This window comes from Ischnura elegans, chromosome 13 (genome assembly GCF_921293095.1).
Source record: "Ischnura elegans chromosome 13, ioIscEleg1.1, whole genome shotgun sequence".
NCBI classification, from domain to species: domain Eukaryota; kingdom Metazoa; phylum Arthropoda; class Insecta; order Odonata; family Coenagrionidae; genus Ischnura; species Ischnura elegans.
In genome coordinates, this window is record NC_060258.1 from 16,175,259 (window position 1) to 16,247,347 (window position 72,089).

Sequence of the window (72,089 nt, forward strand, 5' to 3'; positions counted from 1 at the left end):
CAGCAAATATGTATGGACAAGTACGCAAAAAATCACACATTTGATTTCCCGACTGCGTGAAGATTTTCTTAGACAGAAAGAACTTACCGCATTTCATCGTTCAGCGAGTACGCATTTTTAACACGAGCCATTAATGATATTTACTATTTAAAAAGTATGTGATTTTTAACAGTGGTGGAATCGATTTAAAAATCAGCAACCAAGGATATGGACAGAAGCACACCTGTACATTATTAATCACGTGGTCTTTTCACCAACGTAGCTAAACATTATACTTCAACATATTTGTAGCAGGGTAGTTTAAGCGAATAGAAATAAAACACATGGCACAGATAAAAAAGAAATACTTACGAGTGGAAAGTAATTTTTTCACCTTTCACGTACGATTCCGTACAATTCCAAGCGCAGCAATACATAACCATCTTGCCGGTATATTTGAAGCTAATTTATGCAAAAAATAGGCGATGTATCGGCCCAAAGATTCTTCCGTGATAAAAACAATATCTCTTCTTTAACGTGAGGGCACTAGAATCTTCTTCATAAAAATATTTATGCCGAATTTACTGCAAAATAGCATACCTCGCACAGAAATCCCATGCATTTGAATAGGAGATTCCAGCAAAACGTACCGATAACACGTGACCTCCCCCCACCACGGCCCTTTCGATGTTGTCCGCATGCGCAGAAACCAAAAAATCCCTCTCCCCTATCCTTACTCTGAGATGCTTCCAGGCCGATCTTTAGCATCCGACGCTTTTTGCCTTTCATTTGTCTTCGCAACACAGGGCGTAGTCCAGTACAAGCTCCCAGTGCTCCGAAGCGCTGGAAGCGAGTCTTTGCGTGGTCCAGTAGAAGCTACAAAAGCTCCCGTAGCGTTCTCGTACGTCACGCATGACGTCACTATATTCGCTTCTCTCTCGCTACAAACGCTCCCAAGAAATAGGTAGGGCGGCTGGAGCGAACCGGTTTTCAGCGCGAATTTGAACGGGAAGGAAGGCAAAAGAAAATGGTGTTCATAACAATTGTGGACCTGACCGGCAATAATATGACCATTTGGAGTTGATGGAAGAAGTCGCTAAGAGAGCCTGGATAGTAAATGCTAAAAACAAATGGTTAAAGAACTATTCGGGGGATATTACGGTGAGGCAAATGGCTGTAACTCAATGGTTTCACAATTCAGAGTCGCCACGGGCCAGATCGGGGAAGAAATTGAGCGGCAAGACCAAGATATCTTATAAAATTTGTTGTTGTGATAATTAATTATATATAATATTATTTAATTATTAGTGGTTTAAGCTTGAGCTAGCGAGAAGGGGAGATAGAAAATGGCTATTCGAAATTAATAAGACATGTAGTGAGTGAACTTTCCGGTCGAAGCATTAATTCCGTCCGTTACATATAAGAATTATGTTAATTTTGTAAGTTATATTGATTTATTTGTTATTTAGATCAATTATTAGTTATTTGAACTTGATATTGCGTGAAATTGAGATAGAATATGACTTCTTAGGTTAGGGTACGTGAACTTCTAGTTAAAGCATTCCGTTTGTTGCTTTTTGGCGGCCAACCTAGGTTTTCTTCAAGCTTTCCCCATGAAGATTGTATTCTCTGTTAAATGATGATATCTTCCTCTAATCTTCAACTGAAGTTTAATCAATTATTGATGTTCGGTTGTATTTTACTTATGTAATTTTCTTAAGGTCAGGTTGACACGCATTGCATTTATGCTTAAGGCTCGTTGTTGACGAGATTGGTTCAAGTGTAGGACTGCTTTTGAGACTGTTATACAATGTCATGAGTGCAATTGATAAATCGTATAAAGGACACTCCACTTAAGGCCTTTTTACACCTACATAAATCCGTACAAGTCTAAATGTATGAACGCGAGAAAGAACACGAAATGTACCGTACGGATGCGTTGTTGCACGTTAAGTGGTTTCACGTGTAACCACTCAACTTGTGCAAATGCATGATCGACAAATTTAACCTATTTTAGCTAGGTTCAAACATTCGTACATGTTCCGTTTCGGTCCACAAAAATAATTCACGCAAATAGGCATTAACTTGTACCTGTATCGTTTAAACGCAGGCTTTTAGGTGAGTTAAGTTAATTAGGCTTATTTTTCGTTTAATTGAAATTTCTCTAATAAGGTATTTAATCAGTCTTATCTTCTTTAATATGTATCATATGATCTGCTCTTTATAGTTTAAGTTTATCACCTTGTTGTTAGAGGATTTGCAAACCAGTGGGTAAAATCTTCAGGACAAGCATCGGTCTGCTGTGGTGCCCGATCATGGTATCCAATGAAGATCTAATATTAAATAGATTTCTTGTGGTGTACCCCATGGTCATATTCTTTTTGTCATTTATATTACTGACCTCTCTAACAAGCTAAGTAAAGTACAAGGGGCTATAACAATCCCTAATTCAGACGATCTAATATCCGAGCAGACGATACTAGTAAAACAAACGACTAACAAATGCTACAATCGCTCCAGCCGTGATCCAGTAGGGTAGCACTGAGAGCGATAGGAGCGAAAGTGGACCACGAATCTGTAGCGTCTGTAGCGGAGGCACTTGGGAGCATTGGGAGCGTGTACTGGACTACGCCCACAGAGAGCTGTGAATGGCAAAATTTGATGGTGGGGCGGGAGGTCTCTTGGCGTCGACGCAACGCATAGCTGTGAAGGCACCCTCCGTCGCACTCTGGCAAGACGAGGCAACTTATCTTATCTCCATCCCCGTCGACCTCACCTCCAGTCCCCAACCTGCGTGCAACAGCGGAAGGGGGAGCTAACCTTGGAAGTTACTCTCAGACATCAGAGTCTAATGGGACCCGGGAACAGACGATCAAAGAGGAGAGGCGAATACTGATTGTGAGACTCAACAGCGTCCGACTTCCTCTAGTTGCTCTAGCGAAATGCTATAAACCATGACGTGTTCAACTAGAGGGGAAGTCTCAGATAGTTGTTCTTTGCTTCTCCCAGCATCTTGTCATGAGAGTTATGAGTTGAGGAGTCACGAAAGGGAAAGTTCTTTTCGTCATGGTGAGATAATATACATGTCATGGGCGTACCCAGCGAGGGGCAGGGGGGAGGCAAAAATCGCAAAAGTCTCTAAGCCAAATCAGTATTTCATTCAAATGAAATTATTCAACAAATTTTCTTTAAACCCACAAAAAATTATAGCTCTGTTCGCGTCGCTGCCACTTCCGCACTTTCCCGCACCTTTCTGCCACTTTTGCGTTCGCGTCGCGGTTGCAGGTTCAAAAGGTGCAACTTTTATCTGCACCAGCTTCGGAGGTGGAGCAAAATAATTAATAAACGGTTGTCCCAACCTCGTTAGAGCACTTCTTCTTCTTTTTTTTTTTTTTTAATAGCTGTAAACGGCTGGTGTCCTAACACCCCCTGCCACACGCCTTTTAGGCGGCTTGCGGGGTATTATATAGATGTAGATGTAGAAAAGGTGCAACTTCAGGAATCATGGGTAATAGCAGACGAAAACCGGCGGAAAACAAATGGCCATGATAGAAAATTGGAAGGTATTTCATTTTGACGTTACTTCTTCGGAAATAAAACATCTGATGTTTGAAATACATCTCACTGGGTGAAATATTACTAATAATAATTTTTTTCAAGTGTTTAAATAGTAAACAAAAGCGAACTTATAATATATGGTCAAATGAAATGGAAGTTTCTCGTTAAACGTAGCAAAAGTGCTTATTCAAGTGAAAAATACCTTAGTTTTAGCATAGTAACCTATCAATAAACAATTTTCTAAAACGATTTGTTCGCGTCGTCGACTATACATTTACTATAACTCCCACGGAGGACTGATGCCAATCCAATAGCAATTTTTTAAAACGTACCGTAGGTATATATTCTTTTCTCGTGAATGAAACAGTATCGTGAGTGGATCCATGTAGTGTTGTTAAAATGACAGCTATACCAATGTTGACAAGCACAACGAATTACTCTTCGGTGAGGCTGGAGTGGTATTTGTCGTTATGGTAGGTGATATTGTGATTCATAAAAATGTTTTTTTTTGCCACAACTGACACTTAGAATTATGACTTCGAATAATATGACGTCTTTCACACCACCAACCTCCTCAATGAAATGCACTGATATTCCGTTAGTTCGATTCATGAATGTTAATTAATCTTTCCGCAGTATTGAACGAGTTTTTCATTATTTTTCACCATGATTTCTATGAAATAGAGGGTCGTTTACAACGATAAAAATACTGTTTCAGATTCTAGATAGGGGCAAAGAGTTCCTGAACGATCTTGGGAATACAGAGGTAATACTTATATTATATACGACCCTGCTAGGCCATTGAATCAACGATCCACTTGGACCAATTTGAATGGAATGAGGTAGCCACAAATATCCTTTCATTCATACTTATGGGCAGTGTAGGTACGAAGGAAATGCCAGACACAAAAATATTCGGACAATGCTTTTCTAGTGACCAAATTGCCTTTGGTCATTACACTTAAGAATATCATTACGGACCACTACGTGTTCCCGAAAAATTCGAACGAGATTAGCAAAATTGTTAGTCACGAGTCCTTTTAAAAAAAGTTGTTAAGTAATTTTCCCTACCTACTGGAAACAATCGAGTAAAGGAATTAATGCGTAATAAAAATGTAATAGCCTTTAATAAAAACAACTAGCATAACTAAAAGGCATATATGAAGTGAAAAGGCAATGTTTACATCTAAATGGTAACTTTAGTTCATTGACACCTTTCTCACACCAATTAATAAACTTAGGTCTAGGATATCGATATCATATGTGCCATAATTGAAAAATCTTAAAACCTTATTCTTAATAAAGGAAGACGTACTAGGCATTTGCAACGCAATGCCAATACAATCAAATTGAGCATGAGAATGACGATTGAACAGCCCTTCTCATTAACAGCACTTCTTCATAGCCATTGCGCATTACGAGTGGGCATTACGACACGGAGATAGATCATACTAGAAACCCAATAAATTTCCAGGTACGACAAAAACGATAAAATAGGAGAGATATTTAGGCGAACGGATAGGCGCAGGAATTCGTTATCTCCCCCGCACGACAAAGGACTTTAATAAATGCGAGACGTAATTTCGTTACAACATTTCCTTTATATATGAATACGGCGGGTGTCCTGAATCCCCCGCTACACGCCTATTGAGGCAGTTTTCGGGGTAGTATGTAGATGAAGATGACCTACGTAAAATTTTTACCAACTAAACGGCCTACTACATGTGCATTGTGCACAGTAGTGTATTTCTTTGTCAAAGAATTAGCAAAAACCGCCGTTTTTGAGTCTTGAAAATCACAAATATCTTTTATCGCCGAATCTCCCTTCGGCAGGGGGGAATTCTCCAGACCTCCCGGTTCCCCCGTTTGGTCCAAACTTAGATCCACCTCAGGCGTATCACGGCAGGTTTTGCAATAGAAAATCGTTTCTTTTCTTTGTTTGAGTTTGGCGGCACGGGCGTGCTCAGCGGGGGGCAGAAGGGCACAGAATTAAATTCAGTACAAAACGAAAGTTTTGAACAATTTTTCTTTAAATAAAAGAATAGTGATTTTAGTGTAAAACATGTAATTGAAATTAAAATATTTTATTTTCGAGCAAATAATTTTTTTATAAACTAATAAGGCGCTTTTATAATATTCTTTAAATTTTGGTTCCCTAAGTATTTCTGTGCAACTACTTGAACAACCGCGGCTTACCCCTCCCCTCTTGTTTTGATCCTGGGTACGCCCTTGTTTGGCGGAATATATTGAAAACAGGGATGATTGATTTAAATCACTTTGATTTAAATCACAATTTAAATCACTTGATTTTTATTTTAAAAAATCAGGTGATTTAAATCATAATGTGATCTATATGTTTGATTTTTAAAGAGTCAAGAAAAGGAAGCTGTAAGTGTATAATTGTGATTTTTATTTCTTAATTAATACAATGAATCGACAGTTATCAGCACAATGGTGACTCTTAAATAGAAATGATACCGTAGGAATGCATGTAACATGAAAATATAAAAAAATGGCTTTTTTGGTTAGAATACTAGTGTATCCGTTGAAAATAAAATTGTTTTCTGATTTAACTTCTACGCGTAGGCACCATACAAAGTTGCAGTTACAGAATTTTTCTAAACTTATTATGCTTTAGAACTGCAGAATATAGTACATTTGATACTTCCAATGGCAATTTTATATTATGCTGGTGTAATTTTTAATTTGATACCATTGGCATTTCCACAGTTCTCTCCCCTGATTGACTAAATGTTGCATCGAGTTTAGAGTATGTTGCCTCTTATTGTTTCTGCAAACGATCATTCTCCAATATGCTGCCCAAATAGTTAGTTTTGCAAATGAATGAATTTCTGATGAATGGAGAATCATAAAAATCTCATTTTAATCAATAAAATCTGATTTAAATAAAAAAAATCAACAAAAATTATCTTTTTGAAAAAAATCATGATTTTTATCAACCCTGATTGAAAATAGAAACTAAGAACACAAAAAATTGAAAAATATATGTACAGAACTAAATAAATAATAAACGAAATTATAGAGAGAAGAAAGAACCGCACGGAAAGTTGGTTCGAAGCGCGTCACAAGACGGTATTATTTGAACTGTTAAAATGAAAATACGAATATTCCAACGCACCTTAATCCGTATCTAACTCTCGTTGTGTAGTAAATCGATTCTGGAACCACTTCTTGTCAGTAAGCGGGCACAAAAAAAAACTCGAGGGAGGGGGGATGGGGGCGCAAAATATTTCTTGAGCTACCTTTACTTTTATCGGAATGAAAAATAAGTGGCATGCAAAGTTTGAGAAAGTTTCATTTAAGCTTATTTTACGCGTATACAAGATAATGCTATCTTATGATCTAAAAATGTAACAATTGTGGTTGTGCAATGTTAGGCAATGCAGGTGGCCCCGCAAGGAGGGGCGCACGCACCCCCCCCCCCCCCCCAAATGTATCCGCCACTGCATCTTGTTCAGTCAAGCACTAAATTTTTTCGATGTATTATTAACATGAAAGAGTTTTTTCTTCTTATTCTCGTTTCTTTTCTGCGCACCGCTTTCGTTAACGCGTTTCATATTAACACTTCAAAGAGCATAAAACCCTCTCACTTACCAAACCAACATTCAATGTGAACTACTAAGGATTTCGCGATCTTTGAGAGGAAAAAAGAAAGAATATTTGTGCTGTGCGCGCGCAAATTTCCCCCTCCAATAACGCTTCAATCCCTTACTTCCAGTCCTGAGAGAACTACTTCAAGGCACTTATGCCAACGTTTAATTGGAAAATCAGACGAATGAGATTGTAAGTATGCTCAGACATCGTAATCTGATATTTTTTTCTCTTAATGAATTAATTGGGATATCGACAGCCCAGAAACACATGCGGGGAAATCGGTTTTTGCAGCGGAACTGGAGACTTTGGGAAAGAGCGGACGAGGGAAAGAATGGAGTGTCACGTGATCCGAAAATTTACCTTAAAGTAGATGTAATTATTATAAGTCAAAACTAGACAATATCTTAAAATACTTTTTTTTGTTTATCTGAGGCTTTGGGGGGGGGGGATCTATCCCCCTCATCCCCCACACAGTTAATCCAGTGCAACATAAAGAAGATGAAATTTTAAACTGGAAACAAGAGATGTCCGTATACTTTTTGAACCCACTGAATATCCAAAAAAACGCATGGCTGCAAGTCCCATATGTGTGAGAAGTTTGAGTTTTATTTATTGTAAAGCTTAGCACTCTTCATTGCAAAAACGTCCCTCTCGCCCGCAGGGTATTACTTACTCCCCGGGCCCCAGTCATGACACCCCACCAAATTTGATGCTAATTGGAGTTAAGGCTCATTAACCGAAAGGAGAGGGCGCGCGGACAAATGAAACATTAGCAAGAGGGTAGTCTCCTTCATCAAAGAAAACGATAGGCATTGATTGCGATTCGTTACCCACCATTAGTGTATTCATAATACACAAATTATTTGGATTTTGAAATACCGGTATAGACGAATGGCAAGGGTCAAATTTTATCCTCATTTGAAAAAGGCCAGATTGGCGCCCATACGATTCCACTCCACGCGACGTCACAGGGACCTAGTTTCTATAGGAGTAGATACGAGTTATACATCGTCTGAGGTTACCAATGCATGCATGAGGCACAGAGCTCAGGGAAACATGTCTTAATAATCAACTATTAAAACTGGCTAAGGTCGGAAAGCTTTCTTCGTTTGATAAGGTATTAATAATCCTTATTTAAGCCAAGCGCTACATGGTATCTGGGTACTCTGCTACCTGCTAGCATCCTGCATCGTATCAGCGCTCAAAGCCTCGCCCCAAGGTCACCTCACTTGCAGCAGCGGGAACCAGAATGACCTCTCACGGGCTTTTCTCAGCATTCATACTTTGCCGTCGCGTTTTCGCGCGCTTGAAAATTTTCACTTTTCATTTAATCGCGAAAAATAGATATCGTCTCATAAAAATATTTAAAGCGTGAAATACGTACTCCAAGAGTAATAATCTTTCGATTTAGGCAATAAAAAAATAATAGGAAACGTATATATCGCATATATATCTTTTGTGCCGCAATGTCAAGAAGAGATAACAAATCTAAGGTGACACTTATTAAAAATCTCGACATTCATGATTACGGTACGAGAAGCCGAGATAATTTGATACGGTGATGCATCACAATCTCTCAATATTATTTAATACTGGCCCTGTCACTATGAGTTGCAGGATTTACGATACTCTACCAACTGCTTTAAAATATGAGAAAGTACCAAGCAAGTTTAGAGCCAAATTGAAGCAGTACCTTTTAGGTAATATTTTCTATTCTGTTGATGACTACCTAAATTCCTGAATGTATAAGGTATTTTTTCGATATGTAGTATCACCCGACGTTTCTAAATTTATTTTCTATAGTTATATCTGACTAGCCGTTAGCCTGATATTTTATATTGATATGGGAAGAACTTTTGTTCACGGAAGAACATAAGTGATCTTTTTCAAACTGGGACAAAGAACTCTTACCAAAACATTTAAATCATTGTGACCTTCGGATTTTTACTATGGTAGTTTCGCACATTTTACTTAATTTTAGCAAAATATTTATATAGACTATTCAATCTGTCCGTAACAATACAATACGAGCTAATAGCTAATTCATTACGAACTATATAGTATATCGCATAACTTAAATCAGGTATAAAATCTCATAATACACAACAAATTACGGAACGAATCAATAACACTTTCCTTAGAATTATTTCTGACGAATATAATTCAACAATAACGGCCGTCTCCTCTTCGAATTCTTTACTTTCTGTTTTCTTTCCTCCTATCCCACTGCGTTGCTGCTTCGCCTTCTTCTTTTTCTAACCAGCTTTTAACCAACTTGCGTTCACACACGCATGAACTACCGCCAACCATGGACGGAAAACGGTGGTCAGAATACCAACCACGGTTAACGGGAAGCATCTCTATAGTAATCAACTATTAAAACTGCCTATAGTCGGAAAGTTTCCTTCGTTTGATAAGGGAATAATAATCATTATTTAAGCCAAGCGCTACCTGCTATCAGGGTACTATGCTACCTGCTAGCAGCGTACATCGTAGCGGCGATCATATCCTCGCACTCAAGGTCACCTCACTTGCGGCAGCGAAAACCAGAACGACGTCACACAGAGATTTCCCTGCATTCCTACTTAGCCATCGCGTTTTTGTGCGCTAGAAATTGTTCACTTTTCATTTAATCGCGAAAAATAGATATCGTAATTTAAAAATGTAAAAGCGTGAAATACGTACTCCAGGAGTAATAATCTTCAGATTTGGGCAATAAAAAAATAATAGGAAACCATCCTATTTCCGTTACATAATGCGGAATTCAACGGCGGCGTGTGTCTTCCTATAATCACCCATGAGCCGCGGAAGCTTTACAGTAAAGAAGAATTCGGTTATGTTTACAAATTATATTGTTTTTTTATTCGGTAAATAATTATTCCTCTTTGTGACTTTCATTAAAAGTTGAATAAATAATATTTATGAAATTAAGTGAAATTGATTAAACTTAAAAATTTCTGTGATCTGAGTTTTTCCCCTAAAAAACTGCACTAAAATCGCTTAGCAAATGTTCATATCCCCAGTATTTTTTTATTACCCATTTGTTTTAGTGCCATTGTATACGGCTGCTATTAACCATTTTCAACTAGAGCCATATTTTACGCGTATTTATCTAATTACTCCATTAACAATAATGTTTTGAATATAAAAAAATCTATTGCATATACAACAATCGTTGTTGCCTAATGATACTGATGCAATAGGGTGGTTTCCCATAATTTTTTCATTGCCCAAATTGAAAGATTATTTTTCCTGGAGCACGCATTTTACGATTTTAGATTTTTAAACGTTAATTTAAAATTTCTGTTTTTTTGCGATTAAATGAAAAGTGAAGATTTTCAAGTGCGCGAAAACGCGACGGCAAAGTACGAATGCTGGCAAAAGCCAGTGAGACGTCATTCTGGTTCCCGCTGTCGGCGTTTGAGGTGACCTTGGGGCGAGGCTTTGAGCGCTGATACGATGCAGAATGCTTGCAGGTAGCAGAGTACCCAGCTACCATGTTGCGCTTGGCTTAAATAAGGATTATTAATACCTTATCAAACGAAGGAAATTTTCCGACCATGGGCAATTTTAATAGGTGATTATCAAGAGACGTTTCCCTGAGCTCTGTGCCTAATGCATGCATTGGTAATCTCAGACGATTTAAAACTCCCATCTTCTCGTATAGAAACCAGGTCCCTGTGACGTCACGTGGAGTGGCATCGCATGGGTGCCATTCTGGCCCTTTTCAAATGAAGTTCAAAATTGACCATTGCCATTAGTCTAAACTGGGATTTTTATAACCAAATGATTAGTACATAATGAATGCACTTGTGATGGGAAACGAATCGCAATCTATGCCTTTATTTCGTTTTCTTTTATGAAGGAAACTACCCTATTGTTGGACGGAGGATTGAGTAATTCAATTGGCCGTCCTCATGCCTCGACTATGACATCTACAAAGTGAACTGAAATTGAAAACTGCGTGCTAAATACTGAAGCTGATGTCTGCTAATAGCTGATTCAAGAGACTAATGCTCAGTAAAATATCCGTGTAGCAGGGGTAGAGGGGTCCGGATTGTTGCCTCACCTGAGCCAGGTAAAATAAACCATAAGTCAAGTAAAGACTATTAATTTTGTGCAACTTTTATGATGGTAGACTAATTTCAGATCACCGGCATCATAGGACGATTTCCAAGATTTTGACTGATAACCTTAGTTTTTTTTCGCTTACCTCCATAATTATGTCCATTACTTAATGTGTACTCCAGACCTTAGTACTTACATTTATTGATAGCAACGACAACTCCCTCGTTCAAACTAAATTACACATACCATAATTCAAACAAAAATAGTCACCATCTCATGCAAACTCATTCACACTTAATTATGGCGTTTCGTTCGTACTAAAAAGCACTTATGACACTAAATTAAATACTCTCGTTCAGACTTAATTATAAACTCTCAGACACAAAAAAATAACTCCTATCACTTAAATACCACATCTCCTCAACCATACTTTACAACAGCTCACATCACACTAAATTAAGTACACTCATTCAAACCAATAAATATATAATATCATCTTCCAAATTGCATTCACGCTATAAATATATATATATACTAGCTGACCCGACAGACTTCGTCCTGTCAAAAAAATTTGTAATGTGGCAGTGTTTTGTTCCTACCTTTTTCATATTCTTTGCAAAAAATTATCCTGAACAGAACCGTCACCCTGGTAATAATTCGGTGTGAATTAAAAATAATTAAATAAAACACTATAAGCATTTAAAAGTAAGTCATTTTAATCATGTAAATCATAATTATCTTATATATAAAAATGAATCGCAAAATGTGTTGGTAAGCGCATAACTCAACAACGCCTGGACCAATTTGGCCAATTCTTTTTTTTTAATGTTCGTTGAAGTCCAAGGATGGTTCTTACGGCGAGAAAAAATCGAATAATTGCCGGAAAACCCTAAAAACAGCCCTTTTCTTTTTCACACCTGGGACCTGGGACGACGAAGTCCAGAGTCGGGACCTGGGACGACGGAATTTCGGATCTCGAAAAAAGATCAACCCACGGCGGGATCAGACTACGGCACCAGTACGATCATACTACGGAATAGACCTACGAATCTGCAGGCGCTCGAAGGGAAGAAAATTTTTTTGACGATTTTCGAAGTGCCGAAAAATTTCAGTCCAGAGTCCGGACCTGGGACGACGGAATTCGGACGACATTTTTCAAAGTCCGAAGCCGGACCTGAGACGACGGAGGGACTTTGAAAAATTTTCGAAAGCGGGGGTCTCGCCGAGTAAAGCAAGACGAATCCCCCAAGCTAGGGCTGAGTCTCAAGAGATCGCAGCGTGGCAGCTGCTCTACCGAGTACAACACCCCGCTCGGTACCAAAGTCGTCTACAGACAATTCCGAGACCCGACGCCGTCCTCAGTCGGTCACCCATGTTCGACCGCTTGGGGGAGGCATCCCGTCGGCGCTGGATACGCCCCGGGAGCCCCGGTTTCCCCGATCGGCAAGTCGGCTCGGATGCCGACGCACCCCTAAGCAAGGCGCGTCGACTAAGAGCAAGAAAAGTGTCTCGAGCCTGCCGGCTCTCGGGCCTCCTCAAATCACCGTTGCCTCATCGGCTAGAGGGGATTCTGCCTTAGAGGCGTTCAGGCATAATCCCAATAATTCACACCGAATTATTACCAGGGTGACGGTTCTGTTCAGGATAATTTTTTGCAAAGAATATAAAAAAGGTAGGAACAAAACACTGCCACATTAAAAATTTTTTTGACAGGACGAAGTCTGTCGGGTCAGCTAGTTAACAAAAAAAATCAGTTCTATTTTCATTGTAGTGCTTTGTGATAAACGATGTTTTTTGTTTGATTACCTGGCGCATAGACAAACAAATCTGATGGTTTTCCAATACGGGAACAGGCAACATACAATTGACCATGTGAGAAACATGGGTTTTCCAAATTAATACCACAAACACTTAATGATTGCCCCTGGGACTTGTTTATGGTCATAGCAAAAGCAAGCCGCACTGGAAACTGTAGTCGTTTAAATTCAAATGGCACATCAGTCGGAATCATTTGGATGCGCGGTATGAGAACATCTTCTCCTTTATACTTTCCTTTCAATATAGTTGCTTCTATCACGTTGTTTAGTAGTTTTTTTATCGCTAACCGTGTGCCGTTGCAAAGGCGCGGTTGGTTGATATTTCGCAACATTATAATTACCGATCCAACCTTTAATTGAAGATTGTGAGGTGGCAATCCTGGCAAATCCAGCGAGTTTAAAAATTCCGGTGGATAGTTAACTACATCGTCTTGGTTAGTTGCCGAATCAACTGATTTATATATCCTCGATTCGCCTGTAATTTGTTCTTGAATTTTGAAATTTAATTCATTTACATCAATGTTTTTGGCTGCCAATTATAGCTCGTTCGCTTAACCAATCATGGTTTCTGTAATTTTGAGCAACATCTGGAAATACCTTCTGAATGAGTTCTTCTTTTGATTGAGTTAAATGACAAAAACTTTGAGGAAAGTTAATGCATCCAGTCAACATGTCAATAGGAAAATTGCCATTACCAATGTCAATGAGTTGTTTAGAGAATATGTTTCCAGATTGGTCATTTTGCAACTCAACACGCATATTCTTGCTTAAATGAAGTACGTGGATTCAATGGTATTAATTTCACTTTACCATTTGCGCAACACAATCCATTGGCTTCGTTTTTGTATTTTAATGCTTTACAATGTGAGCAAACCGAGTTCATAGAACCAATAACAACACATTGGTAGTTACTGTAGTCAATTGACACATCGTAACTGAAAGCAGCTCGATTCAAATTTGCGCGATTATTAGTTGAAAGTCGTGCTCGCGCTTCACGTGTTTGTGATATCCTAATTCTTTCATGTTCATTTCGGTCGTCACGTTCTTGTGCAGTACGATTAGATCGGTAATTAGCTTGGTTTGTAGCATTTCGTGTTCTTCTACTTAAATTGCCTCGTCTTATAGGAGGCATTATTAAAATATTGTGTCACATGCAATAACTTTTTTTTCATAGGTAGGTAACAAAACACTGCAAACAAAACAAAAGCACACTCAGTAGAGTATAACAGAAAATCCAAGAAAAACAACACCGGCAAAGGCGGCAAATCGACATTGACAGTTGTTTTTTTCATTTGTTTTTTTTTTAATCTGATATGACTTGAAGTCAAATCCTTTAAAGCCATACCAATGTTTTATTTTTTTGTCGCCTGCCGAAAGTAAAACAACAGAAATAATATCGCGAAGCCAACCAAGTTGTTATTATTATATTTTGTGACTATTCAATTTGGTCGGGTCACTTTTTTTTAGTTTCGGAACGCGACATTAAATCCTCCAACGACGTATTCTGTGCTCCAACGCACACACGCACACTGTTTTGATAGATATGATTGAATTTGAACTTTTTATAGCGGTAAGAAAGTGCAAATTTACTTTTTGACGTTAGGAACACACCTACATTTCTTAGATAACAGTGAGTGCTTGTAATTTAATATGAACTTTATATAATAGCAATAAAGCTCAAATTGATTCTACGTTTTAGTTAGAAAACGTTTGTATGTGAAAAAGAAAAGGGCTGTTTTTAGGGTTTTCCCGGCAATTATTCGATTTTTTCTCGCCGTATAACCATCCTTGGACTTCAACGAACATTTTAAAAAAAGAATTGGCCAAATTGGTCCAGGCGTTGTTGAGTTATGCGCTTACCAACACATTTTGCGATTCATTTTTATATATAAGACTAGCTGACCCGACAGACTTCGTCCTGTCAAAAAAAATTGTAATGTGGCAGTGTTTTGTTCCTACCTTTTTTATATTCTTTTGTATATATATATACTCGCACGCTCCGCGCGCTCGTTAAGGGGCTCCGCCCCTTAAAAACCCCGGTTCCGGCTTCGCCGTCTATATTTGTGTTCGCTCGAAGACTTTTTAAGTTCGAATAATCTCACCTCAGCTAGGGGCCGGCTTCGCCGGCCAGGGGGTAGGGAGGCGCCCCACTCATTCCTCGGAACGGCTTCGCCGTTCCTCGCTGAAGGGCGGCTCCGCCGCCCAGGGGTTCAGTGTGCCCCCCCGGGGCTTCCCCGCTTAATACTCGGAACGGCTTCGCCGTTCCTCGTCTAAGGTCGCCATAGCCGCCTAGAGGGCGAAGGCATTTCGGATCTGTTTCACCGTTTTTCGTTTGAGGGGAGTCCACAGCTTCTGCGCCGCTTGAACATCGGGGCGGCTTCGCCGCCCGAGGGTTACTGATGCTCCTCCTCGCCTACGCCAGTTACTCCTCGGAACGGCTTCGCCGTTCCTCGTTCTGGAGCGGCTTCGCCGCCTTGGGATTGAGGATTATTTTTGGTGATGTTCCAGGAGGTGATCGGGGGTTTTCTGGTATTTTTCCCGTATGGTTTACGGTGGCTTGCCCTCACCAAATATTCCGGATCTAGAGCTCAGAGGGGACGGGAAGTGCGGCGTAATGTTTGAGAGAAGTTCCCAAATGGGAGACTTAATGGCACATTTTACATTTGGGGGGTATTTCAGGGGGATTCCGGGGGTTTATGTGTGTATTCCAGGTGGTCACCATCCGTTCAAATAATTTCCACGGGGATGAATCGTTGGGGGAGGTGGTTTACTCACGAAAAGTACCCGAAAAGTAGAGTAATATGCAAAATTTTATTTTTAGGGGGGTGAATGTGGGTTTACCGGGGGTTTATAGGTTTGTCCTACCAGGGGTCATCAGTCGTCGACATCAATACCGTAGTGATGAGTGGCAAGGCTTGGGATAGTGGCGGAATCGTGACGAAAAATACCCGAAAAGGCTACTTATATGCAAATTTTAATTTTTAGAGGGTTTCGGGGGGTTTAAATATGACGATACCATATGGTCACATTCATTTTCTGTCATATCTAACAGTAGTGTGCCCTATGAACTCCATATTTCAGGAGTAATACAAAAAAAAGGAAACCAGTCCCCGAAAAAAGTGAGTAGTGCCCGCCATTTTTTTTTTCGCGTTTAAAAACATAAAATCATTTAATAGATGTTTATGTTTTCTGAAAGAAAATTCATAGTTGTATGTAACTACAAAGTTTGAAAGAAATCAGTCGGGTAAAAATTGACAAAACCTTGTGTTAATCTTTTGGAAATCGTAATTTTCGGTGATTTTCGGAATACTTTAATTTATTTCTGAGTAACCAAGCACGATGAAAGAAAATTGTTACCTACATTTCGTAGACGAAGTGATAAGCATATATAATAATCATTTTCGTTATCCAACACCTTAAATTAAGTCGAGGGGAGGGGAAAGTTTGATATTTTTTTCGAAAAATCAATTTTTGGACGCCATTTTAGCTTTAACTTTCTCAAATGGAAACTAATAAATTTACTTAATTACGTGCCTACGTTCATCAGCTTTTAAAAAATGCATTAACGACTCGTGTGGCACGCACGGTTCGCGCGCAGTAAAATAAAAACCGAAAGACGGTCACCGGAAAAAGCCCGATTTCGGCCATTTTGTCGTCCTAGCGACGACACGTGGCGGAAACTTCCGGTTTTCGGATTTTTCCTCCGGATCATTTCGGGATCCCCGCACGCCTGCCAAATTTCAGCTCTCCAGCACTTCTAGAAGTGGTCGGGAATTTGTATCCATCAGTCAGTCACCACAAGGGCTGTATATAGATGGGACTCGCCGCGCTGCGCGCGCTCGCTAGGGGGCTACGCCCCCTAGAACCCCCCCGCGGCCGGCTGCGCCGGCCGCTACCCCAAACGGCTTCGCCGTTCCCCGACTTCGTCGGGTGACGGCATGTCCCCCGGTGTGAGCAATATCGCGTCATGCATGAATGGGTAAGTACTCCGAGGGGGAAGGCATCGACCACGTGAGTTTGAAGCCCGTACCTCGTTCTGCAGTGCTCTAAAATATATTTTAGAAATTTTCTATCTGCGCGGGTTGCGTTCCCCTTGTGATCGTTGAAATCGCCCCCGTGGCGAAGAAGCACCGTTTTTCTCGCCCGCCGATATCCCCTGGCGATCTCTCACTGCGATAATACTTTCCGGAAAGATTTCGGAGATGGAAACTGGTGCATTGTGCACGTACGTTGACTATAAGGATAATGGTTGGGATGCACGTGATATATCCCGTTGTCCGGTTTGCATCGTAAGTTTTACCGCGGCAAAGAAGTACGAAGAAGAAATTTTCGCTCAAAGTAAGCAATCTTTTTCTCTTTCTATCGAGCGTACAGATGTTATCACCCACTGCATTTGCCAATCGGAAGCCAAATACGGTGAAGGAAGACATTGGAATCCACGAGCAATCGTTCGTGGAGAGGAACACAAAGTCTGCCTTAAGTAATTTTATGCAGTGTTCACCTGCGAAATGAATACGTAATGGGAATTGGTTATGCTTGCGTCGTAAAGACGTAGCACTAATTGAAAAGTCCGTGAAATGGCTTTCGATTGTTGCCACCCCCTCGCCACGTTGAGGCTGCAGTTAGGATTTGAGAGGGGCATGCACTACAACTACTACTAAGTATTAGCTAAATGTACACAGACAGATGTCTCTGATATTGAAAGATGCGTACGTATTACTCGTAATAGAGAACGTAGAAATAATACAAGGCGTTAGTGATCATGCAAATCAAGTTTACGTACATATACATTCACGTAGGTGTGGCAGGAATAGCTGATATGCTGTGACATGATTTTCAAGCAATGCTGAGATAGAGAAAACATTAGTCGTATTTCGAAACTTAATTGCAACAATTTATGTACGGTAGTAAGACGGCTCCAAGTTGATAAATTGATACGCATGCAGATTGTAATTTACAAGGTTGTAAATAGTTAGAATGCGGTGATATGGTGTGGGAATGTTGAGTAGCATAACACTGAGAAATATGTAAATATAGGCATAACACGGTGAACATACATCACAAAAGATATCATAGCAGTTCCTTAAAAATTAAGTATATATTAAATACAGAAAATGTGGTACAAGAAGGGAGAAAGAAACAACTTTATTACAGTGCAATGTTAATGGAACTAATAATGGTTAATTTTTGTATATTTTCTCTTGTTCATGCGTACTACTTAATGCTATATTTCCAAACTGAAAAGGTAACATGCATAGGTTAGATGATCATAGTTTTTATGGATTCATTTTTTTGCATTTTCTCATTTTCGGTAAGTTATTGTAAGTGTGCACCTATGACGGTGACATTGTAACGCAGCGTGTAGGTGAAGGGCTATAAAAAGTTAATTTTTAGGCCCATTTTCCATGAGTTATTTCCTCGCAAACGTCCCTGGTGACGTTGTCCCTACTCGAATAATCCGGAGACCGGCCTGTGGTTACGGCGCTTGGTCTTCGTGATGTTATATACCGATGACGATGGAAGGCAAGCCAGGTTCTTTTGCCACCCTTCTCCACTGAAATCACGGAAATGACGGAGTATGGAGATAATTTTTTGCATCCTCGTAAATTAAATGCAATCCAGCGACGATCTTGGAATCGGTGACATCACTTCATTAGGTAGAGAGATATTCTTCGTAGAAATGGACTGTGCGTGTAGTGGGGAAACCCTAGGTGGCCTTCTCCCTACTCCTCGATCCCGGAGACCGGCCTGTAGAAACGGCACGGGTCTCCCTACGATATATACCGATGGCGATGGAAGGCCGGCGTGGGTCGTCACACTCACACCACTCCACTGTAGTCTTACGAGATAGTAGGCGATGTAGGCACTCGTTTGCGTAATCGTTAGTGATATTTAATCCAGCGACGATATCGGATTCGGTGACTTCCCATTAAGCAGGCGATTGTATGTCTTTGCGGAAATGTACTCTCCATGCGGTGGAAACACCCAAGGTAGCCTTCTCCCTACTCTACAAATCCGGAGACCGGCCTGTAGACACGGCACCTAGTCTCCCTAATGGTATATACCGCTGACGATGCAAGGCACGGTTGGGGTCATCGCAGAGAGATGTGTGAAATCCATGAACTATTCCTCATAGTAAAAGCTCTGGGAAAACGACGTTTTTGGCGTAAGGTATCCCATCGATGAGTTTCTTCGGCGGAACGAGTACGATCACGTCTTCCGGCCTTCTCACGCGGCTCAATAACACGTAGAGTAGACCGTGAGTGAAACAGTCGGTTCTGAGGTCCACTCCGACGTACTCTATCGTCTGGCCCTGGCTCTTATGTCCTGTCATGGAGTATGCTAAGGCCAAGGGGAACTGGCGGCGGAGTATTTTAAGCGGAGAACCTTCGGTGAATGGGAATATGAAACTGATCCGGGGTATGCCGATGAGGTGTGTCTTCCCGGGAATTCGGACCGTGACGAGGCGGCGTGTAATAGCGGTCACGATGACTTTGGTCCCATTCACCAGTCCGTCTGCAATATTCAAATTCCTGATGATTAGGCATACCGATCCGACCTTGAGGCGCAAAACGTGGTCCGGAATGCCTTTTCCGGATGCCTTATTCAACAGTTGGATGTCCACATCGAGTCCCTCGTCGTCTTCTTTGTAGACGCTGTCGGCGCTCCGCAACTCATGCAGGCATCCTTCGTAAGAGTCGAGAACTAACTCATTTATTTCCTTGACGTTTACATTCAACGTGGAAAGAATCGCTCTCTTTGCGCAGAGCTCGGGTTGGCTCAGAACGCAGGGTGGAAAGACCTCGTCGATGAGTTGCCGCAGAGATGTCACAGCCCTTAGTCCTCGAAGTGGTATCAGCGTCTCTTGTAGCCGTCCCTCGCCGAAGGGGATGGAGTCGATGGTGCCGTTGCCAACCTGGAGGAGGAAGTCGGAGTAATCCTTGCAGTTACTCGTTCGTTGTGGCGTTGTCAAGGAAAATACCTTGAAGATACTCCACATCGGTGACGACCGCAGGGAAACACGCGCTACATCTGCGGGGATGCGCGCTTTTTCCACGACGGGTGGGATTTGCCTAAAGTCACCGGAACAGACGAATATCTTTCCTCCGAACGGCAAATCATTATCCATAAGATCCCTAAGTGACCTATCTATAATTTGAAACAGAAAGTGGTGAGCCATCGGTGCCTCGTCGAAGATAATGATTTTTGCTTCTCTCACGAGTTGAGCCCGCTGCGAACCGTTGCTCACGTTCCAATATCCAGTTCCGTCCCCTAAATCGAGGGGGAGGCGGAACATGCTGTGGGCCGTAGTCCCTCCTTCCATGTTGGACGCCGCGATCCCCGAGCTGGCAACTGCCAAAGCAACAAATCCGTGTCCGCGCGCGTACGCTAGAATGACGCTGATGAGTGCGGTTTTTCCATAGCCGCCCGGCCCGTCGAGGAACAATATTCTATCCCCTCTTCTTTCATCCTGGATGAGGGTTTTGACGTGGGAGAAAACACGTTTCTGGTCCTCGGAAAGCCTTGGCTCCCAATCCTCCACGAAAGATCTCAACTGTTCCGTACCGTAACGAACCTGCTCTCTACTCAATTCGGTAGTGTCGTCGTCGACGTGCGGAAGCCCGTGATCGGTGAGACAAGAACCCTGACGCCTGAGGCTCCTATCGATAGCTAAAAGAGTTAATCGGTACGCTACCTCGGGGTTTTCGGGATGCCGGTCTAAATGATCCTCACTCAGGGCATCCTTAAATTTCTCCCAAAGGATGGCCGCTGGTGCGCCTACATTGCAGAGAAGAACGAAGAATGACCGCAATGCATTTGCAAGCATGAACGCCGAGGCCTCTTTCATGGCATCGCTGAATTCCTCCTCGTCCTCGATCAAGCCTAAAGTACGCGCGACTTCCTGAAACGTGCGGCAATGACCTACCCCGCGGGACAAAAGGTCGGCGTAACCACGGCAAGGAGTGGTCATGAGAAGGATCCTTAAGTAATACTGTTCGCCTCGGTTAGGTGAAATCCAAAGCAACCTACAGACTTTTTCCCCGCGCTTGCGAGCGGTAACGTAATGCACGCCGTCCGGGTGCTCGAAAAAGACGTCAGTACGCGGAGGACGGGAGTGGACTATGCACGTCTCGTAAAAACTCTGGTACGTCAAGTCGTCAAAAATGGGGTCTCGCGGACGGTCGAAGTAAATCATTAATTTGGAAGAGGCGGAAGACGCGATTTCTGTCAAATTACTCTCGCGAGGCCTGTATATGACTTGTTGTTTCCCTTCCAAGTGGACGGGAAGGCATTCCACGGTGGGCTCCAATTTAGAAATGGGGAACTCAAGCAAACGCCAGCAGGCGTCGCTGGCGCCTATCATGCGCTTTGTGGCATACTGCTCGACCTCGTTCTCTTGCAATCCTATCGGGGTCACGGTGACGTTTTGCAGTGAGCCACCCTTCATTAGGTATTTAAACAAATATTTAACTACGCGGCGAGTGGATGCAAGTTCTAAGTTTATGTGCGCCTCGTACTTCAACATCAACGCGGCGTTGTACGGGACCACCCATCCGTCGTGCACTGTAATTTCCCTGCGTCGCGTGGTGATAATCCCCCGATTCGAGTAATTGCGCCTATACTGAACGAAACCTCTTTCGTCCACGTGGGTTGTTTCGCAAGACGGTTTGGGATAGAATTTACCGCAACAACCTTTCGCGTCATCCCAACATGGAAAGTCGGTGCGGTAGTCGGTACCGCACGGGCCGTGGATCATGTGTTGCAAAACTAACTTCCTAAGTCGTCCACCGGCCTCGTCTTCGGATGGAATGTCTGCGCGAATAACCTCGTCGATTTCTGCCGCTTGTACCGGTTCCCCTCCGTGTACCTTGAAAACTATGTGCGCGTGAGGCAATCCCCGCATTTGCATTTCGATGACGTAGACGAAGTAGGCGGGGCGCCCAAAAAATGCTCCACTACGCAAGTCTCTTATCAATTCCCCGAGCTTTATGCTAAATATCCTGCAGGCTGTGGAAGGATCACTGCGCTTGCTTCCATGGGGGCACGCCTTTCTATTTTCCTCCCAGTGAGCGCTATAAGTAAACGTGAGAAAGTACGTCGGTGCTCCCAACCGCGATACTAGAGCCATGGCATTCTCGTAGTGGACCTTCATGTACCGGGGTCCTCCGGTGAACGTGCTCGGAAGGTAAACTTTCCCCGGACGCACGCCACCTTCTCCTTGAACTGTTTCGTCACCCTCGATATCTCGTCGAACCTGTCCTTGTTCCTGTCTTCCTACGTCTATCAGTTCGTCCAGAGGTGCGATCCGCGTGGCGGTTGCGGAGGAGGATCGCATCTGGGAATAGCGGATGAAACGTAGCCGCTCTTCTTCGTACCGGGCAAACATTTCCACTTGCCATGCCTGCGACAAACGCCCCAAGTGGGAAAATCGGCATTCTGACAGTAGTAGGCATCTTGCGTAGTTGAACTGCGTGAGCTTTCTTCCTTGGTTATCCTTCATTCCCACGTGCCAACCCAAATTACCGTGGGGGTAGAGCAACGGATATTGGAACGGCTCCATGAGAGGACTCAAGAGGTCTATTGAGGACGGTCTTCGGTCACTCCTCTTCCAAATTGTCAATTTCCTAGGATCGTATGCTGCGTCCTCCGTGCTCATGGCGGCGTGCACCTCGATACCAGTTTGTCTATCTCCAAGTCTCGGACCATGAGTGGATCTGCTCGTCACTTCGAAAGTGAGGTGCGCGTCGATTGATGGCTCCGCACTCAGGCGACGGAATTCCTCGATGAACGGATTCACAGTTGTGATGTAACAGTCAATTTCTTCAATGACGTCCGTCCTGAGCGTTCTTCCCAGCGCTATGTTTCTTCGTTCTTCGCCGTCGTCAATGTAAAGGCGGCAGCGGTTCACGAACTGAGTATTACCTCCTCTCGTGGTGAACCTTTGTCCTCGAGCTTCCAGAGCGTGCACATGGTGGTACATCCTACCTTCTATCTTAAAGAATGACAGCCCACTTGGGTGCCTGTACCCACCACTGACCTCTAGCGCGCAGAAGGCGAACAGGTCGTTGTACGCTCGAGATCTACCTAAGAATTCTCTGTTCGAATAAAACGGTGCATCTAAGGAAGGCAGCCGCTGCACATTGAACGATCCTTCTCCGCAGCACCATTTTCTACGTTCTTTCTCCTCGTCGAAAAGCCTAGCGCCACAGTGAGAACATCGATGCACGCCTTCTTCCCAAAGGGATACCCTCTTTAGCTTGAAAGGCGTGACGTCGTCCAGTGCCGCTCCATTCCAATAGGCCAATGGGCCATTGCCAACTATCTTCTTTCCGAGAGCAGCGGGAATGTGCCTCATGGTCTGTAAATCCGGATTACGCAACCTATACCTCACCGACGTCTGCCGCGATGCCTCTGGATCGATCTCCTGCAATCGACTGATAGCACTCGTTGTAACCCTCGGATGCGTAGTGGCGTACTTCCTTACGGCTTCCCTGTTAACCTCCGGGTGCTCGGTGGCATACTTTCGCACAGCTTCCCTGTGAATCTCCGGGTGCTCGGTGACGTACCTCCTCACGGCATCCCTATGCACTTCTGGATGGTCTTGGCTGTAGCGACGAACTGCGCCCAGGTTTACGTGTGGTTTCTTTGTTGCATATTTTTTTTTTGCGGCCGCTAACTGCTCGTCTCTCGTGGTATCCAGTACCTTCGGTCTTCCGCGTTTGACCTTCTTGGGACGACCCATTCTTTTTCCGGTCACGGGAGGAGCAGTGAGGGGATTATCTAACCTAAATAGTAAGACAACAGGTTTCATGTGAAGCAGTTTGGGATCGTGAGTGATGCTGCTCCGTGAATGAATACCTGTAATTTCCGTCGCGCCGATCGTCCTTTGGCTACATGCTGCAGAAGAGGAATCGTCCGCTGGGCGTGTGAAAATGAGCCGTGTAATGGTGTATTGGTTTTGATCAGGGCTGTAATTGTTAGATGAAAGAAGCATAGAGGCCAGAGATGCGTGCGTGTGGCATTTAAACAAGCTGGCCTTACCGTCGCCACAGGTTCGGTAGTCGTAGTCCACAGCATGAGAGTCGAATAAGTAAATGTTGTCACATCGGCGCCAAAAGCTAACTGAACGGAGACGACCGGTGAAAATGAAAGCAATGTCATTTTGGGTTTGTGATAGGAGGTTCTCAAGGACATGTGATAGTGACCTGACGTATTCCTCGACATCTGAGATAGTGAGCGGATATATGCCGTAGTGCACGTCTGATACGGCGATGTGGACTACGTTTCCCATTACCTCTAACACATCGGGTAATTCTTCCGGGAAAAGGTAACGTTCTACGCCCCCAATTGAATCATCTCGCAAAGTTCTATATATCCGGTTTCCGCAGAAAAGGAGTGAATTTATTACGTCCGTATTGAATTTTCCGTCGATGAAGCCCCAAACTGCCGCGCAGGAGGAGTTCACTACACATTGTGAACCTGCACTCCAACCGAAAAGGTCGTAGTTGCCCTGATGGAAAGACCCCGCAGCAACGCAGGAGAACCCCCTAGAGCGGGTGTGCATCGCGGAAGGCGAAAAAAGTATCAGAGGCAGATTGTGTTTATACTTACTTATTGGAAGAGACTGTTGGATGTAAGGAAATTCAATCACCTGGATAGGGAATCCTCGGTATAACCTGTAAATGATTATTGCAATATCACAGTGAAACAAATATTGAAGTACTGGATAGGAACTGAGTTCGTTAAAAGTACTGCAAACACCCGATCGGCGTTAGCTATTCACGTCAATAACTGAATTTGTACGAATAATGCAATGTATTCCAGTGGCCATAGCTGAAGTGGAAATAATAGCTGGAATATACTTTAATACAAGAACTCAGAAAAGAAAGGGAAACGTTATGAAGTGCATGCATGAAGACCTTGTGGCGTATTCCGATCAAAGAAGGTAATGAGGTATGTTTTCATATGGAAAACCTGTTGGAAAATGTAATTATCTCAATATGCAAGGTTTTAACAGAGAAAATACGTTTGTACACGGCACAGATAAGTGAATTTGGCGACATTGATACGTCGGTGAAGGGGTAGAGGTGAGCTACTGCGTGAATGAATGATTCGAAGTGTAAGGAAAAGCGAAAAATGAAACAATGGAATGTACGAAGAAACGTAATCGTCAATGTAGTCAGAGCGTAGGGAAATAACGGGAATGGAGGGAAACGCCTTGGAGACTGAACGACACATCCGAATAAAAGTAAGGGCACTTACAAGGATATAGGGAGAAAGGAAGGTAAATGAGTAACAATGCAGCCCTTGATCAAAATGTTAGGCAATATTTCTCAGGTGTTTGTCATTAGCATAACGCAAGTGCTTCATCAGTACGATGAAAGTTGAAGAAGGGAAGGTGAAGGTCTGAATAATACAACATGAGCAGGCATGGAAAGGAATGTCCCAGTTTTGAGTGTATTTAGGGCACACCGTAAAAAATGGGAAGGGGCGTGATATTTATGTGAGAAAAATGCACGTCAAAGAATCAGCTCTTGTAGAACGTGAAGAAGTGAATACATATCTGTGTGACGATGTATAAGATGTAAATAAAATAGAATTGAAATGAATGTTAATTTTTTGTCGTGTACAGTAACAATAATCACAAGTTACAGGAAATAAATGGGAAAGGAAAATGATCATTACGCGACAAGGATACACCTAAGGGAATGCAGTAGGCGTCAATGATTTCGCTACAACTAAAATAATCAACTGGATATGAAGAGATTGCAAATTCGATGGAAGTCAGCGACAGTGATGTCATTTGTTTTACAAGGAAGGGTAGCAATACGATATCCCCCTATAGAGGCAATGTCATGTGTCATTTTGGAGAGCAATGAACGGCAGTGTTCCGTTTCGAGGTACTAGTCCAGGAAATGAAGGAAGGTGTTTGTCTAGCAAATTCTTATAAGCGAATGGATTTACTGGAAATGTGAACAGCAGGTATGGAGTAGACCAAGGATCGAAATCTAAATCATTTGGAAGGGCGCTTTTACCTAGGGGAATGTTTGCACCCCATGACGGGGTACACTTTTAAAAATTCAATAATCTTACAAATTAATTGTAACCAAAATAATCTCTCTAATTTATTTCCCAATTTTGATGATTTTTGAGGTATTTACGATTAAAAGTTACGGGTTTTCGACGAAAATTCAATGCTTCTCAAACAGTTTCTCGCAGGAACTTGTAAAATATGCGTCTTTCAATGGAACTACAAATTTTAAATAATGTAGCTCATACAGGAAGGAAACCTTAGGAATGTAATTGTTTGACATCCTTTGACAACAAAAACGAACCGAGAGACGCCATCTCAATGCAAAGCTTTCGTTTTGAAAGACTAAATTTTAGAAAATCATATCGAGTGACGAAGATAGTGGATTTCTCGCTTAAAAATTAAGTATTAATTATTTAATTTTTTAAGAATCTATTTTAAGATACTTCCAAACGATCTTGGGAATGACAACTAAAGCAAGTCGTTACAAAAAAGAGTTCTGTCCCTACTTTTTCTACGAAGATATCAGTGACAAGAACAACATAAGTAACACCGTAGCTAGAATAGGGAAATTGCATACTCTTTATAAACAGTATGCTGATACACTACAGTAAACACTTAGTACCGCAATAAACTTTTTTCCGCTTAAAATTCAGTTTTTACCCTAGAAAATAACTCCCAAAAGTCTCCCGAGTTCCGCGAGCTAAAAAATCCCGCCCCCACTAATCTTTGGCCGTGACGTCATAGTTCAGTAGGAGTCCAGATCCAAGCCCAGTAACTGCAAGTTTGGAAGAGCCACGTTGCGTTTAAAGGAGAACATGGGTGAAATAAGGAAAAGTTGCAAGTGGTGCATTGTTCTTCTGTGCAATAACACCCCAGAAAAAATTTCCGTCTGCATTCCCACGGAGGAAATTAGAAGAAAAGTCTCGATGCATGCCGTCTGTCGGGATGAGCGTAACGGAAAAATAGGAGTATAATAAACGGAATGATAAACCCGTGTGCTATGTGAGCGAAGATAACTTTAATATTAATAATATATCCATATTTAATTGACTGAATAACTTGAAACTGAGATTTTTCGATAATTCGGCCGCCGTAGAATAAAAACTGAACTTCACAACAAAAATTGAGATAGGTGTTTCTCGATGGTTGTGATGGACTCAAATTATTTATGGCACTTGTTCAATTTCAGTTACGGAAGGACACAGAAAAATCCATGATGTTAAAAATCAAGGGAAGGAAATATGAAAATACAGAGCAACGTTGATCCTCATGCATTCGAGTGCCAGGCAAGAAGACAGCGTTTTCTTCTGCTGTCGGCGTCAAAATGATGTGCCGCAGTACTTTGCAAATTTATATCCTGGCATCACTGCATGCTATAATAATGAACTATATGTCATTTTAAAGGAAATTTTATCCTAAATTCTGATTTATTTTATTACCAAAAAATTGAGAAATGTAGATACGGCCAGTGCAATATAAATGACTCCGCGCATCGAAAAGTTAGCCGTTTTGTCAACTTCATGAACTTTGCAACTCAACCTAAGGAAAACTACTACGTCTACAGCATTAATCTTCCACATTAATTTACACTCGTCAGTGCGGATTAATAAAAAGGCTTTTGGGTATTTTTAGAACTTATATTTTGCTATAAATTATTGAAAATATGTAAACATTACCTTGTCCCAAAGCAGGGACGGCGACTTGCAAAAAATATTGGGGGGCCCAAAGTGGGGACTTGCCCCGGGAAATTTTCTAAGTAGTGAGTTTAAAGTTTTTTAAGCATTTTAGAAGAGTCATATGATCAACATTAGAACCCTTATAACTCGAATCTCGATATCTGAACACTCCGGGGAAAATCGACAAGCCTGGCACATTTTTTCCTCACACCCATAACGGATTTTTGAGGTGGCTCGGGCCCCCTCAAGCCCCATGGAGTCGGCGCCTATGTCCCAAAGATAAAGGAAGTTGTAGATGGAAGAAGAATGGAATCCAGACGTGGTCACAAAAAATGAATCGCAGCATTCTTTCCTTTTATTCTACGCCGGCTTGCTTTCCAGGAAAAGTTGAGTGACAATGAGGAATGTTCCGCGGCCCTTGATTTGGAAACTGTGGAGATAGAGGTAGACGTGTGGAACAGCGATTTTCATTCAGTTGGTTGTCAGAATAAACCAAGGATCCATTTAAAGGTTGTTAGGCCATCGTATAAAGATAGGACTGATGTGAACCACAGGGGAAATGGGATGTTTGATGGAAAGTCAAACCCAAAGTTGCCCAAAGAATGTGCAGTTCTATGTTGCTCTTTCCCAGTTAAAACCAAATGGAAATTGGATTGGGATGATATTTTCACCACGGATTCCAGTGATAGTGAGAGTGCAGGTGATCATGGTCAGCGTCGAAGGCCATCCCTCTAGGATTTCCGATACGGAATTTTTAAGTGATAACCGATCGCAATGACGATGAGCTCGCCTTTACAGTAGGTTTCAGATATATCGCGAGAGAAGCTCCCAAAATGTATTACAGACTCTGTTTGGAAAATATTCAAATTGTAATGTTACCTCAGGAAGGCCTTCTAATTACCAAAGTAACTTATTAACACCTGAAGACGTTGTATTTATTATATTAATCGAATTGCGATTGACCGATTCTTTCTGCAGAATAGGAAGTGGTTTCGGGGTTTTGAGTTACAAGATGGTAGATTGTGTTGGAAGTTCGTCTATATTATCGCAACTAAATGGAAACATTAATAGTCTGGCTTCCTCAGAGCTTCCTGTTGCCCTCCAGGCAAGGTATTTTGAAGTTGAAAGTATCATCGACAGCTTCGAGGTGGAAATAAGTTCACCATAAGACTACCGGACTGCCAAAAGAATATACACAACACATGAGTATACGCTTTCGCCAACATTATACGCAAGTGTCACTTTGTTATGAACTATAAAACATTTCAGATGCACGTATGCTACCTTTCCATTTCTCGGCATCTACTTTCCGCGCCGACGAAGTCTACAGTTTCTGTAAAGTACCCTATTATCATGATGGAATCAGTAACAGGAAGCTTGCTAGGATCTGCCTAAGAATAACCATATTCCTTCATCTTTACGCAATCTATCGCTTTCAATGGAGGAGAAATAGATCAAATAATAGCCCTGAAGTCACAATGAACAACTCCGATACGTCTGCACTTCAATAAATGAATCATAACCACGCCGTCGCATGTATTCAAGTGTGCAACCTCTACTATGACCGTGCCGCCGTCCGCCGTGCCTCCTCGTACTGAACTATGACGTCAGTTTTCTGCCAGCCAATCATCGGGCGTTTTTGCTTCTCACTTGCATTTGAAAATTCTCGTGAACTTTGATGCATTAAATATCGCAAACCACGTCATAAAATAGGGAAAAAAAACTTTCACCGAGGTATGCAAACATATATTTTTAGATAATTTTGGGGCTATTGATTATATCTGAAATATATGCAAGTTCCCTATTGATCGTGTTCCCTTAAATTTCCCTAAATGAAGTAGCTATCAACGAATGATAGTGTTATTAATTTAAATTACTTAATTTTGAAAATTTTTGATGTGAAAAAAAGAACGGATGTTATGTAATTGCGTGAAAAATGCACTTTTAATCGCAGTAAGTGAAGCACACTGTAAATAAGGAAAAATGTTTGGGTAACAAATTTTAGCATAACATTCATTTTGCTCAATATTAGAAAATTCGGAAATTGCTACGTTTTGCACATTTTGACCTTTCTTTCCTGGACTATATGGGTAAATGAAGTAATTTCCTTCGTATACACATTTCTACACGCTAAAATTCAGGATGATGATGAGTATCGCTTCATGTAGCACGTTAAGCATTCGGGAAGCGACAATGATAGGTATTAATAAATTCATTGCGCGAGGTGCATATTCTAATAACGCTGAAGGCCGTATGACACTTCCCAATTTATTAGCCAATCCATTGGATATTGGATTGTGGACCCACTGACACACACCAATTTCTATCCCAATATCCATTTCACAATATTGGACACAATTTTTAGCCCAATCTGGAATTTGGAACGGGTTCCATTTTCTCGCGGCCAATCTCCAATCAGAAATCAGTCTTCTCGACCCCTAGTGCCCAAAAGTAGAAGCTCTTGGCAAAACATTCGGTTTGGCTATTAAGGCCGCTTTACACGTGAAGGATCAATCGAATGACCATCATTCACCGTGCATAACGGAAAATTCCCGCATTCGAATGAAAATTCAGCCCTGTTCTAATTTGCTTGAATGATATGAGCGCACGACGTCCATCTTGCCATTGGCATCCACCTCGGAATTTTAATATAATATATAAAAACTTTGGAAGCATAACAACCCATGAAATAGCTCATATAATTAATATGTACTCTGAGAGAACATAAATTCACAAACATCAACTATGTGAAGTCGGTAATTCGGAAATTACATTTCGGATATTTAATGAATAAAAACGTCGTGTTTCTCCTCCATTGCGTCGATATTTGGTATAATTTACATTTATTAAACTATATTTAATGTCATGAGAGGAAAAATATCGGGTGAAAGTCCCAATTAATGACACAATCTCTGTATATTCGATGAACTCATGGCAGCCAAAACGAGCCGCTACGTTATCTTGGCTCACGTAAGGGATCACAATATTGCCTATCTCTAATCATTCAAGGAACTCACCCGAATGAAATTTCGAGAAAATCTTTGCAACCCCTCGAAATAGTTATTAATTTTACAATTATTATGCCACCTCCCATTCTGTGGCTTATTTGCAACCAATTTTCGTTTTGAGATGCTCTTCTGTCATTTTGGGTTATGTGGCGTTCTCTAGCGGGATATTAGAACACTATAACGGCCAATATTGGTGTAAATATTGGTACGTGACGTACGATGCGTCAGGCCCAATATTTAAACCAACATTTCGCGCCGATATATTGGCCAATACATTGGGAAGTGTCATACGGGCTCAAGGGTAGTGACACGCTCGTAACACTGCAAGAATATCGGATTAATGATATGGGAATTCCATTCGAAAGATATTCGGTATGAATTTTCGGTTTTAAACATGTATCTCGATTAATCGCGGTATGTTTTTGTGGAGAGAGAGAGAGAAATATGCAAATGGATAATAATGAGAATAAAGGAAATATTTAACTGCCACACATTTCTAATTACTTAAATACCGACCCGGTTTCGACACGTAATCTCATTATCACGGTAGAAAATTGGCATTCCTCGTTCTACGCATACACCGTCCAGCAAGGGAAGGATGGGGTGGAATGGATGAAAAGGTAGTGGGGGAGACACTTTGACTAAAAAAGTTGGGTAATAGGGAATGTCTTTGAAGGAGAGGGTAAGAATGATCGCATTTACGTAATCCCTCGTCCCCCCTCCTTAACAATTACCCAAGTTTTTAGTGAAACTGTCTCTCCCACTCTCTTTTCGTCCTTTCCACCACACCCTTCTCTTGCTTGAAGGTATGTATGGAACACATGTTAGGCCAAATTCGTACCTTGATAATGACAGTGCGAGTGGAGAACGAGTCGATACTTAAGTAAATGACATTGTGTGTAAGTTTATGAATTAAGGTTATTCTCATGGATATTAAACATTTCCACAAAACACGCCGGACACTGATAAATTGATATTGCTCGTAAATGCTATTTTGTTCACATGAAGTAAGCTATCATGCGTAGATTCAAATGCGAAGTGAGGTAAGCGGGAACTTTTATCCTTCTTCATAAATAACATATCCACACAGACAAGCTGAATGAGTAGGTGAACGAGACCTCAGGCAACTATGACGGAATAGCCCGTGGTATTTGATGAGATGACATTCGAGCACGGGGGATAAGGTGACATTGAAAATAATAATCGTGATGAGAATTAACCAGTTCACCTGACATTGAATGTGGTGAATCGTACCCCCGAGAAACTCCCCCCCTCACACGGAAGTTGCTGCTTCATGTCCCCGGAGCAGTCAACCGCATATATCGCCTCACAAGTAAGCTCACTTTTGTCAGGCAAACATAACCACTGGCCCCACCACTCGTGCTCAAAACATCCCTCTCCACGCTGCAGAGCTCAACAGCCGACCGCTCCACCCCGACCACCGACGGAAGTGGCCTTCCTTCGGTTACCCTCGTAACTTAGGCAGTCAGGACAGAAGAGGAGTAGAATTTCAAATAAAATTCGAGCGTAAATATGAAGGGATGTTATGCCAAGTAGCGATATCATTCGCCAATGGTTAATTTCGATGAATACCCCTTTCAAGGAAAGTAATTGAGATACAGTAAGTCTTACAATGACAGTAATTGGGATGCATCAATTGAATATAATTATAAATTAACCCCCGTGCAGGTTAGTTGAATGAAAATGAATGTACTCTCGCGAAAAGGAAAGGAATGTACGGAATCCGGATTGTATCTCTTTCTGCAGTAACTCTTTAGCTAAAGGAACCTGACAATGTCAAGTCAAATTCGCTGTAATACGTAATGGATATCCGAAATGATATCAATTACGACGATTGGTTACGTTAAAATATCCATATCCACATGGATGCACTGCCTATTCATTTATACGCCATTGGTAAATGAATGTGAATAACAAGTGTGCCACAAGTGTGCAATAAGGGCGCCACCCCGCACCGCGGCGCCGCTGAAGTACGGCCCGCACCACTTACTGGAGACTTCCCCTCCACCCCCTCCCCTCCCTCGGCAATGACTTTGCTCTTTGGTATGCAGCGCTGTCTTGTAACACGTGTAATAGGGCGGATCGCAAAAATCGATTTTTTTCAAATCCATCTGGCCCAATGAAAAAAAGTTGTGGGACCGATCAAAAATAAGGCCTGAAAATTTTGAGACCTCTAGGTGAACCCCTGACCCTCGCTCAAATGCAATTTAGGGGGGGGAAGGTCGAAATTCAAAAAATATAGTATTTAATGGTCATTTCCTATAGATTTTGCCGAGTTACTGCCCTTTAGGGCAAACATTTCGTGCATTTTGACGTATCTGCCACCGTTTAGCCACAAAATGCCTAATTTGAGTCCGCGCCCGCGAAGAAAATATTCCAACGCCCACGCAGCGTCGCGGATACCAGAGCCGCAGGCCGATCCCCTCCCCTCCCCGCTCGCTTCTACCCCTCCCACGCCTCCAATACAGCAAAATTCATCCTGCGTATGCTGCTAGGAGGTCATTTATCTTTGTTAATAGAAATCGGAAGATGGTAGAAGGTAATAAAGGAAGCTTAGTGAGACGACTTGTCCCTTATTAGGCGCCTCGTCGGGGTTAAACAAATCGATGTTACCAACTTTTAGAGAAGTGATGAAATATTTTTAGATCCGAGAACGCAGGAAAGGAGCCTATGGTCCATGAAAAGGCCTCTCGAGTGGCTATAAAGGTGTGCTAACTTCGGATATGCGCTCCAATTTCGGCTTTGTCCGACAGATGTGATTAAATGGATTTTGGGCGAAAGCCGCTCGCGTCCCCTCCCCTCAAGCCTCTCCCACGCGCCAAATGCACCAAAACTCACACCAAGTGCGTCTTACTTCGTTAGTCTAAATATTTAATGTTTCAGTATCGTCTGTGGAGGAACAATCACGAAAGAATTTTTCAATTACCTGCTTTCCAATCTGTATTTCTTATGTCAGTGTCATTCCTCGTCTTTCGCTGTTGTCAACAAAGTTTTGGTGAATTTCTTCACGAATCTCTCGTCCGTATCTATAATAAAAAGAAATATTTAACTTCAAATTTGAAAGTTCATCAATAGATTTTTGAAAATCCACAGCACTAAGGTCAGGTCAGTACTAAGGTGGTACTGTGGTCTCTCTCCAATATGTCATCAGCGAGTAGTCCTTAAACTTGATATTAGAATGCAGCACTTAAAAAATCTCGGATCGGCCGCCAAACGCATACTTGCAGCAATGCAAAGTCGGTCCTTAGATTGCCCTCCCAATGTTTATGCCGCAAATCTAAGTCAACTTAGTGCAATTAGCAAATAGAACTTTGTGAGGGATGAAATATGATTTGATGCTTTCCCGGCGAATAATGTGGGTAAACTCTTCTAGGGATTCAACGAAATTTATCCCTGATGATGAGCCCCGAGTCGCAGCTTGAAACGTTTGCTATAATGGAAAAATTAACCCGGTGGGAATCCCGAAAAGAGTTTACTCACATAGCAAGGGATGTTGGAATTATGCTTGTAGCATAGGGATGATGCCTCCTTTTTGGGCGGTATTCACCATCGCATTCAAATCCTTTTTATTTTTGTGTATCTAATTTTCACTCGGAAAGGAATCGAGAATCGCAGATTTTATAACTTTTGCTAATCCTCCGAAGGGGGAGGCAAACCCAAAATTGGGACCCTGTTTCTTCAACTAACATCACACATTCCCCTCTAAACTTGGATTGATAAGTGCTCTTGCCTTTTTTCATCAGACAAAAGTATAGTGTTTCACTCCATAAAAATGTAGCCCTTTGATGACACCCTTTGATACCTCTCTTTTCGTATTCACAATAATTAGCATCTTTTTCTGTCTACGTAAGTAATCTTGCAAACTACCTTGGATGTTTCTTACGAAGTTATGATTTTTGCGTCAACTAAAGTTGCGAGGACGATCATTGCTGTTTCTTGGTTCTTGCATATACCTCTATCACATTTGGCAGACGCATTTTCGACTCAGAAGTTCCTGTTTGAGTTTAGTCCTGAATTTTTATTTGATGAGGAACGTAGAGATAAAAATCGGATGATTTCTCTTCAGTTTAATTTTCTTCGGATGAATTGATGAAGAAAATGTTTGATACTATTTTCCCATACAAGAATTGACGATGTCGACTTAACACTCTCCGACGATTCTCTTTTTTTCCTCAGTCGTCGAGTTTCTTTAGGACTCAATCCAGCAGCGATCATATTTAGTTTCGTCCGCTGTTCTCTCAACATACTTCTTGATTGGGGGGAACATTATGCTCCTTCTTGCACTTACACGCAAAGATATCGCATAATTTCAAATGTTCTTTCAAAAGTGCTTTAGGTTTGTACTTAAGCAAAAACCCTACTTTTGGCCAATTCGTATTTTCCGTTAGTATTAGTACTTCCTGTTGTACCGCTAAATCCATTTAGTCACACACATAATGGAAGGGAAGCGTCACCATAGTTCGCACACCTTTATAGCCACTCGAGAAGCCTTTTCATGGACCATAGGCTCCTTTCCTGCGTTCTCGGATCTAAAAATATTTCATCACTTCTCTAAAAGTTGGTAACATCGATTTGTTTAACCCCGACGAGGCGCCTAATAAGGGACAAGTCGTCTCACTAAGCTTCCTTTATTACCTTCTACCATCTTCCGATTTCTATTAACAAAGATAAATGACCTCCTAGCAGCATACGCAGGATGAATTTTGCTGTATTGGAGGCGTGGGAGGGGTAGAAGCGAGCGGGGAGGGGAGGGGATCGGCCTGCGGCTCTGGTATCCGCGACGCTGCGTGGGCGTTGGAATATTTTCTTCGCGGGCGCGGACTCAAATTAGGCATTTTGTGGCTAAACGGTGGCAGATACGTCAAAATGCACGAAATGTTTGCCCTAAAGGGCAGTAACTCGGCAAAATCTATAGGAAATGACCATTAAATACTATATTTTTTGAATTTCGACCTTCCCCCCCTAAATTGCATTTGAGCGAGGGTCAGGGGTTCACCTAGAGGTCTCAAAATTTTCAGGCCTTATTTTTGATCGGTCCCACAACTTTTTTTCATTGGGCCAGATGGATTTGAAAAAAATCGATTTTTCCGATCCGCCCTAACGTGTAATCTAGTAACGGAATAAAATTTTCATGGTATATCATAACAGTCGTATCACAGAAACATTGTCAATTAGGTCAAATTAATTTGCAGCTATTGTTTTGCAGTATTTTTACTCTAAATCAGTAAATATATATCTGCCATTTCTTAGAGCTGCGTCTTTCCGCCCACTAAATTTAGTTACTGACGAAGGCTTCCCGTTGCCTTTCATACCCACATACCTAATTCAAGTGAACGAAGGAGGACCGAAGGCAAGGGGATTTTTTCGCCTCTTGGGGTACAAACGCCCGAGGGCCCGACAATTAGCCGGGTCTCCGAAAGACCACGCGAGAATCGTGTGTCAGCGATCCATAATTCTTCATTCAGACGTTTTGCAAAATAAAATTTTGTTCGTTTCTCGAAAAATATGAATCAAGTTTTTAATTGTTCGTCTTCAGAACAGCGGTTAGAATTTTTAACTGAAATTCTGCGATCAATTTTAACGTATTTAAGGATTTTCGCCCCGACGTCAGTATGAAGAGAAGAGGAACGACAGACCCTTCGATAAGTTACGAAGCTATGAATTCCATCAAACCGAATGTATCCATAACAATACAGAGTTTGACAATAAAAACCAAACCAGCAATCACCTTCGTAAAAGGAATCATACCTTCGATGAAAGTTACCGAACTCACTATCGTATTGAACTGTATCCGTTATTTTTACAAAACACTTTTCTGCCATGCAAATACCACTGTCATCATAGTCTCAGTGTCGCTAGTCATCAGTATGGTTTGCACGTGAAGTAGGTCGTTGTACTTTTGATTGACTAGAGAAACCTAAGTTTGGTCGTCAACTCATTAAAATCGAAAATAATCAAAGAGAAGAAAATTCTCGCGCAAGTAGCTGTAAATAGCATCGCTTAGTCAAACTACATAAACGAATGACTACGATATAAGTTAAAGACGGGAGAGCAGAGCCATTCTTTCAAAATGTGAACATGCAATAAAAGGGATGTCTCTCACTGTAGTTTGTAATGCGCGCCTCAGCTGTAGGAAGGATGAAACGGTCATGATAAATAAGTCACAGAAATGCACTAAGAGCGAGGAACTTGCGTTGAACATGAAAACGGTGAATATATACGTCAATGTACCGTACAACGCTTTCTTAGAAAGTGAAATGATGGCAGTTGGTGACAATGTTTTCCGTTTTCCTGCGCAATGAACTTAAGACTAAGTGATGGACAAATTCAACGATGATAGTCCACGGCATGGACCGTCGGTTAGGCAAAACACCTTCCTTACGTGCGGTCAACCAATACAATTTGAATTTTTATTTGTGCCAAAGTATTTGTTACTTAAGATATGTATGTGGAACTAATGAAACATTTATTCCATTTTAATTACACGTCCAAATTTCGAGGGTAGATTTACCGTTCCTTTCAACGGAGTTGTTATTTGCAGATACAGCTAACGCGTGATGGTGTTTATTGGAAGAAAACATTTGCTAATGCAATGTTGATTACAACAGGTATGCGCTACATTCACTTCTGCAATCGTCTTCAGAGCAGCGGTTACAAGTTTTAACTAAAATTCTGCGATTTATTTTCAAGTTTTTAAGGATTTACGGCCCGACAACAACAAGAGCATTTTTGCTGCTTATATCAGTTGATATTGACGCTAGAAATTCTTTTAAATTTGAAAATTGTCATAACGAAACGAAGAATTCAATTTCAGGAATAAAATTTACGGTCAGACAACAATTACCCACATACCTTTTTCAAGCGAAGGAAGGAGGAACGAATGACGGAGGGCCCTGCTATTAGACGGGTGTCCGAACGCCCACGCGAGCAGCGCGGGTCAGTGGTCAATAATTGTTAATCCAGCCGTTTTGAAAAATAAATATTTGTTCATTTCTCGAAATATATTAATCAAGAATTGAATTGTTCGTCTTCACAGCAGGGGTTACAAGTTTAAACTGTAAATCTGCGATCAATTGTTACGTTTTTAAGGATTTTCGCCCCGACGTCGACAAGAACCTTTTCGATGCTAATATCTGCTGATATTGACGCTAGAACTCCGTTCAAAATTTGAAAATTCTCATGATTAATCGAAGAAATCAATTCAAGACTGAAACAACGTTTATGACATTTAAGTATTAAAGGTTATACTTTTAAGTAGGCGTTATAAAATTTCTTGGAAGTATATGTTTTCACATAACGTAAACAATAACGTGGAGGGGGAGAAATGAACGCAAATTAAACGATACTGTGAAACTGTGTAGCAGGATAAGGTGGGGAAAATTGCGCTATGATATTTGAGAAGAAAATGTACACTTAGAGCGCATGAAAGAGTATGTGCTCGCCAAAAAATATTGCAACACGATTTATAGTTTTTTAAATATCTTTATATTTCATTTCCAAAAAGAAAAGTTTATCGATTTTGAAATCTCTATGCCGAACACGCCGAAAAAAAATGTACGTGGTGACCTGTAATTAGTCATATACTCCTAATTTTTTCATATCATTAAAATAGGTTGAACACGTTATAAAGCAGGGGTAACTGTTTGCGCCATTTGCATCTATGTATTCCATGAGGACTTTCATCTGTATATGGAAAGCAAGGACTTACTATTGACAAGTTGTTAATAGTGTGCCGGTCACTGCGAGGATATAACGGGACAAAAATTCAGCTGAGTTTGATGAAAGAAGTTTTAAAAAGTAAATGACGCGGTTTAGGTTAATGATATTTTTTGACGTAAATGAGTATACCAGTGTGACTGAGGGAACGAAATTGCGCGATGTGACAAGCGTACGAAAGTGCAGTCAAATTTTTGTCGTGTAAAGCGGTGAGTTGCTAGAATGCAAGGATGGGAGATCACAAAATATCCCGTGCTATATTCCCAAATTGTGATTCTCACAATTTCAACGAATGTTTTTATTGATAACCTACGCTATGATGTGACCTATATAAACGGCCTCAGTGCAAGGTCAGGAAGACTAAAAGAAGACAATGCACCAACTATCACCAATTTATCATTCTAGTCATCAGATATGAGAAAATACCTTTGCGATAGACCTTGTATGCCTCAAAGTTTGACGAAATAAAGAAAACGGTTATGAAAATTAACTACTGTCATTTTGAGTGTGATGGACATTGTTGTTGTTAGTATTTATAGTCAATGAATGATATTGGAAACGGGTCAATAATCAGTAATCGATTTCACAACGTTGAACTACATAAAGTTGAAAAGAATTTCCACAGTTAAGTACATATCTGGGAATCGCGGGCGACATCGGAGGAAGTATAATTTCTTCGCCAAACGTAACGTGGCATCCACCGCAATAACAAAATAGAGAGAAATCGTTGTACTAACCAGAAGTCAGTGCGGTGATTTACAGCCCCAAGACACGTCCCTTCTCACACGGAAGAATCTGCGCGAAGTTCCTGGAAAAGGCAACTGCAGGTATTTACCCCACAGATAAGTTCACTTCACTCAATGCAAATGAGAGGACACTGGCACAAAGGATGCGTTTCTCTCGAGTACTGATTTGGAAGTGACGCCCTGCTCTCACTTGCCACCCTCAACACCTTCCCCCCCCCCCTGCGTGTTGAAAAGCACCCATTCCACGCCCTACCTCGCTACAGCCAACCAATCCTAGCCAACGCGACGTCAACGCGACATCGTTCGCTGTCTTTGAATGTAACATTATCGTAATGTAATTGTCTACGAATGTTTTAAAACGAGGAATGGATACAAAATGATGCTACGTATGGTGAAACCATATTTATATTTTCAACACTTATTCCAATTTATTCAAATTCAACTGAAATAAAATGGAAGCGCCCAGTGTACTGTAATCATAATTCAAAATCGATCGTTCATTTAGGCGTCTGCGACTCCGACATGAAGGCGAAGAAAGAACCATCGCGTGATTAACATAATTTTCCCCGAAGTATAGGATACAATATCGATAGTAGATGACGTTCATGGAAAAATTCAGCTTATTTGGATAGCCGCACGGCACGGCAGATTATAAGAGGTAAGCTGCTGCGCAAGGAATTGACATGAGGCGCCTAAGTTTAAACTTCATAGGTTTCATTTCACCAGTACGCTGGTAGATAGTCGTGTCCAGTACACGCAGGAGGAATTATTGCAAAATTAACAAAATCCTTATTTTTCATCGCAGAAACACCGTTCGAGTTCCTACTTGATGGCATGATTTGCCGGAGTGCGATGAAAACAATCAATTTCTGATGACGGGATAGGTTGATAGAGTTCCAAATTGTAGTAGGATCGGTCACTTTTTGGGAGGTACGCGCCCCGCTGGTAGGGCCGAGGAGAGGGACCTGCGTTGGTGAGTTCGTCGATGTTAGAGTCCGGGTACAATAACCCTCGGGAATCCTTCGGCGAAAGTGCTGACCGCATGGCACCTTCAATATTTCTAGTTGAGAGTATTTTTAAGAATATCCGAAAATCAAAATTAAGAGAAGCAGTTTAAATATGTTTCCTTCCGTTCTAAATCCCAGGTAATGTACAGCGAAAGGAAACGAATTTAAGTAATACTTTAAATAGCGAAATAATTATATAGATAAAATAAACATCAAAAAGGTTAGAAAGTTATTCGTAACCCCTGTCTCCCAAAGACTGAAAGCGGTAAGCGTCCGCGTTCATAAATTGTCAATCCAGGAGTTTTGAGAACGACCACACGAGCAGTGTGGGTTGGGTCGGCGGTCAGTTATTGTTTATTCATCCCTTTAGCGATATAAAGTTGTGTTCGTTTCTCGAGAAATGTGAAACAAGAATGGTATCGTTCGTCTTCAGAGCAGCGATAAAAATTTTTGAACGAAGTTCTGCGATCAATTATAACGTTTTTAGAAATTTCCGCCCTTATGTCAACGTGAGTAATTTTGACGCTTACTTGGGGTGATATTGACGTTATAGCTTCGTTTAAAATTTAATATTACTCATGATGAATGGAGGAACGCAATTTCAAGATTAAAATTTAGGTTCAATGAACAATTATCCACTTTGCTGTTTCACGTAAACAGAGTAGGCCCGGAGGGAAGGAGACATTTCAACAAGATGCAATTCAATAAAAAAAATTGCAAATACAAAATACAGAGTTAGCAAATTCATTGTGTCATCATATACATATCTGAGGAAACACGTAAATATGAATTAGATAATCCAATCAGCATAAATCTTTGCGTTAGTATTAACGGTTCTCGGACGTCTGTCAATGGGTGAAGTTGTATTCCTTTCCACGCATTCGATTTATGACGAGGAAAAATTAATTCCAGCTTCAAGTCCCATTTTTTATAATTGACGAATTTCAACAGTTACTCTTTGATAATATGTTCTACTGCGGAGTTACTGTGAATGACATTAATTACTCTACGCTGCTATGTCGTTGGTGATTAAATATTGTAATTGCATTAAGTAGGTTACATAGTATTGGGGAATGTGTTTGTCGGCAATGTGTTTCATGTTTAGGGCATACCTCCCTATGCAGGTGTACCCGCCTCGGAGAAAGCATCTCCCACCACCCCTCCTCCCCATTCAAAAACTTGGAAAACCCCAGTCTACGCCGGGTTGGAGATTTCGCAATGGCGGGCGGCCGCCTCGGCCCAACGGACACCCCTGCGCCGCGCCGGCAAGGTCATTGAACACTCCATCGGCTCTTTGTTGACTTTGAGCCCTCGGAAAGGAAAAACCCCTTTCGCTTGCGACGGAAAATGGGTTACCGCCACGTGGAATTTTAAATGTGTATGTGTAAACTGAAAATATGCGGAATTTCACCTTTCGAATTCTTGTCAGGGTTTTTTTTTAAAATTGGCATGAAGTGTCCCCAAATAATTCGAAGATGAAATACAGACGATAAGAAGAAATACATGACATAGGAAGAGCATGCACAAAGATATGTATTTATAGGAAATCGTAGCGAAATAATTATATAGATAAAATAAACATCGAAAAGGTTAGAAAGTAAGTCGTAACCCCTGTCTCCCAACGACTCTCAAAGCGGAAAGCGACCGCGCTCATAAATTGTCAATGTAGGAGTTTTGCGAAATATTTTCACGTTCCCTTCTAGAAAAAGATAACTCAAGGATTGAATTGTTCGTGTTAAGAGTAGCGCTTACACTAAAAAAATTCTAATGTAACTATCAACCTTTGTATGGTGTTCCGCCGGAGCGTCAATAAGGAAAATGTTCTTGCATACATAGGTTGAAATTGACGTTAGAACGTCGTTCAAAGTTTCGAAATTCTCATAATGAAACGAGGACTTCGATTGCAAGTCTGCAATTTACGTTTACTGGACAATTATCCACATAGATATTTGATATAAGGTAAGCAGGCCATAACGCAGGAGCGTAACGGTGGTTTTACGGTGGAATCGCCCGAGGGCTGAGCAGGTACCTGTATCGCAGGTCTGTGAACGAACCCCAGAGGCTCGTGGGCCGGCCGAGACGAATTGTTTATGCAGTAGTTTTGCGAGATAAATTTTTGTTCGTTTCTCGAAAAATTTTAATCATGAAGCCATTGTTCATCTTCAAAGCAGCCATAACAATTTTTAAACGAAGTTCTGCGATCAATTTCAACGATTTTACCCATTTTCGCCCTGAAGGCAACATGAATAAATTTGCTGCTTACTGTCGCTAATATTGTCGGTAGAACTTCGTTCAAAATTTGAGATTTGTCATGATGAATCGAGGAATTCAATTCCAAGAATGAAATTAAAGTTCAATCAACAATTAGCCACATAGCTATTTCACATAAAGAAAGAAGGCCCTTAAGGACGGGGATTACTCCCTCTTGGGAAGTAATCGCCCCGGGCCCTTCCAGTCAACGGGGACTGTGAACGACCACACGAGCAGTGTGGGTTGGGTCGGCGGTCAGTTATTGTTTATTCATCACTTTAGCGAAATAAAGTTTTGTTCGTTTCTCGAGAAATGTGAAACAAGAATGGTATCGTTCGTCTTCAGAGCAGCGATAACAATTTTTGAACGAAGTTCTGCGATCAATTATAAGGTTTTTAGAAATTTCCGTCCTTATGTCGACGTGAGTAATTTCGACGGTTACTTGGGCTGATATTGGCGTTATAACTTCGTTTAAAATTTAAGATTTCTCATGATGAATGGAGGAACGCAATTTCAAGATTAAAATTTAGGTTCAATGAACAATTATCCACTTTGCTGTTTCACGTAAACAGAGGAGGCCCGGAGGGAAGGAGACATTTCAACAAGATGCAATTCAATAAAAAAAATTGCAAATACAAAATACAGAGTTAGCAAATTCATTGTGTCATCATATACATATCTGAGGAAACACGTAAATATGAATTAGATAATCTAATCAGCATAAATCTTTGCGTTAGTATTAACGGTTCTCGGACGTCTGTCAATGGGTGAAGTTGTATTCCTTTCCACGCATTCGAATTATGACGAGGAAAAATTAATCCCAGCTTCAAGTCCCATTTTTTATAATTGACGAATTTCAACAGTTACTCTTTGATAATATGTTCTACTGCTGAGTTACTGTGAATGACATTAATTACTCTACGCTGCTATGTCGTTGGTGATTAAATATTGTAATTGCATTAAGTAGGTTACATAGTATTGGGGAATGTGTTTGTCGGCAATGTGTTTCATGTTTAGGGCATACCTCCCTATGCAGGTGTACCCGCCTCGGAGAAAGCATCTCCCACCACCCCTCCTCCCCATTCAAAAACTTGGAAAACCCCAGTCTACGCCGGGTTAGAGATTTCGCAATGGCGGGCGGCCGCCTCGGCCCAACGGACACCCCTGCGCCGCGCCGGCAAGGTCATTGAACACTCCATCGGCTCTTTGTTGACTTTGAGCCCTCGGAAAGGAAAAACCCCTTTCGCTTGCGACGAAAAATGGGTTACCGCCACGTGGAATTTTAAATGTGTATGTGTAAACTGAAAATATGCGGAATTTCACCCTTCGAAATCTTGTCAGGGTTTTTTTTTAAAATTGGCATGAAGTGTCCCCAAATAATTCGAAGATGAAATACAGACGATAAGAAGAAATACATGACATAGGAAGAGCATGCACAAAGATATGTATTTATAGGAAATCGTAGCGAAATAATTATATAGATAAAATAAACATCGAAAAGGTTAGAAAGTAAGTCGTAACCCCTGTCTCCCAACGACTCTCAAAGCGGAAAGCGACCGCGCTCATAAATTGTCAATGTAGGAGTTTTGCGAAATATTTTCACGTTCCCTTCTAGAAAAAGATAACTCAAGGATTGAATTGTTCGTGTTAAGAGTAGCGCTTACACTAAAAAAATTCTAATGTAACTATCAACCTTTGTATGGTGTTCCGCCGGAGCGTCAATAAGGAAAATGTTCTTGCATACATAGGTTGAAATTGACGTTAGAACGTCGTTCAAAGTTTCGAAATTCTCATAATGAAACGAGGACTTCGATTGCAAGTCTGCAATTTACGTTTACTGGACAATTATCCACATAGATATTTGATATAAGGTAAGCAGGCCATAACGCAGGAGCGTAACGGTGGTTTTACGGTGGAATCGCCCGAGGGCTGAGCAGGTACCTGTATCGCAGGTCTGTGAACGAACCCCAGAGGCTCGTGGGCCGGCCGAGACGAATTGTTTATGCAGTAGTTTTGCGAGATAAATTTTTGTTCGTTTCTCGAAAAATTTTAATCATGAAGCCATTGTTCATCTTCAAAGCAGCCATAACAATTTTTAAACGAAGTTCTGCGATCAATTTCAACGATTTTACCCTTTTTCGCCCTGAAGGCAACATGAATAAATTTGCTGCTTACTGTCGCTAATATTGTCGGTAGAACTTCGTTCAAAATTTGAGATTTGTCATGATGAATCGAGGAATTCAATTCCAAGAATGAAATTAAAGTTCAATCAACAATTAGCCACATAGCTATTTCACATAAAGAAAGAAGGCCCTTAAGGACGGGGATTACTCCCTCTTGGGAAGTAATCGCCCCGGGCCCTTCCAGTCAACGGGGACTGTGAACGACCACACGAGCAGTGTGGGTTGGGTCGGCGGTCAGTTATTGTTTATTCATCACTTTAGCGAAATAAAGTTTTGTTCGTTTCTCGAGAAATGTGAAACAAGAATGGTATCGTTCGTCTTCAGAGCAGCGATAACAATTTTTGAACGAAGTTCTGCGATCAATTATAAGGTTTTTAGAAATTTCCGTCCTTATGTCGACGTGAGTAATTTCGACGGTTACTTGGGCTGATATTGGCGTTATAACTTCGTTTAAAATTTAAGATTTCTCATGATGAATGGAGGAACGCAATTTCAAGATTAAAATTTAGGTTCAATGAACAATTATCCACTTTGCTGTTTCACGTAAACAGAGGAGGCCCGGAGGGAAGGAGACATTTCAACAAGATGCAATTCAATAAAAAAAATTGCAAATACAAAATACAGAGTTAGCAAATTCATTGTGTCATCATATACATATCTGAGGAAACACGTAAATATGAATTAGATAATCTAATCAGCATAAATCTTTGCGTTAGTATTAACGGTTCTCGGACGTCTGTCAATGGGTGAAGTTGTATTCCTTTCCACGCATTCGAATTATGACGAGGAAAAATTAATCCCAGCTTCAAGTCCCATTTTTTATAATTGACGAATTTCAACAGTTACTCTTTGATAATATGTTCTACTGCTGAGTTACTGTGAATGACATTAATTACTCTACGCTGCTATGTCGTTGGTGATTAAATATTGTAATTGCATTAAGTAGGTTACATAGTATTGGGGAATGTGTTTGTCGGCAATGTGTTTCATGTTTAGGGCATACCTCCCTATGCAGGTGTACCCGCCTCGGAGAAAGCATCTCCCACCACCCCTCCTCCCCATTCAAAAACTTGGAAAACCCCAGTCTACGCCGGGTTAGAGATTTCGCAATGGCGGGCGGCCGCCTCGGCCCAACGGACACCCCTGCGCCGCGCCGGCAAGGTCATTGAACACTCCATCGGCTCTTTGTTGACTTTGAGCCCTCGGAAAGGAAAAACCCCTTTCGCTTGCGACGAAAAATGGGTTACCGCCACGTGGAATTTTAAATGTGTATGTGTAAACTGAAAATATGCGGAATTTCACCCTTCGAAATCTTGTCAGGGTTTTTTTTTAAAATTGGCATGAAGTGTCCCCAAATAATTCGAAGATGAAATACAGACGATAAGAAGAAATACATGACATAGGAAGAGCATGCACAAAGATATGTATTTATAGGAAATCGTAGCGAAATAATTATATAGATAAAATAAACATCGAAAAGGTTAGAAAGTAAGTCGTAACCCCTGTCTCCCAACGACTCTCAAAGCGGAAAGCGACCGCGCTCATAAATTGTCAATGTAGGAGTTTTGCGAAATATTTTCACGTTCCCTTCTAGAAAAAGATAACTCAAGGATTGAATTGTTCGTGTTAAGAGTAGCGCTTACACTAAAAAAATTCTAATGTAACTATCAACCTTTGTATGGTGTTCCGCCGGAGCGTCAATAAGGAAAATGTTCTTGCATACATAGGTTGAAATTGACGTTAGAACGTCGTTCAAAGTTTCGAAATTCTCATAATGAAACGAGGACTTCGATTGCAAGTCTGCAATTTACGTTTACTGGACAATTATCCACATAGATATTTGATATAAGGTAAGCAGGCCATAACGCAGGAGCGTAACGGGGGTATTACGCTGGAATCGCCCGAGGGCTGAGCAGTTACCTGTTCGCAGGTCTGTGAACGAACCCCAGAGGCTCGTGGGCCGGCCGTGACGAATTGTTTATGCAGTTGTTTTGCGAGATAAATTATTGTTCGTTTCTCGAAAAATGTAAATCATGAATGCCATTGTTCATCTTCAAAGCAGCCATAACAATTTTTAAACGAAGTTCTGCGATCAATTTTAACGATTTTACCCATTTCCGCCCTGAAGTCAACATGAATAAATTTACTGCTTACTGTCGCTAATATTGTCGGTAGAACTTCGTTCAAAATTTGATTTTCTCATAATGAATCGAGGAATTCAATTCCAAGAATGAAATTAAAGTTCAATGGATGGAGTACTTGTTTTAAGCGTTACATATTCACTACATGGTCGCTTGCAGTTATGAATTTCTTTTCTATTTACTGGGGAATCTGTTATCCGATTTGAAGCCGTTATAAAACCTCACCTAATGTGGCCGATACCCTTTGAAACCATGTCTAGATGAGCCGCGTAGCATGTGTGGTACGCTGCTCAGCCGCCTTTGGTGCTCCAACGGAAGTGAATTCTGTTTCCTGAGAACATGAAGCAGGGGCAATTTTTCCAACTAACAGCAATGCATCATGTCTTCATTAATTTCCTGGGAAATTCCTTAATAAAGTACGCCATAACTAGTAAATTCTGTGAAATGATAATGAAGTAAACGGTTAACTTGTGGCTGGATGCATGACTGCAAAGTACGGGTGCAACGACGCTGTAATAAAGGGCGGCTTCCGTGCCAGGATTGTCACTCCTCACCAGGAAATGCGTACTGACAGCTGTCCCCCATCGTTATTGGTCACTATCGTCCAAAGGAATTCCTCAACGATGATGCAAAGGGTTACGGAATTAGTACTACATTATGCGAAAGCGACAGAAAAGCAAGGTATTTGCAGAAAAGAAATATTTTTCCCTGGTGTTACGGAAAGGTTCGTGAAATTTGTGGTTAAAATGTCAAGAAAATTTAAGATTTTTATATGAAAGGCCTACGAAAGGGGATTAGAAATGGAAGAGAAAGCATTAATTTTAGAATAAAGTCACTAAATTGAGCATTAAGCACAGTTCAAAGGACTTAAGCCATTAAAATAATGAAATTTTGATGAAAATAATTGCAAGCAGTGATTTAAAATTGATAATAACATGACTTAATATTTTTCATCCGCGCATGTATCTTGAATAATAATTTCATTGATAAATATGCACGCTTGCATATATATTTAACCTATTAATGTAAATAAATTCATTTTTTGCCCTCAATTAATTTAAAATTTGTATTTTGTTGACCAACGCAAGCCTGTCCCTGCCTGGGGCAGAGTGGGACATTTTTCATCGAAGAAGAAACGTAAGTATTTCAACTGTTTTGAGTGAAATGTATTACTTGCGGTTTTTTTTATAAGTTTTAGAATATATTCTCCAAGCAGTGAGACCAAAATTTTTCGTTTACCAATTAATCTGAGGAAAATTTAAAATAAAATGCTACAACTGTCCCACTGTGCCCCAGTCTCCCCTATCCTTTAAAATATTCCGCCCTCTTCACTTCTGACATTAAGCAATCAGTGCCTAATTCCAGTGAAGCTGCAATTCATAGTTTTAATACAGTTTTGTTTAAATTTTGAAATCATGTACGTAATTTGCGACCTATGAAAGTGTTAATACACAACTTACTTCATATTTAATAATTGTTACCACCTTTTCTGCACTGGGCCTATTTGTGCTTGTAATATCAGGGGTAGAATGTTTTTGATAAAGTTAAAAGTCATCCATTTGAAGTTTGAATGAGTTTATAGCAGTTTTTCCACGCCACCCGAGAGGTAACTGGCAAGGCGCGTTTCCCTTTTTTATACGTAGACGCAGGGTTTGGGAGTCCTCCTTGGAGGAAAGTCAGGAGGGATTCCTCCCAACTCCTTACCTCCGAAACTCTTGGGAGGAGAACTCTGTTCAGAGGAAATACAAAAACTCTGAGAGTTTTTTTCTCCTCCAACATATGTGAAGAGGAGAATGAAAAGGCTTTCCTCCGAAAAGAGTTTCCTCCCAAATGAGCTAGAGCAATACAAAAAAAGTATTTACGGCTCATGAGGCAAAGCTCTGGACAGAGTGGAGACATGCGGTCAGCACTTACGCCGAAGCACTTCGAAGGGTCGCTAATCCGCGACCAGCTCACCCACGCAGGTCTCCTCGACCCTACGAGCAGGCAGACTACCTCCCGAAAAGTGACCTCTCCGACTGCAAGTTGAAAATCAATTACTCAATCCGATCATCAAAGAATGATTGTTTTCATCGCACTCCCGAAAATCATGCAATCAAGTACGTCTTTGAACCGTGTTTCTGCGATGAAAAATAAAGATTTTGTTAACTTTGCTGAAATGGCCATTTTTCCGGTTGTCCGCAGCCACGTTTCTAGAAAAGTTAACCAAATCGTTATTTTTCATCGTAGAAACACGGTTCAAAGACGTACTTGATTGCTTGATTGGCAGGAGTGCGATGAAAACAATTACTTTTGATGATCACATTGAGTAATTGAATTAGAAATCGCAGTCAGAGTGGTCATTTTTCGGGAGGTAGGCCCCCCGCTGGTAGGGTCGAGGAGACGGTCCTGCGTGGATGAGCTCGTCGAGGATAGGGCCGCGGATTAGCGACCCTTCGGAGTGTGCACCACACCCATCCTGGAAGTACCTGCTCCATGGGGCCACGAAACGCATTTTAACATTTTCGCAGCATGTGAGGAGAAGATTTTCGGAGATTGAACAGCAGCGAAAGAGTTAACTGTAGAAGTGATAGAAATGGCAAAACTTTGAATTTAAAATGACTAGTAACTTTAACTATATTTGAAACATTTTTGGAGAGCACTTATAAATTATTCCGCGCAGTTTTTGGGCCATATGGGACAGTTTTTGGAGACATTTTTGGCATAGACACGCAGGGCTGTGAACAACTGCGAAATTCTCCGATGACTAACAATAAATGCTCCTTCGCGGGAATTTGTTTTTGGCTCTACGAAGGGTTTGAGATTTTCTTTTTCGCCCCGTACGGAGTTTTTTTTCGGCTTGGGACTGACCAGGTAGTCGCTTCCTCCCCATAATGACCTTTCCTAGTGGGGATAATCCTCGACCCTTTTCCCCGAGAGCAGCCCATCCCGGCGTACTTTTGCGGTCAGTTAATTGTTACCAGTGCAATTTTAATTTTTTTTAATTGTTACTGTTGCATTAAATGTCAGTTCATCAATGTATTCCTTTCATTTTGCAATGCCTGTAGAACTTTTAAACGAAGTTCTACGGTTATTTTTAGGGTTTTCAGCAAAACGGCATTATATCATAGACCAACAAATACTTTAAAGGGAATTAAATATTTCAATGTTCCTAGCCTACTTCTAGGTATTTACGATTTATGATATTAACATAATTTAGATCCATGATGCCAAAATCCACACTCCTCATTTTCACATCCTCGTCTTCACTGTCTGTTTGCGTAAGTATTTCCAGGATCGATTGATCCGTTACTAGGACATTTTCCCAGTGCAAGTTAAGTCCAGGAAATTTGCCTAACGCTCCTCTCGGCCAAGCAACTCCGAACAGGTCGAGAACGTAAGCAAAACTAACGAAAGCGAAACGAAAGGCACTTCAAGAAAAAAATCCTGGCTGTATAATTCCAAGAAAAAATGTAATTCCACCGAAACATCATTTGAAAAAAAATCCTTGCAGGAGGAGGAAGGGGAATGCATACAGAACATTTAGGGTTAAATTTGAATACACGCCAAGAAAATTTTGAAAATAAAATGAGCTTTTCCGAGAAGAGTGAGGTTATCATCTTCCTCGTACATATTTCCGTAGGAGAATACTTACACCAATATACTCTTGGGTCTTCCAGTTGGAGGATGATAAGTTTTTCCTAGAAAACATTAACGCGCTAATGTGTCCCGAAATAAGCCCGTGAGGGGCACAAAGCAGACCACCTGGATCCTGACCAGAGAAGCAAGATATGAGTGTAATTACCTGGGTGGTGCAGTTCTCTTTCATTCATGGTATGGACTGCATCGCACAGCAGGGCTCCACAAAAACCATCCCTGGTATAGGTAGCGGAATGCGTACAGAGGCTAAATTTGAATACACGCCAAGAAAATTTTGAAAAGAAAATGAGCTATTCCGAGAAGAGTGAGGTTATCACCTTCCACGTACATATTTCAGTAGGAGAATACTTACACCAATATACTCTTGGGTCTTCCAGTTGGAGGATAATAAGTTTTTCCAAGAAAACATCAATGCGCTAATGTGTCCCGAACTAACTCTGTGAGGTGCAACCTGACCAGAGATCCAAGATATGAGAGTAACTACCTGGGTAGAGCAGTTGTCTTTCCTCCAATGGTATGGAATGCTTCTCACAACATGTGTCTACGTAAAACATTCCTTATCATACATTATCGTACATTAAATTTACGAATTTTTAGGATATGCATTAATCAGTATTTATAGCGAAATTCGTTTATAATACCTTTGAATTCAAAGGTTGGTAAGAGGTTATTAAAAATAGTCGCTGTAATTTTGGCTCACGACAAAGAACTGAGAGAATCATATTTTATTACATTACGAGGGCTTTATTTCATAGAAGTTAAATCGAATATTCTATCGAATTTCACCGCAAATGTACATCTGGAATGGAGCTAACAAATTAACGTATATTTTTAGATGTAAATCATTACAATATCGCTCCTACAAACTTGCTAGTGAGTTATAGAAATAATAATTAAACATCTAACCTTAGCGTCTCCAAAAATTGTTCTAGGTGATGATCAACTCCGTTAATATGAACGCTAGAATTCCGTTTAAAATTTGGAACCAATCAGCAGAACATACAGAATTTAATTCCTCGCATTGATTTTCAATAAATTCAACATGAAAGTTTTTAGTTATTTTAACTTATAAACAAATAAGTGACCATGAGCCCCTTCCTTGAGTGGGACACTGAGAGCCGGAATGGGCCGCGGTAATCCCCACACGGACAATAGGAAAGGGTCGGACCTCTCGCGCCGAGGGACCCTAATGGCGGTTGGGACCCACTTTTCATTTCCTCCCAGAGTCCTCACAGCATAGCTCTAACAAGAGGAGAACATTTGGTTACCTGAAATAATCCTCAAAATAGCTCTTCCTCCATGACTAAATGTCCTCTTCCTCGATCGGGAGGGAGTATTCTGGCTTCAGAAACTCGTGAGAGTTTTTGGACTTTCTCCCTTCTCCTATTCTCCCCTCTCGGAGGAGGATCTCAGATTTCCTCTCGGAGTTCCTCCTTGAGGAGGTGAATGTATTGAGAGGAAACAAAAAACTCCCAAACCCTGCGTAGACGTAACGGAAAAGGGATCCCCACGCCCCAGTTGAAAATATCCCCAAGTTTACCGGCCGAGAGAGCACAGCGAACGTAAAGACAATATTTTTCAACTGGCACATAGGCCTACTTGTAACCGACAAACACAAAGACACACACAGCCATTCACGCATCACATTCACACGTGCAAGCACTCTCTACCATACACTCCTCTCCAAGCATTCCATCACCACCTCCATCCCCCTCTGATTAAGGTGGACACCGTCGGGACGGCGACGATTACCTTTACCCATATACCTGTACGGAAGAAGGAAAGGAAATGAAAACAACCTTCATTGGGCATTGGAAAAGCATATGAGAATGAAATACCAACCTCTCAAAAAATGTGTCGTCTACCCCACCGTGATGGACAAGAAAAGGAGTTGTGATATCTACGACCCGGATCCCCCCTGTAAAGGAAGTCAGTTATGAGAGGAACGGTTAACGTCATCCAGCATACGTGAGTGCGAATACTGTGTAATATCTTACATCTGTAATACCGGTGTAGCCACCGTCCCAGCGCCAGTACGTGTCTCCTGTATATGACATTACGCCACATAGCTGGCGCTGGAGGTATTGTCAGGAAGGTAACTGCAGGGGCCAACACCCGCAGCTTCATTATTAATCGATGTATATCGGCCCTCAACGTTCGATATACGCAATCCTGGATGAAAGGGGAGAAATAATACGTTATTCTCCGCGAGAGAGGAGTTGGAATCCGCTGACGCTCTCTTTCACGGAAAAGTGTAAATAGGAACACTTACATTACGGAGGTCGTTCGACCCGATAAGGACGATCACAGGCTTTGCAAAATAACCGTGGTCATCCACGAGTCTCCTCAATTGGAGGACTGTCTGCCCCGATACACATAACCCGATGCGGGCAGGGCGAACTGTTGTGAGAAATCACAGGGGATGAGCAGGAAGAGAAGTTATTGGAAAAGGTACTTCATCATAGTATAAGTATGTACTTACCTCCCTCCATCCGCCACCCCAAATACGCACCCAGGCGCACCATATGGGAGTCGCCCAGGAGCTGATGTCCGCACATAACTGGCCCTTCCATCGTCGGCAACGGGTAATGGACAGCGGCAGGGTTTCTACAGGAGCGCACGATATCCTTCCAACGTCCTTGCTGAGATGCAGATGACGTTCGCATGCTATGTAGCACCCCTTCTCCGCCGCTTCCCCCACTCCTAAACCTTCAAACCTTCCCACTATACGCCGGACGGACGTGTGACGTAGCTCCCACCACCTAAACCCCGCCTTCCGTGGGAGGAGTCATGGCGGCTGACAACCACGTAACAGCTGAAGTATGATCCACCTCTGGCATAATTGGCAGGGGTTTATAAATCACGAATATACAGCACGCAATTGGAATCGTACATGCTCATCACACGGTGGAAAGGAAGTGTATCGAATAATTTTCTACTGTTTATGTAAATGGAAGAAAGCATGCACATTTTTTGCCCAACCTTTCCATTTCCGTTACACAAATGATACATTAACAGTTGATGGATACTTTAAGAATTTCCGAGACTTCCAATCAATGAAAGTAGTTTCTAAATATTAACTTCCGTTTTAAAGAAATATAAAAGCGCAATAATTTAATAATTTGCTTGAAGTGTCCCCTAAAACTTCCGAGACGATGGTATTGTAATTGCCTACGAATGTTGTAAAGGGAGGGATGGATACAAAATGATGATATTTATTTAAAAGAATTAATGCAATTATGAATTGATTGCCTTAAAGCTTTGCAATGTTTTTCAGGAAATAACAATATTAAAATTGAGATCCATACACGTAATATAATATCGCTTAATATATTCCCCCCCCCCTCCACTGCAAATACTAAGCAGTCATTGCCTTTTTTTAGTGAAGCTGCAATTTTTTGGCATGATATGGTATTATTAGATTAGATTATTTTGATCAAAATTCGTTCAACTGAGAAGCACATGAAAGCAGCTCAGTGTTACAATGATATCGAAATTCTTAATTAATAAAACTTTTAACAGCGAAAGTTCAACGACATTCCATTCGAGATAATTCATTTCTCCATGGCTAATTTATCCGAAATACGTATGGTGAAACCATATTTATATTTTCAACACTTATTCTAATTTATTCAAATTCAAGTAAAATAAAATGGAAGCGCTCAGTGTACTGTATTCATAATTCAGAATCGACCGTTCATTTAGGCGTCTGCGACTACGACATGAAGGCGAAAAAAGAACCATCGCGTGATTAACATAGTTTTCCCCGATATATAGGATACAATATTGATAGTAGATGACGTTCATGGAAAAATCAGCTTATTTGGATAGCCGCACGGCACGGCAGATTATAAGAGGTAAGCTGCTGCGCAAGGAATTGACATCAGGCGCCTAAGTTTAAGCTGCATAGGTTACATTTCACCAGTACTCTGGTACATACTCGTGCCCAGAACACGCAGGAGGAATTATAGAAAAATTAACAAAATCCTTATTTTTCATCGCAGAAACACCGTTCGAGTTCCTACTTGATGGCATGATTTGCCGGAGTGCGATGAAAACATTCAATTTCTGATGACGGGATAGTATGATAGAGTTCGAAAATGTAGTAGGATCGGTCACTTTTTCGGAGGTACGCGCCCCGCTGGTAGGGTCGAGGAGAGGGACCTGCGTGGGTGAGTTCGCCGATGGTGGAGTCAGGGAATAATAACCCTTGGGAATCCTTCGGCGAAAGTGCTGACCGCATGGCACCTTCCTTATTTCTAGTTGAGAGTATTTTTAAGAATATCCAAAACAAAATATTAATAGAAGCAGTTTAAATATGTTTCCTTCCGTTATAAATGCAAAGTAATGACAGCGAAAGGAAATAAATTTCATAAATACTTTAAATACATTTTCACGACCAATTACTGATTGCATTTGATTTCCGAATAATGTTACTAAACGTGGAATAATTATCGTTATGTGTACGTGCCGTATAGTGAAATACATTCTGCTATCATAATATCCGTACGTGCAATAAAATCGAATTCTTTATGTATAGCGTATGTGCACGGTACGTGGGAATCGATAGTAGTAACCTACGTTTTTCCAATGCATTTGTACCCATGACAGATCCCCCATTCAAAATATTTGGAAAACCCCAAGTCTACGCCAGAATGCGGACCCCTCCCCCAGGCAACACACAACTGCCAGCGCTGCGCGGGCAAGGTCGTTGAGCACTCTAGCAGCCCATTGTTGATGGAAAGCCTTCTGAAAAGAATATCCCCGCTTGAGACGAAGGGATGCCGCCAAAAGGATATTTGAATGTGCATGTGAAAATCCAAAATAACTATACTTTCACCCTTCTCTGTCTTTTGCGGGTTTTCCCAACGCTTTTCACCCCATTCGTGTCCTTTCTATCCTGCGTGTCGCATTTCTCGATCCACCCACCCTTTTAATACAACACCGTACGGTAATGTACGCGACAAATGTGAATATTGTACGCCACAGAGGATGACATGAGAACGTCTACGCGAACATGCTCGCGTAGACGTCAAGGCGATAAACCAACCGTCGGGCAATGAAAATGGTTTTCCTCGAAATATAGGATACAATATTCAGAATGCATTTGACATTATTTAGCTCATTTCTCAATTAATAATGTATCTAAAAATCACGTTACCATCCCGTCCGATTATATAGCTTCTCCCAAATTAAATATAAATTTTCACTATGAAAAATCAAAGACGTTCCATTCCAGATAATTCATTTCTCCATGACTATTTCCTCCGAAATACGAATGATGAAAGGAAATTTATATTTCCGACAATTATTCCAATTTATTGTAATTCAAGTAGAATTACATCAAAGTGACCGGTGTACTGTAACCATAATTCAAAATCGATCGTCCATTTAGGCGTCTGCGACTCGGACATGAAGGCGATGAAAGAACCATTGCGTAATGAACATAGTTTATCTCGAAATATAGGATACAATATTGATAGTGCATGACGTTCTCGGAGAAAATGATCTTATTGGTATAGCCACAGGGCATGGCAGATTGAAAAAGTAAAGTGACGAATTGCAGATTGCATTTGATTTCTTGAACGAGGTGTGTTACTAAACGTGGAATAATCAATGTTATGTGTACGTGCCGGATGAGAAAGGCATTCAGCTTTCATAATTCCCGTATGTAGAATCAGTTCAATTTTCTAGCGTGACGTATCATATGTGCACGCTAATTGTGTTTTTTGTGCTTCACGCTGTAATGCTTTTTTTTTAACTGGTGAATTTCCAAAACTTCCAATTAATAAACGCATTTTCAAAATGTTATCTTCCGTTTTCAAAGAAATTGAAGTACATTAGTTGATAAATGTTCATGAATGATGCCAAAAATTTTCCGTAACGAAAAGCAACGACGCGAAGGACCACTGTCTCTTAACGACGAATAAAGCAGTAGGCGTCGTGTGACAATATCGGATATAAACTGTTGAAGAATTGAATGCGTAGTTACTTATCTTTCATTTAGTTTCACTTATAAATACATAAGTTAAGAATAGATTATGGTTGCGGCCACATTATCACCTTTGCTATTCTCATGAATGTATTTCTGCAACACGATGGCAGTTGATTTATTTCATATAATATAGCTCATTTGCAATCGACAATGTATGTAAATGTCACTTCAAAATCCCGTCCGAGTATATAGCTGTTCCCTAGATAAATAAAACTTTTAACAGGGAAAATTCAACGACGTTCCATTCAAGATAATTAATTTCTCCATGGCTATTTTATCGGAAATACGTATAGTGAAACCATATTTATATTTTCAACACTCATTCCAATGTATTCAAATTCAGGTAAAATAAAATCAAAGTGGCCAGTGTACTGTAATCATAATTCAAAATTGATCGTTCATTTAGGCGTCTGCCACTCGGACATGAAGTCGAAAAAAGAACCATCAGACAGAAATAGCAAATTTATTTTAACGATAAAATAAGAAACGAATGGGTTATAAATTAATTCGGAGACCCTGTCTCCCAACGAATGTGAAAGCAGTAAGCGTCCGCGGTCATTAATTGTTTATGCATGCGTTTTGCGAAAAATCTTCTTGTTCCTTTCTCGAAAAATATAAATTAAGAATGACATTTTTTGTCTTCAGAGCAGCGATTACAATTTTTAAACAAAGATCTGTGATCAATTTTAACGTATTCATCCATTTTCGCCCTGACGTCAACGCGACATCGTACGATGTCTATGCATGTAACATTATGGTAGTGTAATTGTCTACGAATGTATTAAAACGAGGAATGAATACAAAATGATGTTATTTATTTAAAAGAATTAATGCAATTATGAATTGAATGCCTTAAAGCTTCAATATGTTTTTCAGGAAATAACAATATTAAAATAGAGATCCATACACGTAATATAATATCGCTTAAAATATTCCGCCCTCTTCACTGCAAATATTGAGTAGTCACTGCCATTTTTTTAGTGAAACTGCAATTTATTGCATGATATAGTTTCATTAAAAATTTAAAGTCATATACGGAATTATTGACCTATGAAAGTGTGAACACAAAGCTTAGTTGATATTTAATAATTATTACCACCTTTTCTGCATTTGGCGTAGTTGTGCTATATTGTCTTAAAACTCTTTCTGCAACTCTTCTTATTTTCCACTACATGTTATTTAGTCACGAGTTGTTACATGCGTATGAATATGCGTTAATATGCATGTAACAGTTTCGTAAATGGGTTCTCGGACGTCCGTCAATCGGTAAAGATGTATTCCTTTGCGCGTATTCAAAATATGACGAGGAAACTTTAATTCCAGATAAAAGTCCAATTTTTAATGATTGTCGGATTTCAACAGGTAGTGTTTGATAATATTTTCTACGGCTGAGTTAGTGTGAATGAGATTAATAACTCGACGCTGCTATGTAACTGCTGATTAAATGTTGTACTTGCATTAAGTAGGTTACATTGTATTGGGGGAAATATTCCGCCCTCTTCACTGCAAATATTAAGTAGTCACTGCCATTTTTTTAGTGAAACTGCAATTTATTGCATGATATAGTTTCATTAAAAATTTAAAATCATATACGGAATTATTCACCTATGAAAGTGTGAACACAAAGCTTAGTTGATATTTAATAATTATTACCACCTTTTCTGCATTTGGCGTAGTTGTGCTCTATTGTCTTAAAACTCTTTCTGCAACTCTTCTTATTTTCCACCACATGTTATTTAGTCACGAGTTGTTACATGCGTATGAATATGCGTTAATATGCATGTAACAGTTTCGTAAATGGGTTCTCGGACGTCCGTCAATCGGTAAAGATGTATTCCTTTGCGCTGCGGACCCCTCCCCCAGGCAACACACAACTGCCAGCGCTGCGCGGGCAAGGTCGTTGAGCACTCTAGCAGCCCATTGTTGATGGAAAGCCTTCTGAAAAGAATATCCCCGCTTGAGACGAAGGGATGCCGCCAAAAGGATATTTGAATGTGCATGTGAAAATCCAGAATAACTATACTTTCACCCTTCTCTGTCTTTTGCGGAATTTCCCAACGCTCTTCACCCCATTCGTGTCCTTTCTATCCTGCGTGTCGCATTTCTCGATCCACCAACCCTTTTAATACAACACCGTACGGTAATGTACGCGACAAATGTGAATATTGTACGCCACAGAGGATGACATGAGAACGTCTACGCGAACATGCTCGCGTAGACGTCAAGGCGATAAACCAACCGTCGGGTAATGAAAATGGTTTTCCTCGAAATATAGGATACAATATTCAGAATGCATTTGACATTATTTAGCTCATTTCTCAATTAATAATGTATCTGAAAATCACGTTACCATCCCGTCCGATTATATAGCTTCTCCCAAATTAAATATAAATTTTCACTATGAAAAATTAAAGACGTTCCATTCCAGATAATTCATTTCTCCATGACTATTTCCTCCGAAATACGAATGATGAAAGGAAATTTTATATTTCCGACAATTATTCCAATTTATTGTAATTCAAGTAGAATTACATCAAAGTGACCGGTGTACTGTAACCATAATTCAAAATCGATCGTCCATTTAGGCGTCTGCGACTCGGACATGAAGGCGATGAAAGAACCATTGCGTAATGAACATAGTTTATCTCGAAATATAGGATACAATATTGATAGTGCATGACGTTCTCGGAGAAAATGATCTTATTGGTATAGCCACAGGGCATGGCAGATTGAAAAAGTAAAGTGACGAATTGCAGATTGCATTTGATTTCTTGAACGAGGTGTGTTACTAAACGTGGAATAATCAATGTTATGTGTACGTGCCGGATGAGAAAGGCATTCAGCTTTCATAATTCCCGTATGTAGAATCAGTTCAATTTTCTAGCGTGACGTATCATATGTGCACGCTAATTGTGTTTTTTGTGCTTCACGCTGTAATGCTTTTTTTTTAACTGGTGAATTTCCAAAACTTCCAATTAATAAACGCATTTTCAAAATGTTATCTTCCGTTTTCAAAGAAATTGAAGTACATTAGTTGATAAATGTTCATGAATGATGCCAAAAATTTTCCGTAACGAAAAGCAACGACGCGAAGGACCACTGTCTCTTAACGACGAATAAAGCAGTAGGCGTCGTGTGACAATATCGGATATAAACTGTTGAAGAATTGAATGCGTAGTTACTTATCTTTCATTTAGTTTCACTTATAAATACATAAGTTAAGAATAGATTATGGTTGCGGCCACATTATCACCTTTGCTATTCTCATGAATGTATTTCTGCAACACGATGGCAGTTGATTTATTTCATATAATATAGCTCATTTGCAATCGACAATGTATGTAAATGTCACTTCAAAATCCCGTCCGAGTATATAGCTGTTCCCTAGATAAATAAAACTTTTAACAGGGAAAATTCAACGACGTTCCATTCAAGATAATTAATTTCTCCATGGCTATTTTATCGGAAATACGTATAGTGAAACCATATTTATATTTTCAACACTCATTCCAATGTATTGAAATTCAAGTAAAATAAAATCAAAGTGGCCAGTGTACTGTAATCATAATTCAAAATTGATCGTTCATTTAGGCGTCTGCCACTCGGACATGAAGTCGAAAAAAGAACCATCAGACAGAAATAGCAAATTTATTTTAACGATAAAATAAGAAACGAATGGGTTATAAATTAATTCGGAGACCCTGTCTCCCAACGAATGTGAAAGCAGTAAGCGTCCGCGGTCATTAATTGTTTATGCATGCGTTTTGCGAAAAATCTTCTTGTTCCTTTCTCGAAAAATATAAATTAAGAATGACATTTTTTGTCTTCAGAGCAGCGATTACAATTTTTAAACAAAGATCTGTGATCAATTTTAACGTATTCATCCATTTTCGCCCTGACGTCAACGCGACATCGTACGATGTCTATGCATGTAACATTATGGTAGTGTAATTGTCTACGAATGTATTAAAACGAGGAATGAATACAAAATGATGTTATTTATTTAAAAGAATTAATGCAATTATGAATTGAATGCCTTAAAGCTTCAATATGTTTTTCAGGAAATAACAATATTAAAATAGAGATCCATACACGTAATATAATATCGCTTAAAATATTCCGCCCTCTTCACTGCAAATATTGAGTAGTCACTGCCATTTTTTTAGTGAAACTGCAATTTATTGCATGATATAGTTTCATTAAAAATTTAAAGTCATATACGGAATTATTGACCTATGAAAGTGTGAACACAAAGCTTAGTTGATATTTAATAATTATTACCACCTTTTCTGCATTTGGCGTAGTTGTGCTATATTGTCTTAAAACTCTTTCTGCAACTCTTCTTATTTTCCACTACATGTTATTTAGTCACGAGTTGTTACATGCGTATGAATATGCGTTAATATGCATGTAACAGTTTCGTAAATGGGTTCTCGGACGTCCGTCAATCGGTAAAGATGTATTCCTTTGCGCGTATTCAAAATATGACGAGGAAACTTTAATTCCAGATAAAAGTCCAATTTTTAATGATTGTCGGATTTCAACAGGTAGTGTTTGATAATATTTTCTACGGCTGAGTTAGTGTGAATGAGATTAATAACTCGACGCTGCTATGTAACTGCTGATTAAATGTTGTACTTGCATTAAGTAGGTTACATTGTATTGGGGGAAATATTCCGCCCTCTTCACTGCAAATATTAAGTAGTCACTGCCATTTTTTTAGTGAAACTGCAATTTATTGCATGATATAGTTTCATTAAAAATTTAAAATCATATACGGAATTATTCACCTATGAAAGTGTGAACACAAAGCTTAGTTGATATTTAATAATTATTACCACCTTTTCTGCATTTGGCGTAGTTGTGCTCTATTGTCTTAAAACTCTTTCTGCAACTCTTCTTATTTTCCACCACATGTTATTTAGTCACGAGTTGTTACATGCGTATGAATATGCGTTAATATGCATGTAACAGTTTCGTAAATGGGTTCTCGGACGTCCGTCAATCGGTAAAGATGTATTCCTTTGCGCTGCGGACCCCTCCCCCAGGCAACACACAACTGCCAGCGCTGCGCGGGCAAGGTCGTTGAGCACTCTAGCAGCCCATTGTTGATGGAAAGCCTTCTGAAAAGAATATCCCCGCTTGAGACGAAGGGATGCCGCCAAAAGGATATTTGAGTGTGCATGTGAAAATCCAGAATAACTATACTTTCACCCTTCTCTGTCTTTTGCGGAATTTCCCAACGCTCTTCACCCCATTCGTGTCCTTTCTATCCTGCGTGTCGCATTTCTCGATCCACCAACCCTTTTAATACAACACCGTACGGTAATGTACGCGACAAATGTGAATATTGTACGCCACAGAGGATGACATGAGAACGTCTACGCGAACATGCTCGCGTAGACGTCAAGGCGATAAACCAACCGTCGGGTAATGAAAATGGTTTTCCTCGAAATATAGGATACAATATTCAGAATGCATTTGACATTATTTAGCTCATTTCTCAATTAATAATGTATCTGAAAATCACGTTACCATCCCGTCCGATTATATAGCTTCTCCCAAATTAAATATAAATTTTCACTATGAAAAATCAAAGACGTTCCATTCCAGATAATTCATTTCTCCATGACTATTTCCTCCGAAATACGAATGATGAAAGGAAATTTATATTTCCGACAATTATTCCAATTTATTGTAATTCAAGTAGAATTACATCAAAGTGACCGGTGTACTGTAACCATAATTCAAAATCGATCGTCCATTTAGGCGTCTGCGACTCGGACATGAAGGCGATGAAAGAACCATTGCGTAATGAACATAGTTTATCTCGAAATATAGGATACAATATTGATAGTGCATGACGTTCTCGGAGAAAATGATCTTATTGGTATAGCCACAGGGCATGGCAGATTGAAAAAGTAAAGTGACGAATTGCAGATTGCATTTGATTTCTTGAACGAGGTGTGTTACTAAACGTGGAATAATCAATGTTATGTGTACGTGCCGGATGAGAAAGGCATTCAGCTTTCATAATTCCCGTATGTAGAATCAGTTCAATTTTCTAGCGTGACGTATCATATGTGCACGCTAATTGTGTTTTTTGTGCTTCACGCTGTAATGCTTTTTTTTTAACTGGTGAATTTCCAAAACTTCCAATTAATAAACGCATTTTCAAAATGTTATCTTCCGTTTTCAAAGAAATTGAAGTACATTAGTTGATAAATGTTCATGAATGATGCCAAAAATTTTCCGTAACGAAAAGCAACGACGCGAAGGACCACTGTCTCTTAACGACGAATAAAGCAGTAGGCGTCGTGTGACAATATCGGATATAAACTGTTGAAGAATTGAATGCGTAGTTACTTATCTTTCATTTAGTTTCACTTATAAATACATAAGTTAAGAATAGATTATGGTTGCGGCCACATTATCACCTTTGCTATTCTCATGAATGTATTTCTGCAACACGATGGCAGTTGATTTATTTCATATAATATAGCTCATTTGCAATCGACAATGTATGTAAATGTCACTTCAAAATCCCGTCCGAGTATATAGCTGTTCCCTAGATAAATAAAACTTTTAACAGGGAAAATTCAACGACGTTCCATTCAAGATAATTAATTTCTCCATGGCTATTTTATCGGAAATACGTATAGTGAAACCATATTTATATTTTCAACACTCATTCCAATGTATTCAAATTCAGGTAAAATAAAATCAAAGTGGCCAGTGTACTGTAATCATAATTCAAAATTGATCGTTCATTTAGGCGTCTGCCACTCGGACATGAAGTCGAAAAAAGAACCATCAGACAGAAATAGCAAATTTATTTTAACGATAAAATAAGAAACGAATGGGTTATAAATTAATTCGGAGACCCTGTCTCCCAACGAATGTGAAAGCAGTAAGCGTCCGCGGTCATTAATTGTTTATGCATGCGTTTTGCGAAAAATCTTCTTGTTCCTTTCTCGAAAAATATAAATTAAGAATGACATTTTTTGTCTTCAGAGCAGCGATTACAATTTTTAAACAAAGATCTGTGATCAATTTTAACGTATTCATCCATTTTCGCCCTGACGTCAACGCGACATCGTACGATGTCTATGCATGTAACATTATGGTAGTGTAATTGTCTACGAATGTATTAAAACGAGGAATGAATACAAAATGATGTTATTTATTTAAAAGAATTAATGCAATTATGAATTGAATGCCTTAAAGCTTCAATATGTTTTTCAGGAAATAACAATATTAAAATAGAGATCCATACACGTAATATAATATCGCTTAAAATATTCCGCCCTCTTCACTGCAAATATTGAGTAGTCACTGCCATTTTTTTAGTGAAACTGCAATTTATTGCATGATATAGTTTCATTAAAAATTTAAAGTCATATACGGAATTATTGACCTATGAAAGTGTGAACACAAAGCTTAGTTGATATTTAATAATTATTACCACCTTTTCTGCATTTGGCGTAGTTGTGCTATATTGTCTTAAAACTCTTTCTGCAACTCTTCTTATTTTCCACTACATGTTATTTAGTCACGAGTTGTTACATGCGTATGAATATGCGTTAATATGCATGTAACAGTTTCGTAAATGGGTTCTCGGACGTCCGTCAATCGGTAAAGATGTATTCCTTTGCGCGTATTCAAAATATGACGAGGAAACTTTAATTCCAGATAAAAGTCCAATTTTTAATGATTGTCGGATTTGAACAGGTAGTGTTTGATAATATTTTCTACGGCTGAGTTAGTGTGAATGAGATTAATAACTCGACGCTGCTATGTAACTGCTGATTAAATGTTGTACTTGCATTAAGTAGGTTACATTGTATTGGGGGAAATATTCCGCCCTCTTCACTGCAAATATTAAGTAGTCACTGCCATTTTTTTAGTGAAACTGCAATTTATTGCATGATATAGTTTCATTAAAAATTTAAAATCATATACGGAATTATTCACCTATGAAAGTGTGAACACAAAGCTTAGTTGATATTTAATAATTATTACCACCTTTTCTGCATTTGGCGTAGTTGTGCTCTATTGTCTTAAAACTCTTTCTGCAACTCTTCTTATTTTCCACCACATGTTATTTAGTCACGAGTTGTTACATGCGTATGAATATGCGTTAATATGCATGTAACAGTTTCGTAAATGGGTTCTCGGACGTCCGTCAATCGGTAAAGATGTATTCCTTTGCGCTGCGGACCCCTCCCCCAGGCAACACACAACTGCCAGCGCTGCGCGGGCAAGGTCGTTGAGCACTCTAGCAGCCCATTGTTGATGGAAAGCCTTCTGAAAAGAATATCCCCGCTTGAGACGAAGGGATGCCGCCAAAAGGATATTTGAGTGTGCATGTGAAAATCCAGAATAACTATACTTTCACCCTTCTCTGTCTTTTGCGGAATTTCCCAACGCTCTTCACCCCATTCGTGTCCTTTCTATCCTGCGTGTCGCATTTCTCGATCCACCAACCCTTTTAATACAACACCGTACGGTAATGTACGCGACAAATGTGAATATTGTACGCCACAGAGGATGACATGAGAACGTCTACGCGAACATGCTCGCGTAGACGTCAAGGCGATAAACCAACCGTCGGGTAATGAAAATGGTTTTCCTCGAAATATAGGATACAATATTCAGAATGCATTTGACATTATTTAGCTCATTTCTCAATTAATAATGTATCTGAAAATCACGTTACCATCCCGTCCGATTATATAGCTTCTCCCAAATTAAATATAAATTTTCACTATGAAAAATCAAAGACGTTCCATTCCAGATAATTCATTTCTCCATGACTATTTCCTCCGAAATACGAATGATGAAAGGAAATTTATATTTCCGACAATTATTCCAATTTATTGTAATTCAAGTAGAATTACATCAAAGTGACCGGTGTACTGTAACCATAATTCAAAATCGATCGTCCATTTAGGCGTCTGCGACTCGGACATGAAGGCGATGAAAGAACCATTGCGTAATGAACATAGTTTATCTCGAAATATAGGATACAATATTGATAGTGCATGACGTTCTCGGAGAAAATGATCTTATTGGTATAGCCACAGGGCATGGCAGATTGAAAAAGTAAAGTGACGAATTGCAGATTGCATTTGATTTCTTGAACGAGGTGTGTTACTAAACGTGGAATAATCAATGTTATGTGTACGTGCCGGATGAGAAAGGCATTCAGCTTTCATAATTCCCGTATGTAGAATCAGTTCAATTTTCTAGCGTGACGTATCATATGTGCACGCTAATTGTGTTTTTTGTGCTTCACGCTGTAATGCTTTTTTTTTAACTGGTGAATTTCCAAAACTTCCAATTAATAAACGCATTTTCAAAATGTTATCTTCCGTTTTCAAAGAAATTGAAGTACATTAGTTGATAAATGTTCATGAATGATGCCAAAAATTTTCCGTAACGAAAAGCAACGACGCGAAGGACCACTGTCTCTTAACGACGAATAAAGCAGTAGGCGTCGTGTGACAATATCGGATATAAACTGTTGAAGAATTGAATGCGTAGTTACTTATCTTTCATTTAGTTTCACTTATAAATACATAAGTTAAGAATAGATTATGGTTGCGGCCACATTATCACCTTTGCTATTCTCATGAATGTATTTCTGCAACACGATGGCAGTTGATTTATTTCATATAATATAGCTCATTTGCAATCGACAATGTATGTAAATGTCACTTCAAAATCCCGTCCGAGTATATAGCTGTTCCCTAGATAAATAAAACTTTTAACAGGGAAAATTCAACGACGTTCCATTCAAGATAATTAATTTCTCCATGGCTATTTTATCGGAAATACGTATAGTGAAACCATATTTATATTTTCAACACTCATTCCAATGTATTCAAATTCAGGTAAAATAAAATCAAAGTGGCCAGTGTACTGTAATCATAATTCAAAATTGATCGTTCATTTAGGCGTCTGCCACTCGGACATGAAGTCGAAAAAAGAACCATCAGACAGAAATAGCAAATTTATTTTAACGATAAAATAAGAAACGAATGGGTTATAAATTAATTCGGAGACCCTGTCTCCCAACGAATGTGAAAGCAGTAAGCGTCCGCGGTCATTAATTGTTTATGCATGCGTTTTGCGAAAAATCTTCTTGTTCCTTTCTCGAAAAATATAAATTAAGAATGACATTTTTTGTCTTCAGAGCAGCGATTACAATTTTTAAACAAAGATCTGTGATCAATTTTAACGTATTCATCCATTTTCGCCCTGACGTCAACGCGACATCGTACGATGTCTATGCATGTAACATTATGGTAGTGTAATTGTCTACGAATGTATTAAAACGAGGAATGAATACAAAATGATGTTATTTATTTAAAAGAATTAATGCAATTATGAATTGAATGCCTTAAAGCTTCAATATGTTTTTCAGGAAATAACAATATTAAAATAGAGATCCATACACGTAATATAATATCGCTTAAAATATTCCGCCCTCTTCACTGCAAATATTGAGTAGTCACTGCCATTTTTTTAGTGAAACTGCAATTTATTGCATGATATAGTTTCATTAAAAATTTAAAGTCATATACGGAATTATTGACCTATGAAAGTGTGAACACAAAGCTTAGTTGATATTTAATAATTATTACCACCTTTTCTGCATTTGGCGTAGTTGTGCTATATTGTCTTAAAACTCTTTCTGCAACTCTTCTTATTTTCCACTACATGTTATTTAGTCACGAGTTGTTACATGCGTATGAATATGCGTTAATATGCATGTAACAGTTTCGTAAATGGGTTCTCGGACGTCCGTCAATCGGTAAAGATGTATTCCTTTGCGCGTATTCAAAATATGACGAGGAAACTTTAATTCCAGATAAAAGTCCAATTTTTAATGATTGTCGGATTTCAACAGGTAGTGTTTGATAATATTTTCTACGGCTGAGTTAGTGTGAATGAGATTAATAACTCGACGCTGCTATGTAACTGCTGATTAAATGTTGTACTTGCATTAAGTAGGTTACATTGTATTGGGGGAAATATTCCGCCCTCTTCACTGCAAATATTAAGTAGTCACTGCCATTTTTTTAGTGAAACTGCAATTTATTGCATGATATAGTTTCATTAAAAATTTAAAATCATATACGGAATTATTCACCTATGAAAGTGTGAACACAAAGCTTAGTTGATATTTAATAATTATTACCACCTTTTCTGCATTTGGCGTAGTTGTGCTCTATTGTCTTAAAACTCTTTCTGCAACTCTTCTTATTTTCCACCACATGTTATTTAGTCACGAGTTGTTACATGCGTATGAATATGCGTTAATATGCATGTAACAGTTTCGTAAATGGGTTCTCGGACGTCCGTCAATCGGTAAAGATGTATTCCTTTGCGCTGCGGACCCCTCCCCCAGGCAACACACAACTGCCAGCGCTGCGCGGGCAAGGTCGTTGAGCACTCTAGCAGCCCATTGTTGATGGAAAGCCTTCTGAAAAGAATATCCCCGCTTGAGACGAAGGGATGCCGCCAAAAGGATATTTGAATGTGCATGTGAAAATCCAGAATAACTATACTTTCACCCTTCTCTGTCTTTTGCGGAATTTCCCAACGCTCTTCACCCCATTCGTGTCCTTTCTATCCTGCGTGTCGCATTTCTCGATCCACCAACCCTTTTAATACAACACCGTACGGTAATGTACGCGACAAATGTGAATATTGTACGCCACAGAGGATGACATGAGAACGTCTACGCGAACATGCTCGCGTAGACGTCAAGGCGATAAACCAACCGTCGGGTAATGAAAATGGTTTTCCTCGAAATATAGGATACAATATTCAGAATGCATTTGACATTATTTAGCTCATTTCTCAATTAATAATGTATCTGAAAATCACGTTACCATCCCGTCCGATTATATAGCTTCTCCCAAATTAAATATAAATTTTCACTATGAAAAATTAAAGACGTTCCATTCCAGATAATTCATTTCTCCATGACTATTTCCTCCGAAATACGAATGATGAAAGGAAATTTATATTTCCGACAATTATTCCAATTTATTGTAATTCAAGTAGAATTACATCAAAGTGACCGGTGTACTGTAACCATAATTCAAAATCGATCGTCCATTTAGGCGTCTGCGACTCGGACATGAAGGCGATGAAAGAACCATTGCGTAATGAACATAGTTTATCTCGAAATATAGGATACAATATTGATAGTGCATGACGTTCTCGGAGAAAATGATCTTATTGGTATAGCCACAGGGCATGGCAGATTGAAAAAGTAAAGTGACGAATTGCAGATTGCATTTGATTTCTTGAACGAAGTGTGTTACTAAACGTGGAATAATCAATGTTATGTGTACGTGCCGGATGAGAAAGGCATTCAGCTTTCATAATTCCCGTATGTAGAATCAGTTCAATTTTCTAGCGTGACGTATCGTATGTGCACGCTAATTGTGTTTTTTGTGCTTCACGCTGTAATGCTTTTTTTTAACTGGTGAATTTCCAAAACTTCCAATTAATAAACGCATTTTCAAAATGTTATCTTCCGTTTTCAAAGAAATTGAAGTACATTAGTTGATAAATGTTCATGAATGATGCGCCTAAAATCTTTGCAATGTTTATCAGGAAATAACAATATTAAAATTGAGATCCATACACGTAATATAATATACCAATTTTTCTGAGGAAAATAAAAATTAAATGCTAAAACTGTACCACTGTGCCCCAGTCTCCCCTATCGTTTAAAATATTCCGCTCTCTTCACTGCTGACATTAAGCAATCAGTGCCTAATTCCAGTGAAGCTGCAATTCATAGTTTTAATACAGTTTTGTTTAAATTTTGAAATCATGTACGTAATTTGCGACCTATGAAAGTGTTAATACACAACTTACTTCATATTTAATAATTGTTACCACCTTTTCTGCACTGGGCCTATTTGTGCTTGTAATATCAGGGGTAGAATTTTTTTGATAAAGTTAAAAGTCATCCATTTGAAGTTTGAATGAGTTTATAGCAGTTTTTCCACGCCACCCGAGAGGTAACTGGCAAGGCGCGTTTCCCTTTTTTATACGTAGACGTAACGGAAAAGGGATCCCCACGCCCCAGTTGAAAATATCCCCAAGTTTACCGGCCGAGAGAGCACAGCGAACGTAAAGACAATATTTTTCAACTGGCACATAGGCCTACTTGTAACCGACAAACACAAAGACACACACAGCCATTCACGCATCACATTCACACGTGCAAGCACTCCCTACCACACACTCCTCTCCAAGCATTCCATCACCACCTCCATCCCCCTCTGATTAGGGTGGACATCGTCGGGACGGCGACGATTACCTTTACCCATATACCTGTACGGAAGAAGGAAAGGAAATGAAAACAACCTTCATTGGGCATTGGAAAACCATATGAGAATGAAATACTAACCTCTCAAAAAATGTGTCGTCTACCCCACCGTGATCGTCAAGAAAGGGAGTTGTGATATCTACGACCCGGATCCCCCCTGTAAAGGAAGTCAGTTATGAGAGGAACGGTTAACGTCATCCAGCATACGTGAGTGCGAATACTGTGTAATATCTTACATCTGTAATACCGATGTAGCCACCGTCCCAGCGCCAGTACGTGTCTCCTGTATATGACATTACGCCACATAGCTGGCGCTGGAGGTATTGTCAGGAAGGTAACTGCAGGGGCCAACACCCGCAGCTTCATTATTAATCGATGTATATCGGCCCTCAACGTTCGATGTACGCAATCCTGGATGAAAGGGGAGAAATACTGCAATTTATTGGCATGATATGGTATTATTAGATTTGATTATTTTGATCAAAATTCGTTCAACTGAGAAGCACATGGAAGCAGCTCAGTGTTACAATGATATCAAAATTCTTAATTAATAAAACTTTTAACGGCGAAAATTAAACGACATTCCATTCAAGATAATTCATTTCTCCATGGCTACTTTATCCGGAATACGTATAGTGAAACCATATTAAAATTGAGATCCATACACGTAATGTAATATCGCTTAAAATATTCCCCCCCCCCTCCACTGCAAATACTAAGCAGTCATTGCCTTTTTTTAGTGAAACTGCAATTTATTGGCATGATATGGTATTATTAGATTAGATTATTTTGATCAAAATTCGTTCAACTGAGAAGCACATGAAAGAAGCTCAGTGTTACAATGATATCAAAATTCTTAATTAATAAAACTTTTAACAGCGAAAATTGAACGACATTCCATTCAAGATAATTCCTTTCTCCATGGCTACTTAATCCGAAATACGTATAGTGAAACCATATTTATATTTTCAAAACTTATTCCAATTTATTGAAATTCAAGTAAAATAAAATGGAAGCGCCCAGTGTACTGTAATCATAATTGAAAATCGATGGTTCACAGAGCAATACGTACTACCAGCTATCCCCCATCGTTTACAAAGGCTACCGGGGGATAATGAGGCAGAATGTAGACGCATGCTAGCCGTGATTGTGGCATTTTAGCTTATGACGATGTTTTGAAGGCGGTATGGGGGGTTTACAGGGGTGTTATGGAGTGTACTGACAACGGTCACTATCATCGAAATAAATTCCTTAGCGATGAGTCATAGGAGAAGGGAAATACTGCTAAAAAATGCGAAAACACCAAAGGACATGCTATTTACAGAAAAAAAATAATTTTACCCTGGTCTTCTAGGAGGCCACATGAAATTTGGAGAAGTTTGCTTGCATAATAGGTATTTGTCTACCTACAATAAAAATTCCAGCGATCTAGCTGTAGGGGAAGAATGAATTTTCCCGTATTACTCACATTTATATTACCAATTCTGTGTTCTCCACATAGCGGTGCGTAGGCGCTGTAATAAGGCATAATTCGTGTGAATTTCGTAGCCGTACTTTATGGGGAAGTGGTTTAAAAAAATCTCTTTTAGGTGTCCATGTCCTGGAAGCCCTTTTATACCTCTACTATTTTGTTAAGAAATGTACATTTAAAAAGTTGAAGTTTTATTGCGGGTGTGTAATTGAGGCAGGATAATTGAACATGACGGGTTAATATAGCCGACACAATTCCCATTCGGAATCAATAAAAGCGATACAACTGGGATGAATGGTACACGAAATATACGACTTATTAAATAATTTTTATTTTTTTGGGGGGTTCACAGGCGGTTTTCGGGGGACCTAAAGTGCTTGTTCTGTATAACGCGACATCGTTTACCTGAGATAAAAATTTCGGCTCTGCAGCTGTAGTGTAAGCATGCTTTTTCGACGGTGTCACCCGTAAAAATAAAATATTCTGCGTTCTCCTGGTAGCGGCCCGTAGGGGCACGAGAAAGACGTCAATCACCTTAATTTGGTGTCCGTACCACGTCGGGAAGTGGAAAAAAAAAATTCGGAAAAATTTAAAATCGTGTGTTGAGGGAATGCAAACTTCACGGCGGATGTGTTGTAAGTTACCAAACGTTGTAGGAGTCGCAATTTCAATGGAAATGCATAATCGTTAATAACTCGAAATTCTTTCGTCTTTTGGATACATGAAGACAGCCGAAAAATTGAATAAAAAATCTAGTATCTTGTATTTAAGTGAATTTGTCCTACGATTATTTCAAATTGGTG

The 72,089-nt window shown here is 40.1% G+C and overlaps 1 protein-coding gene and 1 long non-coding RNA gene across 2 annotated transcripts; both read right to left on the reverse strand.

Annotated features, from left to right (window-relative positions):
- Positions 1 to 19,167: 19,167 nt before the first annotated feature.
- Positions 19,168 to 24,330, reverse strand: LOC124170038. Its single transcript, XM_046548724.1, has one exon. The coding sequence runs from the start codon at positions 24,328 to 24,330 to the stop codon at positions 19,168 to 19,170; it is 5,163 nt and encodes a 1,720-aa protein (XP_046404680.1).
- Positions 24,331 to 52,029: 27,699 nt separating this feature from the next.
- On the reverse strand, positions 52,030 to 52,845 carry LOC124170115. Its single transcript, XR_006867318.1, has 4 exons — positions 52,733 to 52,845; positions 52,458 to 52,632; positions 52,303 to 52,378; positions 52,030 to 52,226 (listed from the first exon to the last, which is right to left on the reverse strand). It is a non-coding gene; the product is annotated as an uncharacterized LOC124170115 (long non-coding RNA).
- Between the last annotated feature and the right edge of the window lie 19,244 nt (positions 52,846 to 72,089).

Bases quoted from the DNA above. Each gene is read 5' to 3' on its own strand.
- LOC124170038 (XM_046548724.1), bottom strand. From the start codon at position 24,330: ATGGGAAACGTAGTCCACATCGCCGTATCAGACGTGCACTACGGCATA.